The sequence below is a fragment of the Gymnogyps californianus genome, chromosome 5 (genome assembly GCF_018139145.2).
Source record: "Gymnogyps californianus isolate 813 chromosome 5, ASM1813914v2, whole genome shotgun sequence".
NCBI lineage: Eukaryota > Metazoa > Chordata > Aves > Accipitriformes > Cathartidae > Gymnogyps > Gymnogyps californianus.
The window spans coordinates 589,461-650,408 of NC_059475.1; the positions used below are offsets into that span (position 1 = coordinate 589,461).

General features: G+C 45.5%; 2 protein-coding genes across 3 annotated transcripts in view; one reads left to right on the plus strand and one right to left on the minus strand.

Annotated features, from left to right (window-relative positions):
- GCHFR (GTP cyclohydrolase I feedback regulator) overlaps nt 1-7,668 on the minus strand; it is an 8,722-nt gene extending 1,054 nt beyond the window's left edge. Inside the window, exons 1-2 of the mRNA XM_050897885.1 lie at nt 7,633-7,668; nt 4,331-4,425 (exon numbers count right to left, since the gene is read on the minus strand). Coding sequence (XP_050753842.1) covers nt 4,331-4,425; nt 7,633-7,668 — 131 coding nt within the window. The remainder of the gene's footprint in view (nt 1-4,330; nt 4,426-7,632) is intronic.
- Nucleotides 7,669-13,134: 5,466 nt separating this feature from the next.
- On the plus strand, nt 13,135-59,873 carry RMDN3 (regulator of microtubule dynamics 3). Of its 2 annotated transcripts, XM_050897128.1 has the most exons (14): nt 13,135-13,321; nt 15,499-15,694; nt 16,372-16,518; nt 20,636-20,903; nt 22,407-22,509; nt 23,603-23,663; nt 42,978-43,053; nt 43,875-43,952; nt 46,224-46,322; nt 48,294-48,347; nt 53,338-53,418; nt 55,342-55,558; nt 56,633-56,730; nt 58,228-59,873. In XM_050897128.1, the coding sequence occupies exons 1-12, from the start codon at nt 13,135-13,137 to the stop codon at nt 55,393-55,395; spliced, it is 1,404 nt and encodes a 467-aa protein (XP_050753085.1). In that variant the 3' UTR covers nt 55,396-55,558; nt 56,633-56,730; nt 58,228-59,873. The 2 variants fall into 2 exon arrangements, with proteins under 2 accessions (XP_050753085.1, XP_050753084.1); XM_050897127.1 differs by having other exon boundaries at nt 56,633-59,873.
- Nucleotides 59,874-60,948: the final 1,075 nt, after the last annotated feature.

A 60,948-nucleotide genomic window follows, 5' to 3' on the forward strand; every position in this document is an offset into this window, starting at 1 on the left:
GTTAGCCAGGTGGGGAAGGCCAAAACCCACAGCTACCAAACCAAGGAGAGAGCCTGTCCAAAATGGAAGGAAGGGTCACCTTGAATTGAAACGTGGTTTGGGGACCGGCTGTCCAAAGCCACGTGCTGCTCGGTTAACTGGGCTGAAACTGCAGCGGAGAGGGTTCACAAGTATTCACGGCAGGGAATTCAGGGAAAAAGAGGCTAATCTCTGCAAAGCAGGGACGAATGATTCAGATGTTTCTAAGGAATGAAAAGCCCATGTTTTGCTTACGTCAGAGCATGTCTGTAAATTGGGTGGTTTTGAGAGCCTGTGCTTGAAATTTGGGGATTGGAAAAAAATGCTGCCTTCAGCCAAGTCTTAAGCCTTTGCAAAACCAGAAGTCATCGGTCCTCAGCAGAGCTGCCAAAGAAGGTGGAGCACAGGCTCCGCTCTACCCCGGCCGCTCAGAGCAGTCGCATGCTGTGGGTGTCTGGGAGCTGGCACTTGGGATCTTCGTCCAGCTTTTATTCCTCTACGGTTTCTGCCAGCTCTGTGCATCTGGAGCAGAAGCTGTCCTTCCCTCCGCCTCATCCCTGAGCCTGCTTCTCCGCAGAGGACTTGAGGGCTGTGAGACCCCTCTCACCATACAGAAAACAGATGGTGACTGCAGAGCGGAAGAGTAGCACGATACAGACACAAAACGGGCTGAATTAGGTGGGGAAGTAGCAGAGCTGAAATGGCAAGTATAACCTTCAGCGCTGGACTGGGCGGCCTTTCTGTTCCTTTAACACCGTCTTTTTGGATGCAGTATTTATTCAAGCAGATGGGATAAGCTTCATAATAGTTTAGCTCTTAGATGACTCACTGTGCCAGATAAGCTGATAATGATGGGCTACAGGATCATTGGTGATCTTGTTTGGGCACCTTAACAAAGCCTCTCCTGATTTTCATACTAATAACAATAAAAAAAGACCCAAAAGCATTTCCAAAGTTGCTCTTGCCGAGATTGCAAAACATTAATGGAGTGGTGAGCGCTTTTAAAGCATGAAATAACACCAAGATGTGAAAGCTTTTTTTCAGTTTCTCAAGACAGACTATACTTTGCTATAATTACAGATGTGGTGTAAAGATAATACGTATTATTATAAGTGTCTTTGAACTTAATGCTTTCTCTAAGAGGCTTGCCACATACCCTTCAGATTCACATGCTGGAGTTGGTAAATATTATTGCCATTATGCAGAGGAAGGAGCTGAGGCAGGGATTGTTTGTTATTTGTTGGAACCTAGAAGACTGAGTGGCTGAGCTAAAAGCAGAAGGAAAGCTGAGTTGCCCAGGGCTTGAAACACAACTCCGTATTGAGTGAAACAAAAGACTGCACACAGTGCCTATCAGATACGCCGCCGTCTCCGTGTGCAACCGGTCTGAATCAGGACGGAGTGGCTGGGAACATTTGCAAAGCCTTTCCTCCCGGCTAAATGCCAGCAGGGAACAGAAAAGTCACCCGAGACGGGAGAGGACTGGGGCACTTGCCGACGGTGACGTACGCGACCCCGGCTGCCCTGCCTCCCAGACCTGCCAAAAGCAGGGCGCCCCGATGAGCGTGCGTGGGGACGGGATCGAGCTGGGGCAGCAGCCTCCTCCCCACGCAGGTATTCTGAGTGAGGGAGCCGTCCACCGCCCAGTGATGCCTGCCCGGCCGTGCTTTTGGCTGCCTCGAGGACGGGGTTTGGCTCTGCCCTGGGGAGCGGCTGAATTAAAAGCACGAGCAGGTGCCTCAGACCTCAGCTCCCGAAATTTGACGGAGAGGCATCAGTTTTCATTTAAGAGCAAACAGTGCTGATCGCCTCTCTAACTAGAGGAGGCGCCGGGGATGGTGCCCAGCAGTCATCCACGCGTGCACGTCCCCCCGGGTGGACCCAGAAGAATCCCTTTTTCTGCAGCAGCCGAGGGTCCGGCTTTCGATCCTCGGCCCCGCGCTGGCTACCAGAGAGGCGCAGGCTGGGGCAGAGCCCGGCTCCCCCCGTGCCAAAGCCCAGGTGCCCCCGGGGCTCGGGCTCTGCACATCAGGCAGGGGAACGACAGCGCGTGCCTGCGCGCCGGCAGCCGATGGAACCGAACGATGTGCCGTTTGCCGTAGCTAGCGCAGAGCTGCCTAACAGGACCAGTGCTCTCCCTTATTAGAGGCAATTACGTACTTCATCTGCCTACCACAGTGCCCAGCAGGGCCACGCTGCTCAGATCGTTTCTTTCAGGCTCCCTCCAAGGTCACGTTTAAGGTTTTGGAGTTGGATTGTTCACCCACTAACAGGGAACGTGAGCTGGGCTTAGACCATCGTGAGACAGGTTAGTTTTACCCTGCTGATGATGTGTTGTTGCAATTTTTCCACGGTGCTAGAGGAAGGGCGAGATTTGCAGCGTCCTATAGCCGGGCTTACTGCTAGCGAAGCCTTGCAGTCAGGCGGATGGAAAATCCCACTCGGCCGTGGTGCAAATAGAGGAGCTCTCACCCCTGGTTGGGATTTTTGGCGGAGGCGGCCGGGGCTCACCCCGTTGGCATGCCGCTGTGCCTCTCGGGGTGTCAGCAGCCACATTCCGGCCAGGTTATTTTCTCCACCCCGGGTTGCTCAAGCGCAAACGGGGAAGACGTGCCATGGGGACACAGCGGAGCTACCCTGCGTAAAACACAAGCCGTACCAAGAAGCAGGTGGGGCAAGAGGGAGCTCAAAATGCTCCAGGCCGCAGGGAGGGAAGAAAGGTGGTGAATCCACCAGGAAGATCCCACAGAAAGCTCAGATCCCTTCTCCCGAACAAGCAAAATGTGGCCCGCTGGCTCCTTACAACGCTGCATCTCCTCCCTGGCTGCTGGGGCCGACACCACGGCGGCGTTTTGCCTTTCTTTGCCTTTCTTTTCCACCCGAATCCTAGGGATCCTTGCCCCTCTCTCTCAGGAGCCAGCAGCACTTCTTCCTTCTTGAAGCCTCTTCTTTTTCTCCCCCCTCCTCGGGTCTCCCTTCTCCCATTGCATAACTCCCTGCCTGCTCCCGGGCTCGGCTTGGCAGGCAGCAGCACGAAGCCGACGCTGCTGCCAATCTCCTGGCCACCCACAGGGTTGGGAATAGCAGCGCCGAGACGGCTCAGCCCAGCAAACCCACCCCGAGCTGTTCGGCAGGGAGACGAGTGCCAGGAGGGGTCCGAGACCGACCTTCCTGCAGACACGGGGAGCTGGCAGCGGCCTGAGTGTGCGTTTGGAAGGGTTTCTCTTTAACGGGGGGCCTTCAGTATATATATATATTTTTTATCTCCTCTTTCTTTAAAATCTCCCACCCCGTTCAGGTTTCTAAGGCTGCAGGAGTTGAGGACCCGGACCTCGATGTTTGCCAGGCTGGGACTGCGTAGGTGGGTTTTCCCAGCTCCGCCGATGGAAGTTTGAGAACATACTGGGACCGAGAGGCCCCTTCTGTTTAACGCCTGGTTCTCCTCCTACTCCTCCTCTGCGCCACAGCGCGAGTGGGCGAGCAGAAAGCTAACCGCTCCTCTCTGTTGTTTTAATTGGCATTTGGGGTTTTGTTTTGCTTTGTGGGTTTTTTTTTTCCCCCGGAGAAAAACAAGAAGTGAGATATCAAGTGGGGAAAAAAGAAAAAAAAAAGTGGGCCAAGATGTAAAGAACATGCTGGTAACATCTCCGAGTTGCACTTTGATGAAGGCTGGTGTCAAACTCGCCGTGGGCAGAGAGAGAGACGGGGACATGGAGAAACATCAAATATATACGGCTTGGGAACACGCAGGCTAATGGGTTGGAGTTGGGGGGGGACACGATGGGAAGCAGCTCCAACCCTGGGGCTCAGCAGCCCGAGGAAAAGGTTCAGGAGCCGTCGAGAGGGGCTGGCTCAGATGCTTCCGAGCATCTCAGGGCTGGAAACGACAACACCACAGAGGAGGTTTGTCTTTCAGGATTAAGGGTGGGATGAAGGCAGATAAAGTTATATAGAAAGATTCAAATGCTCACTGTGCATGTTTTATTTCAGCCAGGGCATGCCTCAGGTAACAGCCAGAAGCATCCCCAGCGTATACGGGGTAAGGAGCGGCGGGGAGGTGGGTCAGGCGCTAAAGGGGGTCAGAGCAAGGAAGAAGAAAGAACTAAATGAAATACCAGGCAGCGTTTCCTTGGGTGAGCATTACCAGGCGGGGGCAAGGACACGTGCATGCCCTTTCAGCATCCAACCAGTCCTGGGATTGAATGTGCAGCTGGAAGGTGCCATGGCGAATTGGAGTTGTGAAAAATGTTCCAAATTTCCTTGGGAAAACAAGGAGAGGGGAGAGAACGAAATGTCGCAAAGGAGGACTTACAAGTGGTTCCCCAGCGTGTTCCTCTTCGTGGCCCCCAGGAAGCTCATCAGGCTGGGATCCGAATGCTCGTCTCCCACCATGGTGGGGCCAACCTCCTGCAGGGAAAGGCAGCAGAGCGGGTGAGAGATGTGCGGCAGCACGGCCGCCCCTCCCCGCTCCCCAGCACGGCTCCGCTGAGAGCTTTACTGGGAAGGGAATTACTGTGAGCCGCCCGCCCGTCCCAGGAGAGGGCCCTTGGTGGCTTCGCTCCTGCAGGGCCATCTGCTGGCTGAGCTCACGGTGGCTCTGGTCCTCTGGGATCCAGCTCCGGGAAGTCTGCAGGACAGCCACGAGGTGCTACTCACAGCCCCATTGTGCAAAACCAGCAGATCTGTGTGGTTCACCATGACATGAGCATCCCCAGGCCAGTTAGGGACCGTTTGCCTGTCCTGGTAGAAGACAGCTTCGGGAATGGCTCCACTAACTGGGAAGGGGGAGAAGATCGGGCTGGGAAGGTGCCACAGAGTGACCGGGGCAGATGAGCACCTGTGGGATGACGAGGGACAGTCACGCTCCCTTGGAAGGGACAGGAGACCGGAGGAGCTGGGGGGAGGCAGCCAGAGACATGCCTCATCTCACCACGCAGCCATCAGGTGGACTTCCCACACGTCACACGGGAGGGGGGGACGGGGACATTTTTGTACGGCGCTCCAGAAGTGTTGTTTTATGAGATATTCCTGGGCTGGAGGTTTTCCAGAACGAACTACAAGGGCACAGCGGATAACGACAGCGCCAATGTGACCTCCGCGATGGTCGCCCGCTCCCAACCCACGCCCGGCACGGCCGGGGAGCGGCCGGGGGGGGCAGCATCCAGCCGCCCTGCAACACCCAGGCTGGAAGAGCCAGAAAACACAGCCTTGAACGCTGCCCGTAGCTACCAGGGCTGGTGAGTGGGAGAGACATCGCAGACGCCTCCGTCGTGGCACCCACAACCCACCCCTCCTTGCTCAGCGCTGACGGGGGTGCTCAGACCCTCCCTGCTCCAAGACTTACCCCTGCACCTTCCAGGCTATCCCTGAAAATAGCAGGGTGGAATTGATTTGAATAGGTGGAGCAATTGTTTCCTTTTAAATCTCCTCCACACGACTTGCGAAAAGTTTGCAGGTGAAAACTGTTCTTCCGAGGGATGTCCCCCATCCACTGGCAAGCCTACACCACACTATTATCAACACTTAATTATTATTATCAACTATAATACGCAGACGGCCGCTCAGCCCTCAATAACCTCAGAAATATTTTAAGCATCACCCAGACCCTTTTTGACCCTCTCTTCTCTATCACCCCTTGGAGAAAGCAAAGCCCCAGGACAGGACAAGGGTCCCTGAGCCTCAAACGGAGGTTGCATGCGGAGGTTTGCGGGCTGCGTGCCCCACATTACCCCACGGTGTGAACCCCTTGGTCTTGGGGCCACAGGACGGGCAGCCGTGCGCTTTGACCCACGGCGAGGTTAGCAGCAAAGCGGCCGGAGAGTCTGACGGCAGAGAAAGCAGAGGGTTGCTACTCGGCCGGGAGAGCTGCGAGAGCTGGGCTGGGGAAAGCGGGTGGGTGAGGGCTGAATGCAGCAGAGAGGGTGCCAGCCCTGCCTGGTGGCATCCATCTGCAAACCGGCGCTGGCAAATTGCGTGTAAATCATGAGCCTCAGTCAGATCCCAACTAGAAGCACTCGGGCAGCGCCACAATCAAACATTTTAGCGAGCTGTGCAAAGGCGCAGGCACGCTCAGCTGCCTGGAGCGCTGGCAAAGACAGAAACTGAAGCAGAGGAAGAGCCTCCTCTGCTCACCGCTCCCCGTGCAGCCCTCCTGCCTGCAGCCCGGCACTGCGAACCCCACGGGAGACGTGCCATGGGAGGGAGCGACCCGTCCCTGCCCCGGCCGCTGCCAGGAAAAAGCAGCGAAGTCAGTCACCCCGGGCTCGGCCAGGACGGGCTGTTCCCAGCCACGGCTCGATGCCAAGTTTCAGGTCGGAAAAGTTTGCTTTGCCCTGCTAAAGAGCAGAGTTTCCAAAGTCTCTGGAGGGGAAACGTGCTAAGCGACGCGACTCCAGTCAGCCCTGTTGCATGCCTTTCCCTCAAGTGCTGTAAACCCCAGCCACGTGGCGCTTTCTGTATCTCGGTCCATAATCACTTAATCAACTTGTACGATGCCAAATATCACTGCCAACAGATGCTCCGGTGCCGCAGCATCCCCACACATCCTCATTCTCAATTCACTGCTCACTTGGCTTGAGATGCGTGTGTTGACGGGACATCTTCAACAGCAGCAGCAGCAGCATCTTTCACCAACCTCCTGCCAGCGTGTTGATTTGCTTTTTTCACCATTACCCCCTTCCTATCGCAAAACCACATCGTCGTATTTTGGCTTTCAGACGTATAGTTCCCCTTTGTGTCGGGGACAGGAGAAAACCTCAGACAAGCACGTGGCTATCTGCTCTTGCAGTCCTGGCAGGACGCGCCAGCCGACAGCGGGTCGGCAGCGACCGCTCTGTGGACTGCAGATGCTGCAATCGCTAGGCAGCCACGTTTCCTTTATGTCTTTATATGAGAATAACGGGCTGCGCTCTCAGCCCGGGTCTCGGCCAGAGATCCCTCCCGCTGCTCGGGCTGCTGCGCAACAACCCCGCTGCCACCGATGCCCTTCCCTGTGGCTACGGCTGCGCTTCCCACTGCGAAACGGCTATTTTGGGGAAGAGGGAAAACCTAGCGTGAGGACACGTGGCCAGAGATTAGTTTCTTTGACGTTCACGGGATCCTCCCGCAAGTTTCCCCTGTTATGTTACTCGCCGTTCAGGAGGGGAGGGTTTTAGGGGGAAAGGAGCCGGGGTACGGGCACCCGAGTGCTCGCCTCCTCCCCGACACCCGCTGCCCCGGGCAGGGCCGAAGGGACGGGGTGCAGGGAGGTGCAAGGGTGGTCCCGCACAGCGTGGTCACGCCGGGCATCTCGCACCGGGCGCCAGCAGCTGGGGCGCAGCGTGGCCGTGCCGGGGGTCCCCCAAATCTGCGGGGCATCACCCCCAGAACCCCGTGCCCCCCTCCACCCCCGGCCAGCAGCAGCCCGGGACAGCAACAAGGGCGGCCGGAGGCAGCGGTGCCCGTTGCGACCCGGGGGCTGAGCGCGTCCCCGCTGCTCACGTCGGTCCCTGCGCCGTCCCGGCGGCGGCTGCCCCCCCCGCCCCCGTCCGTGTGTCCGTCCGTCCGTCCCCCCCATCCCCGGCAGCTCCCGCTGCCCGGCTCGGGGGCCGGGGGGCAGCGGCGGGGCGGACTCACCATGCGGATCTGCGTGCTGATGAGGAGGTACGGCATCCTCCCGCCGCTCCCGCCGCTCCCGCCGCCGCCGCTCCGGGGGGCCGTGCCCGGGGCCGGCCCCAGCGTCCCGCCCCGCCGCGCCACCGCCCCCGGGCATGCGGGGAGGGGGGTGTGGGGGGTGTGTGGGTCCGGGGCTCGGGTGAACCCCCAGAGGGTTTAAGGGACTTGGGGGGGGGGGGGGGGTGTTTAGCCCGAGTCGTGGAGCGGCCCCGCTGGGTAAGGCAGCCCTGCCCCGGGGGGCTGGGGAGAGGGAGGAGCCCCGGGGGGCACCGCCGGGCGCGGATCCCCCCGGGGAGCTTGGCGCTGCCTGCCCGGCAAGGGTGAGCGGCCAGGAGGCGATGACGGGCAGGGAGGTGATGGACAGGGAGACGGAGTCCAGGAGATGACGGACAGGGAGGCGATGGTCCAGGAGATGACGGACAGGGAGGCGATGGTCCAGGAGATGATGGACAGGGAGGCGATGGACCAGGAGGTGATGGACAGGGAGGCGATGGACAGTGAGGTGATGAACAAGGAGATGATGGACAGGGAGATGATAGGGAGACGAAAGAGCAGGAGACAGTGAACAGGGAAATGATGGATAGGGAGACGAAGGACTGGGAAATGAACGACAGAGAGATAAAGGACCGGGAAATGATGGACAGGGAGGTGAGGACTGGGAGATGATGGACCGGGAGGCAGGCAGGTGGGGAGCCCTGCACCCTGCAGAGCATCCCAGGCACCACCCTAGGATCCTCTCCAAACATTCCCCTGAAGCAGGGTGTTTGGCATCACCAGCATATTGGGGGGAAAAAGTCCCTTTTTCTAGGGGCTGTTGAGCTTTTATCTGGAAACCTGGGAGTTTAAATCCCTTCGAAATTTGGGGAGAAGCTCATTTCCTGAGACCAGGACAGACAGAGGTGCTTCCTCTATAGGTGCTGACAGAGTAATTCCCCCTCAGCACCCACCCTAGCAGTCTGAAAACTATATATAAAGCAAATAATATTTCCATAAATAGCAAATAGTAGTTCCGTAGCCTCAAAACTTGAACAGGAACCTCTCCATGCAGCTGGCCAGAAGCTATTAACATGCCGTAATCAGCTCCTAATTTTGCTAATAGTCTTCAGAAATCAATGGCTGCAGGAGGAGGATGCTCCCGTGCCGAAGAGCCTGGGCTGCGCTGTGCCGCGTCCTTCCTGCATGACCTGGGGCCGGTTTCTCTGCGCTGCCCTGAGTTGCTGATTAACTCCAACAGGGAGCAAGGGAGAAAATTAACATTTCTGCTCGCGAGGCTAAAGGAAGCACGCTGACAAAGCCAAACCTTGCTAACTGTTACCATTATTATTAACCTGTTTGTTATTATTAACATGTTTGTTGGGTTTGGCAGAATAAACGAAAATAACCAACAGAGGTTGGTGGTATCATCTTCCTAAAATGTGCCCCAGATATCCCGATATATTCATTTGGAGCTGTATGTGGGATACCTCACTCCATGGCTTAAACATGAGCTCATTCAGATCATTTCCACCCTAAGGAGGGTCTTCCCAAAATCCCCGCTGCACAAACAGTCCGAGTGTTTACTCATAACTCTGATTTTCCAGTGTAAACCTGCGTTTGGCTTCCAGTGCAACAAATTAACGCGTTATTGCCTCTGTTGCCCAATTAATGAAAAGGCAATGCTGCCTCCTGCGCATTTCACCCGGGTTGTGTTTGATTTCGACAGGAGTCCCAAAATCCAAACCCCCTTTGGACCTTGACCGGGCGGTCTCGCCGCGAGCGTGGTCCCACAGTTACCGTCCCGCCGGCCGCAGAAAATAATACAGCTATGAAATCCAGACCCTTCGGTCTATCCACAAATTAAATAAAAAAATAGCCAGGGTTCTCGCTGCGTGGCAGCCTGCCCAGCTCTCGCTCTCGCTCGTCGGTCTGGCTCATACACCGCTCTTGCTTTGGGCGGGGGGGGAATGAGAGAGGAAAATGAAAACAGAGCCTGCACACAAGATTTCGGTATTGAATTTCCTGATGAGATACCGAAATCTGGGAGACAGCCCGAGCGCTCAGCCCTGCAGTGGCGTGAGAGCGAGCTATAAAATACAGCGCAGTATCTCTCAGCAGTACCATTCATCATCTGAAAGCAACTTCCGAGCCTTTGGCACCGGCTCCGGCCAGTCTGCTTACGGCCCTCGGCGGCCGTGGAGAGAAACAGGGGCCAGCGGGAGCTGCCGGCTGTGAATCTCTCCCAATAATTCAGATAAAAGAAAGCAAAAGGTTACTTGGCTCTGCCAGAAATCATCACCCCGTTACCCTCGCTTACGAGGGGCAAGTGGCATACGAAGAGCTCTATTTTTCCTCTTCTGACAGCAGCGGCTTTTTCTAATTAACCCCCTCTTCTTTCTGCAGCACCCAGTTAAATTTCCTGCCCAGAATATTACTAACTGGACGGAGGGCAGCGTCTTAGGACAAGCATCCCCTCGAACCCGAGAGGTGCGTTTGCTGCTTGAAGGCCAGTCGCGTGTGGAAGATGAGCAAACGGCTGATCGCTGTGTCTGATTGCAAGGACAAGAGGTTGGATCGTAAAGCTGATTAAACGGTATTGTCCGTTATCTGAGGCTGCTGCTGAGAAGCTCTGTACTTGGGACACAGTAATAAAAGAATATGTGTAATCCATCTTTTTAGCTAGCAATGAATACAGCGCAGAGGGTGTTAAAGGAATCGCTGGTTTTCCTTTGGCTGTTCCAGAAAAAGGCATTTCTAGTTTCAGTAATCCTGGTATAAGGAATTCCTTACAAACCACAGGTTTGGGGGATCACACCAGAAATGCAGCTGCCCCACGCGTTCACTGCATTTACTGCAGGACGGAGAAATTCAAACCCAAAAGGCTCGGGCTGATCATTTGGCCATTCCCATCTTCTTTGCCTTACACAGAGCCTATTTCCACCTGAAATACTGCAATCTCGACCCAAGAACCGGTGGCTCTTTACGTCCCCTGTACCACGACAAGTCCGATGAATGGTTCGCTCGCTAAAACAACCATTTTCCACTCCCGCGATGTCACTCGGCAGCTTCGGGCTTTCCTGAGTACCATTTTTTGGTATGTTTGTCCCTCACTCCTGGAAGCTGTCAAACCCCCAGCCAGCCAAGCGGGAGGTTTGGGACGTTCCCCGTTTTATTGCGGTCCTGTCGCTGCTCCCGGAGCAGGGCAGCGTCCTTCGGGACATGTTTCCAGCCCCAGAGCTCGCCGGCTGATGGGCCAAGCGAGCACCTCCGCCCGGGGGATGAGCAGCCCTCGCTGCATTAAAAGATGAAAAGGGTGGATATCCCAAGAGCATTGCGCTTAGCGACGACTCGATGTGTATAAAAGTCATTGCCTTTCCTCTCAACAGTGTCCCCAATTACTCAAGAAGTCGCTGATCCGCAGCACGGGGTCGTTGCAACCTGTTGGCGTTGATCCTGCTCCGGGGGATGAAGTCGTGGACTCCTTTTGACGAGGAAGCAGTGATTTTCATACCACGTTTTAATGCCATGCGGGAGAAATAAAGACTTTCCCCCACGGAGCTGAAGATAAAAAAAAACCCTGCAGCTCCCTTTTGCTTCCTGAGGAGCTTTGGTTCGTGCAGCAGCCGTGAGGCCACGCGTCACTGGTCTCAGCATCTCGTCCGGCACGTCCGCTGGAGACCCGCAGCAGCAAACAGGCCCCAGGCGCCTTTGCAAAACCGAATCACGAGGTTATTTTAGGAAAAAAGTAAAGCATTTAGGGAGAAGAAAATATCTTAAATCAGCCTACGTGCGTGTGTATTTTACCCGGAGCCCCACCATGTTCCCGGTGCGGCACAAGGTGGGTCTGACGGCGGATGCTCTGGGACGTGTAAGGATTTCAGACCAGGACTGGTGGTGTTCACAGCCGCTGACCAGCCCCGTCCTTCCCCAGTCAGCGACCGCACCAGTGGTTTATCACTCACCCCCTCCCACCCCGCCGCCTACAGCCCCCCGCAACAAGAATTCATGGGGAGAGGGGAAGGGGCGTTCGCACGGCGTTGCCCCCGGCAGCAATCCCTGCCGCTGTTGTGCAATGGTTTAATGGCAGCAACAAAAACACCGGCGCAGTTTGGGGGGGTTCGTTTGTGGGGCTGGCACGTTTCGGGGCAAAAAGGTAATAACTGCCCGTGGAACGCAACGGGGATTCCAGATCCCTCCCCCCAGCGTGCGGTTGTTTTCTGCTGGTATAAAGGGGTTAAAGAGCAAAGCGCCTGTTCTTTCCGGAAATGATTTCTTTCAAAAAGCTCAGGTTTATGACTTTCATTAAAGCGCGGCGGGGAAGAACAACAGCCGGGCTGGGGCGCGGGGTTGCTCAGATACCATCTTTAATATCCGCGGGAGCAGGAGCTCGCTGCGCGCCGCAGCCGGGCCCAGAACTTCAGCCTGCTCCCTCCACGCCCGCGTCAAGGGCTTGTCGCCGCGGCCGGGCCCCCGCGGCTGTCGCTCGTCAGTCGGAAAGGACGGGGACAGCTCGCAGGGGGACGGCGGGTGACGAGCCAGCGGCAGTTGCGGTGTTTGTCCCGATAATACCGCCAGCACTAAAGCCCGGCCCCCCACAGTTCCAGCACCGGGCAGAACCGCGGTGCCGCAGCCGCGCCGCGGCGGGAGCGACCGCTGCTGTGCCGGTGCGGTGGGGGCTGTAGCGGTGGTGCGGGGCAGTGGTGCTGCCGCGGCGGTTAGTGAGGCCAAGGCGTGGCGCCAGCGGTTGGGTTGGGGTGCTGGGTGTGGAGCTGCGGGGACTGGGGTAGTGGGGGGCAGGTGCCGGTGTAGGTGTGGGTGTAGGTGCGGGTGTAGGTGCAGGTGTAGGTGTAGGTGCAGGTGTAGGTACAGGTGCAGGTACAGGTGTAGGTGCAGGTGTAGGTGTAGGTGCAGGTGTAGGTGTAGGTACAGGTGCAGGTGTAGGTGTAGATGCAGGTACAGGTGCAGGTGTAGGTGCAGGTGTAGATGTAGGTGTAGATACAGGTGCAGGTGCAGGTGTAGGTGCAGGTACAGGTGTAGGTGTAGGTGTAGGTACAGGTGTAGGTGTAGGTGCAGGTGTAGGTGCAGATGCAGGCGCAGGTGCAGGTGTAGGTGCGGGTGTAGGTGCAGGTACAGGTGTAGGTGCGGGTGTAGGTGTGGGTGCAGGTGCAGATGCAGGCGCAGGTGCGGGTGTAGGTGTGGGTGTAGGTGCAGATGCAGGTGTAGGTGCGGGTGTAGGTGCAGATGCAGGTGTAGGTGCGGGTGTAGGTGCGGGTGTAGGTGCGGATGCAGACGCAGGTGTCTCCTCGGCGGCCTCGCTGACGTAACGCGGGGCCCGCCCCGGCGCTGGGGCGCGGCCCTGCGCGGCGGGGCGCGCGGCGATGACGCGGCTGCCCGCCATAGGGCGCCTGCCCGCGCGCGTCACCCCCGCGCGCCGCCCGGAGCGGCTAGGCGGCCGGTGGCGGCGGGGGCCTCCGGCTGCGGGGGAAGATGGCGCGGCCCGGGCCCGGCCGGCTGGCGCTGGGGCTGGGGCTGGCGCTGGGCGCCGGCCTGGGCCTGCTCTGGGTGCTGCGGCGGAGGCGGCGGCGCGGCGGGCGGCGGCGGGGGGGCAGCGGCGGGCAGGCCGAGGAGGAGGAAGAGGAGGAGGAGGAGGCCGCCGCGGGGCGCCGGAGCCAGGGTAGGAGGACAGCGCGGAGGCCGGGCCGGTCAGCGGGGCGGTGGGCGCTGCCAGCTCCCTCCTCCGGCCCGTCCTGCCCTTCCCACCGCCGGCCCTCGGCCTGCGTGCCGGGCTGTCGGTCACCGCTCTGCCCAAAGCGGGGGGGAACCAGCCGGGGCGGGGAACCGGCTCTCCACCGGCCCTCCCTGCCGGGCGTGGGGCTCTGAGCACGTCCCGCGTGTCCGGGAAAATCAGCTCTGCCCGTGTTCTTACACGGTGCTTTTTAAAATTGGTGGCAGAAGGGCTGCCTTCAGCTGGCAGAGTCTGGCGACGCCGCTTCTGTTCTGGGCTTGCCTCTTGGGGTGCGTTTTTAAGGGCTACTTTCAAGCTTTAAATTGACCCGCTGTGGGGTTGCAATGTTGCACTTCTTGAAACGCTGATTCGGAAACCCGAGCTTGCTTGTATTTCTCCAAGGCAGTGCAAAACTGCGGGACCAGAAAGCAGAACTGCCTTTGTTCGTCGCGATTGCTCAGGTTCTAAAGCGAGACCGGCAGCGCAGAGGGCTGAGCAAGTACAGGTGCCGGGTGTTTCCCTTTGGTAATGTGCATAGTTCAGTAGAGTAGATTTAAAAATAAAATTGCTTACAGGGAACATCTTTTACTTGAGTATCTTCATGGGGGTGTCTGAAGGCTTGTCTTTGGTACCGTGTTGGGGCAGGAGTAGTTTGCGAACAGTGTTTTAATTTGTGATGTTGCAGAACCAGGTTTTAGATACTCATGCCTTAGGATTTTCCGGCTCCACTGCATGTGGCACATGCCGTACAAGCACGGTGGCAGTAACGGGAGAGCAAACAGACCCGTATGACTTTGATAGGTGGGTTTGATAGGCCGGTAACTATTGCTGCAGTAAATATCTGCCCCTGGTTGCCGACCGTATATCTTGGAAGGAGTCGGTTCACCCAGTTTCATGGGACTTCACCTTGAAACAGCAGGTCCCGAGCAGAAATAGGGAGGACGGGAGCCTGGGCCTCTGCTGATGGGGTAACGGGAGCAGCGACAAATGCTGCTAGAGTAGGGTAGGTGCCTGAAGACACCACACTGAGATTCTGTACGGCCCTTTCTTGAGAAAACAGCAAAGCAAACAGTGTAGTTTCTGAGAAGCAAAAGAAGAGTAGGAAAAAGATTACAGGGCTTCCTTATTTAAGAGAATTTAGGTTTTTCTCTCTGAGTTTAGATGCGGTACCACAGGGTAGCCTGGGAGATAAGCCCTTCGTTTCTGCAAATCTGGCTGCTTTTTTGAGAGTGATTCTCGTTGTTGTTGTTAATATAAAAAGAGTGTGCCTTCTTAAATAATTGACTTAACTGGTAGTATGTGTATTTATAATACTTACGAGCTTTCAAGAAAACATATTTAAAATCCACAGATGTAAATCTGTTCTTACACGCTGGTTGATCGTGCCATATCTGTAAGAAGATTAGAGGATCAGACAGACTGGTAAAGGTTCTCGATACTCAGTAGAAGGCAATGACACGTTTTAATGACTAAACTGCTCTTTAAAGTCTGATGTCTCCTCTTTGGGTTTCTCTGGGTTTTTTTTTTCCTTGAATAAGAACAGAGGGGTTTGTTTGTTTGTTTGTTTGTTTAAAGAGTAAGTCTTTTTTGGCCAAAATTAGCTTCCCTTGTCCTTGTTCATTGTCACATGTTATCTTGTAAGCTGGTTGCTTTCCTGGCTGATGGCCTCCTGAGTTGGTTGCAATTCAGGAGAAAAGCAGAGTGTAGTTTTTCAGTGTGTTGTTAATACAGAAGTGCAGAGAGTAGGAATTAAATTAATTTGCAGTAAGGAGTTTAAAAAAACCCAGCGGTTTCTTCATCTACAGTAATCTTTTTGGTATTCAGTATGGATTTTGCTCTTCTTAAAAAAAAATTTTACAAGGGGATTTTTATAGAAGTGTAGTTAAAAGAGCTTTATTTACCCCTAATTGCTATTGCATATCTGTTAAGTGTGGCTAGATGCTGGTGTCAGAGAAGGGAGCAGTAAAGCAGCTGAAGAACCCAAAACCTCAGGCCAGGTCAGGCGGCAGTACTTCAGACCAAGCCTGGTATCCCCCATCTTCTGAAAACAAAATTGTATTAAGATTTCCTATGTGAAATCTTTTCCCGTTTGCATCTAATGAACTTCTCCTCTTGTTTTCTTTAAGTCGTGCCCAGAGTGCTGGTTCCTGTAGAGGCGGGAGATGGTGCTACGTACGCACCTCTCCCAACGCACGACGAGCAGGTGGATGTGCTGGAGCGCCTTGACTTCGTGTTGAGAAACATTTCAGAGCTAAGAAAAGAAGTGGAGGAGCTACGGAACAGCCTGCAGCACTTAGCTACAGAAATCATTGGTGAAGTCAGGTGTCGACCCTGCCCCTTTCTGTCTTTTTCTACTGTTGCATATAATTACTCCGTAGCATGGTAAAACAGCCGTGATTGAGTACGTTAAGTTTAAAATCAAAAAAGTAGGAAAAGTATGTCTCTAGTTTCCACTGGCATTATGTCTTGACCTCCAGTGAGATTAATGTGAAAAAAAATTGTATGTTTAGCCAGGGTTGGTTTTTTTCTTATGGAGTATCAAGTAGTGACACTTGCTTCGTATTCTAGACCGGGAAGGTTATTTGTTCTCTAAATGTTTGTCTCTTGTTACTGCTATTTTCTCTCTGATTGCTGCCAACCGTAGGTAACTTCTGATATAGAATAAAAGGTCCTCTATTCTGCAAGATGTTTCAGGATTCCTTTGTCTTTGTTCATTGAAGAAATCAGAGGAATGCATGTGATATGATTACCCCTTTGTATATGGATTGCGTACAGGGATTGTATATGGACCAAGTCTGTGGTCAGACTTGCTTTAACTGTGGAATACGATGTTTGGTGTATGGCAGCGGGATGTTTGTATAAGCGAGAGTAAGTCACCTTGTGAATGCTTTAGATATAAAGTGAATTGGATAGAATCTGTTGGAGAGGAGAAGGGAAGTGAAATAACAGGCATTTCACTATCAAATGTTTATTTTTTTCTCTTTTTGCCTTCCTCAAAGGTCCCATCTGGAAGAAACCCAGAAAGTAACTCGCCGGAGGCGGTTCCCGTTTCCTAGAGAAAGAAGTGATTCCACAGGCTCCAGTTCAATTTATTTCACAGCCAGCTCAGGAACAGCCAATACGGACGATGGAGAAAGTGAGGGAGGGTAAGCAGAGCACCGGGTTAGAGGCAGCTTTTACGGGCTTTGGTGCCCACTCACTTACGTCTGAGCAGTTTGTAACGTAAGGGAAGGGATTTTGTTCCCCACCAGGTGTCTGTCATCCTGGTTTTATTTGCTTTTATTGCAGTAAGTCTACTACTGCCAGGGCCAGATGGAGAGAAGTGCAATGATTGCGACTTTCAGAGAAAGGGGGGAAGAAAAAAAATATATATAGTTTTTGAGGGGTTTTTTTAAGCAATAATTTGATTAGGGAACCTTGCAGGAAGAAGAGAAGTAGAAGTCCAGCCTGGGACTTGAGTGAGAGGGTTTATAAATAAAATTTCCATACAATAATATATTTTAGAATGTCTGGGAAACTTGAGAAAGTTAAAAATACATCCAATTAACTAAAATGTCTTTGAATACAGTATTTCTTACAGATTTTTCTCAGTGTGTCACACTGATCAATTGTGTTGCTTAAGTTCTTATAGTTTAAAAACAGGTGAAAAGTACCGTGTAGTTTAAGAACATCAGTAAAAATTACAACCTAGATGCAAGTATTGTCATATTAGATCAGTAACAAGAGGTCTACTGCATACATGTACGTGACTGCCGCCTTTCTGATGAAACGCTTCTCTTCTGTGCCTTAATCAGACAAATTCTATAGCTTTTGAGGTACGTGTGTTCTAAAACATGCAGCGCTGGCCGTGTATGTTTTCCCGGGAAGTTGAAAGGATACGTAAGTTAAAGAGAGAAGTTAATTACAGCACTGCGAGCAAGGCGGGCAGAATTTGGACGTGACCTGCTGTTCGGGAGCAGCCGCTCAGCTGGTGCAAACTGACACTTGGTAGCACGGGTTTGTAATCAGGGGACAAAGCAGCCATTACTGTAGCAGCCTCCTAGAACAAAGGACACGGATCTGCAGGAAAGCAGGCTTTGAAACTGCCATAAAAGCGCGTCGCTTTAGTATTTTATCTTTAGTAGCTGGAATCGGTGAAGCAGGAAAGAGCTGATGTGATCTCATTCAGGTTATAGAACTGCTTCATTCGTCTGAAGTGGGTGTTCATATGAAAGCGAAATTAGGGAGTGATTCACGATGGTGTAATAAGTAACAAGGCTGCATAACAAATTTTAAAACTGTATAGTTGGTTCTGAAGACAAGACCTTGCTATCTGGATAATAACAGATACATTGAGTCATCAGGGTGCCAATGTATTTTGTAAAGCCTGCTGAGAAGGGCGGTCTTTTTCAACAGATACCAGCCCTAGGTGTCATCTGATCGTTAGACAATTTTAAGTCATGATAGAGGCCGACAACAATTCTGAGGTTCAGAGAAGGCATCCTCCTTAGGGGACCTCAGGTGAACTCTGGAGCGCGATGTATTTTACTTTATTGGGACCCTAGCGATGGCTGGAGGAGTTCTTACATTTTGTTTAAAAGCTGTACTTGGGTTTAATGACCAGCGTGGAGAATTAGCGGATAAGCAGCTCTCATCTGATTTTAAAAAAATTTGAATAGTATATAATTTCTCACTCTGGTATTTGTCCTATACAAATAGGTATAATATTAGTCTGTTCAGGACCAGCTGCCTTTAGTATGCAATATTGTCTTCTAGAGGTGTAAATACTAAAATTTTCTGGTAGAAAATCAGGGTAGGCAATGTAAAGTTTGGAAAAGACTATTTAAGCTTTTTAGCAGCCACTGGGAGGAAGAATGAGACCGTTCTCAGCAGATAAATTTCAGCTGTGTATTCATTTCTGGCAATGGTATTCTTTTAATGAAATTCAGAAAGAACAACTCACATTTCGGCTTTATTTTGTAAACCCCATGGACATAAGCATCTTCTCCGATTTCATACACAATTCACAAGAATCATCACAAGCTTTCAGGAGCCCAGAGGTCTTGGGCTGCTTAATTTCTCTATATTGCTTTGGCACTGCGTTGGTCTTTTGGCCTTCTTTGCCTCCTCTTTCCGTGTGCTTTTTTGTTCCAGATAATATGTTTTCATTTTCATTCAGGACGTGTGCTAGCCAGAGGCCTCAACATACTAAAGCATTTAAGAACTTTCCGTCATCGTAAACTTGAGAAAACAGGGTGATAACATCTAAAGCCCTTAATCTTTCTGAAAACTCTGAGTTTATGAAGTTATATATGGTATTACTTGTCTTTTTAAACTGGCAGCATCTTATATGAGCTGTCTTAGAGAAAACACATTTTTGCGGTGGAGGAAAAAAGTGTGTAGGAGCCATCCATTGCTGCCTGTTTTTGAAGACCATATTGTGCTTCAGGAGCCTTCAACGTGGAAAGTGTTTTTCAGCTGAAGCACTGAAATCTTCGCAGCTGCCGGTAAAATGTTGTAGTGAGACAGTAGCACAGCTGCATAGCCCACAACTGTGCTGCATAGTAGGTTAGGATGGGAAATAAGAGAATTTGAGGAGTTTGTGTTTAAGTACCAAAAATGAGGTAGTCTAGAGAACTAATAATATCATTAATCTTAAGAAAAATTCAAGAAATGAAGCTTTTAATCTGAAATGGAGCTGTACCAGTGTCACCTACCACTGTGTTGCTACACTACCCATTAATTTAGTGCTGCCTACGTAATCTCCAGCATGTCGTCTTGTAGTGCTTGCTTTCCTGGCTTTGCAGTGATAAGGCTGACTCTTACTTTATTTCTTGTCTTAAAATGTTTCAGAACAAAGTGCTGCTTTTTTAAATTTATGGGTGAGGGTTGGAGGCTGTGGTGAGTGAGGGTATTTGTTTACCCTCTAAGAGAGAGGGAAATGCTTGAGCATTATTGATGGTTCTCAGAAAATTGAAGCTTTGATAGCCAAATGTGTCTTGTTATCTATGTGCGGCCAAATTACTGTAACTGCTTTCTTCAGATACGGACTTTGGTCACGTATCTTTGTCTCCAGACAAAGGCAGCTTCACACACAGAGCGCTAGGCTCTCCCTCGGAGGAGAAATTCAGCCGGGACTAAAGGGAGTGCGGCTGTAGTTAGCGAATGCCCCCAGACTGCAATGACTTCTAATTCTAGCAGAACTTGTAAAGTTGGCTTGGGCACAGTTTAATTGGGTAACAGTTACAAACGTCCCCTAGAATTAAGCGTTTATGGGATTAGAAGCAGCTTGCTTCAGGAAGAGAGCTTTCTATTCAGATAAACGAACAAAATCCGAATATCAAAGTGCACATTCTTCAAATGCTGGCTGACTTGTGCTTATTCTTCAGTTAAGAGCTTGCAGATAAACGTGAGGGGACAAACAGAGAGTCTCCTTTAAAAAGAAATTAGTTCTGTAAGTAGACACCCCACTGCAATGGTATCAGTCAATACATAATGCTATTTTAAATTTCCAGCTTAGGGGCCTGTATATGATTTGGGGGAGCTTAAATTTAGCCATTTTCAGAAACTTTGATCTGAGCTTTATCCTGGTTCATTTGACTAATTTAGCAGCTAATCATTGCCTGGGTTTTTGTGCATGTGGTGTCTTTTCATGACTTATCTGCTGTCTCCTTGCTGGACTTCTTGCTCATGTGAAATAGTTTTGCTCGCTCTCCTACTGTTTTGCACCTTTTCACATGTCAGTGTGAACAAGCTGTTTCTTATTTAGCACTCAGACAAGATGATGGAGGTACTAGATATTGCCAAAACAGCTATTGTGTCTGAAATTTCCTGGAACAGGCTAAAAATCTCACGTTATATTTTCCACATGGATGAGTGTGTCGGATTTTTTGTTTAAGTTCTCTTTTATAATTAATATATTTAACTGAATTGTCCTGGCTGTGTTCTTAGCTGTTTAGTTCTCTTACGTTGAAGTTAGAAGGCCTAAGAGAAGCTGTTACGGTATGCAAGTGAGATGTGGACACTTGTGACCGAGTTCTACTTACCTTTTGGGGGGCCGCCTTTCTTCAGCTTTTTGAGGTTGTGTATATTACATGAGAAATAATGATTGGTGTGTTATTTGAGAGACTTGGATTGTACAGTGTTCTCCGGGATAAACTAAGATACTCCTCTTCCTCTATTAGGAGTAGTTGTTTTTTCTGTACTGTATGTATAAAACTGTCATAGGCTGCACAGCATCTCCTTAAACTAATTTTGTGTTGTGTTTTTTTTTTTTTCTCAAAGGTACACCACAGCCAACGCTGAGTCCGATTATGACCGGGAGTCCGAGAGAGAGAGCGAAGAAGGGGAAGATGAAGTGAGCTGTGAAACAGTGAGAACTGCGCGACGGGATTCCCTGGATCTTGTTAACGAGGATGAAACACATTTAATCTTAGATTCCTCGCTAGAGGAAGGACTGGGTCAGCTACTGCAGCAGGCTGACCGCTTGCACAACGGAGATGAGCAGGAGAAGAGAGAGGGATTCCAGCTGCTGCTGAATAATAAGCTGGCGGTAAAGGTTGCCTTTTTATATTTTCCAGCAGTGATTTGTGTTTTCAGCTAAATAGCTGGGAAGGAGGAAATTGCATATCTTAGCAGGGTCCAGGTCCTACACAACAACTGGGCCAGCTTCCAGAGGCCCCCTTCCTCAGGAGCAGCTTGGGAGCAGGCTGAAGGCCAAAATTGTTCGGGCTACAGCAGGAGCCAGTTCCCAGTCGCTTTCTGTCTTGGAACTCTGTGTCTCATCATGTCATCACTTTCCCTGAGTGAACACACTGTACATGTGTAAAATAATGGTACTGTGTGTATACAGTAAACTCGGCAAACGTTTTGAGAACGTTTACCTCATTGCATATGCAACGGCTCAATCTATATTCAGGAAACTTGGTCTTTCCGAGGACTGCCCATTGCGCGCGTGTAGTGGTTCATGAAATAAATAAGTTGCATATTCAAACAGAAGGGTTAGGCAGCACTTATCTGTGTATCAGTTAACGAGATTAAAAACCTGGATGGTGCAGGTGTTTTGCCACCTTAAAGAACGCGTCTTTTTATATCATACAGGCGATGTGAATTGATCCCCTGATGGAGTGAACGTTGGCGCTGCCGTTGAGGTGTGGGAACATAGCAAGGGGCAGTGATAGTTTGACTCTAGCTGTTGCAGATAGCTGGCTTATAGCTCTGGCCACAGGCTGCGGGTGCACCCAGCACTGGAACGTGCCTTGCTGCGGCCGTTGTGACCTACAGCAGCGGGTGCAGGCGTGCCCGCGCCGGCTGCACTTGCGCTGTCAGCCTCTGGAGTGTTTACCTAAGTGCTGCATAGGCAGCAAAGAAAACCTCTTGGGTTACCAGCCTTTTAAAGAGCAGAACCTTTTTGGCTCCTGTATTTCCAGGAGGAATAGAAGGAAAGAAATAACAGATGGCTTGATCGGTTCTAATTTCAAGTAGCTTGGTTTTTTCCCTTCCCACCAGGAAGAAGTGACCGGCCTGTTGGCTTCTGAAATTCTCTTGCGTGCTTCTTTCTGGTGATTCTCCCACTTTCTTTTATTTACAATACTATCACAAAAGAAACCACACTGTTAGGTGGTTGTGGTTTAATTTTCTACTTTTTTTTTTTAAGTAAGTTTGAGTTTGTCAGAACATATCCGCTTCAAATTTAGCAGTACACCTACAGTACTGTACTGGGTTTAAGAACGAGGCAGGATATGAAACTGTTTGAATGCGGACTGAAGCATGAAAGAAGTAAAATTCAATTTGTGAATTTTAATGAAGTGGTGAGGTTTAGGGTGATTTTTTTTTTTTTTCCCCAGTGTTTTGAGGTTAGTGGAGACTGCTGAAGAACTGACCCCCGTATGGCCTTTTGTGGTTCTGCTTCAGTTCTTGTAGAGCTGGGGCCTTTAAGGTTTCAAAAAATGCCTGTGCGACTTCCAGTATATGCCCCCACTTGATTTTTCTTTCTCATGCTCTTTGTCAATGGCAGAACGGGTCTTGATATATAACATTTATGTTTTTACTGCAGTATGCAGACCAGAAAGACTTTCTTTGGCGCCTGGCCCGAGCACATAGTGATATGTGCGAAATCACAGAAGACACAGATGAGAGGAGATCGTACGCATCTGATGGTAAGGAATTGTGTGTTTGAGGCAAAGGAAGGGGGATGTTCAAAGCTGACATTACACTTCAGATTTATAAACCCTACACTTGCAAACAATGTGGTGGATTTTTTTTTTTCCCTTGTAATCTTTGTTTTAGGTGAGTAGCTAGCAGTATTGCGGTGGTATGCGTTTAAAATTTTTGCTTTCTGAAAGATAGTGTAAGTAGACCAAGGGCTAGTTAAAGGTGTAAAAGTTTGTTTCTCAAAGCTATCATCCATATCCTGTGTGGTATTAAGATAAATAAGTTTTCGCTATAACGCACTTAATTTTTTGTGTTGCTAACACGTGCAGATACAAAAAAGATATATATTTTAAAATGTGTGTTTACTTAGAGGAATCAGTTTAGTTTCATTCCCTCATTCTTCTTCACTATCTCAAATGTGGTTTGTTTGCAAGATTGTAGGTGGGTCAGAATAGAACAAAAAAATCATCTTTGTTACAGTTAAGATGTGCAACAAAAGACACCATTCTAAATAATTTCTGTCCTGTTTATTATGCACGTAACTAAATATAGTTAGTTAATACTATAACTATCTAATATAATTATTCTTTTCTGGAAATCAGCGTAGCCATTTAAAACATGAAATTTTAAGTTTTATTTTGATAGTCCTTTTAGCCTTCAGTAGGCGCTTAGTTTTCAGCTTTTTGAGACTGCAGGTTCTTGGAGGAGAGTTGGGGAAGTGGGGCGGCTCCGAGATCTGAGGCTGTGAAATGCATCAGAACAAAACCACTGAAAGCTCTAATTAACTTTTCGTAATGTGGTGTGGAAGATGTTTTCATTATAGATAACTGTACTTCCAAATGAAGTGAAACCATGTTGACAGGTCAACACAATTTGCTACTGTCTACAAATTTGCATGGTCTCTTTGAGTGGTCTTGGATGTTCCACATCACTGCAAGAGTATGAAATTATTTATGGGACATTTTCAAGTCAAATGTATTATAACATTAACAAATATATGACTTTTATGCCATTCTATTATTGTACTCTGACAGCCTCAGAGAAAGAAGTTAAGAGAGAAAGCGGCTGAATTTCTGACCTCTGACCACTTATTTGCAGGGAAAGAAGAGATAGAAATTGCCTTACAGAAATGGGATCAAAGTGCTGAGTGCCATCAATGGTATGTAACTTTTTACTTATCGCTTTTAAGAAGCATATGAAAAGGACTTGGAGACTGTTGTGAGCTGAGCTGCATTTAAAAACTAAAAAAAAAAAAAGCTTCTTTGCTCTTACTTGGAGTATACTACATTGATGTTATTTTCTGTAAAAAGCCATTTTTAACAGCTTTGGTTAATTGGCATAGGTAATGGCTTGACAGGCGGTAGGTTTGGTTGTGATTATAGTAATAAACTTTGCTTTGCTTACGCCAATTTAATGATGAATTTCTCTCTGAGATGAGATGGCCAGAAGAGTTCTTGAGCAAAAGCTCCCAAATAGAATAATGAACTTTGGATACTAAGAACAGATTGTATCAAGGCTTTTGTGAGTCTGCACCTAACAAGTCGATGAACTCTGGTGGTGGTGGTGGTGAAAGATGAACTTCCAGATGAGGCTTGGAGAAACAAGCTATTGACAAAATGAGTTTGAGATGACTAAGTACAATGAGCTCCATTTGGTGTTCACCAGGCTAAATTTAGCAGAGTAACCTGCGTATTCTTTGGGCTACTCCTAGCTTAAGTGCGTATATTTTGAAAAGGGGAAGCGAAGGAAAGTTTGTTTAGAAGCTTTCCTGGGAATTTTGCGATTTGCCTTTCCGAAAGTGGAAGACGCTAATTTGCTCAGCAGCTGGCTTTTGGGCCATGCGTGTGCCTGGGCGGGATGCCTTGGCACAGAAACGAGCTGAACTCCGCCGGCAAGGCTTTTGATTGTGCAGACCCTGGGAAAATGCATATCGGAGCGCCCTGTTCTGTGCTGGGTGTAGACGGGCTGCCAAAGAATATGTTTCATGCAGATAACTTGCAGAAAGCTAGTTCCTGAGTTTGAGAGCTCAATATGGTGAGGCTCTCTATTTTCTTTCACGAGCCCTCTGTTTCCTTTGGCCTCTTTTCAGCCCCCTATAGAGTAATGTCTATATCCTTCAAAGCCAAGCTGACAGCCAGCTGCACAGCTGTGGGGGCAAAGTCTTAAGAGTTACATATTAAATATGAATGAGGTTTTTCCTTTGTGTTCCTCCAACATTCTTGGCTTAATTGTTGGTTTTTACTCTGTTGCTGACATTTCGATAATGCTCTGCTGCACAGAGATGCTTGCTTTATGTCAAGAGGTGATATATTTGCCTCAATCAGCTAGGCCTGTGAGCGTGGGCTTAGTGCTGTGCCAATGTTCTTATATTCATCTTAATTCTAGAGTAAGTAGAAACATCATTCTTATCAGACAGCCTTTTATAGTCTTATGGAGAGTGTCTTCTGGCACTGCTGTATTCTGCTCAAGGATGCTGCTTGTTGCTCTGCAAAGCACGCTGGCTTTGAAATTAATTGAGACAGCAGCATATGGCTTTTGTTTTTTTACAAAGATTTTTTTTTTTCCCATGATAAAAGATGAAATGATCTGCAGTTTAGCCAAGCAAGGTGTTCGATGTTTGTATAAATGCTGCAGCTGGTTAGGATTTCAGTAAGGAGGTAGGCAAGAGGGAAGGTACCTTGCTCTCTTCAGCAGCCTGAATGAACAGGCTTTGGTTGCAACTCATGTATGGGATTGAAAGGATTGCTCTCCTTTTTTAAAAATACACCAAAAGAGAGTTTGTAGAGTGGTGCCGATATTTGTAGAGGTAAGGGAATATGCTTTTCTGGTATTCTGGTGAATTGCTTGATGAACAGTGTTTATCAGCAGTTACTGTGAAGGACTGACAACACGTAAAATAGAATAAAAGAGAAATTTTTTTTTTTAATGGAAATTATTGGGAAAACAGGATGCTGAATATCTTTACCAAACAAGATCTGCGCTCTTCTGAGATGAGTAAATTTATTCGGAGGATCAGTTTGGACTACTGACATCTAAATAAATGCCTTTATCATCTTGAAAAGACTGTGTATTTTAGCTCTTAGTAAGGAATTGCTGTTCTCAATTAAAGCTTTGATATGAAGGAAGAATACTGGGACAGACAATGTGACTAATCTCTAGCAGATTCTGGTGTTCGGCTTTGTCTGCTGGCTTAACATCTTGAAGGAAAGGGTTTTTAGTTGCCAGGTTGAGCCTTAAAGTTTGTAAGCCACTTTCGTACTTGATCATTTGGTATTTTACAAAGCAAGGTTCTACTTCAGGGTATAATATTGATAGCTTAGCTTTGTAATTCAGAGTTCATAGTGGGCAGAAGTAATGGCTGCAATGTGATGTTTAGTCGTGTGTCTCCAGTAGAAAATCTCAAGCCTTTTGAGCCGAGATGTTCTCAGTGCCTCTGTTACAACCTGTGCCCACCTCTTCCCACAAGGGTTTTGGTGAAAGAGCGCACAATTCTTGTCCTGTTAGACCTGTCTCTTTTCCAAACAGGGGCATGGCTTCTGCACATCTACGTCTTGCTTTTAATTCTAGAGAGCAGCTGCAGAAGGGGCAGCTGGAGAAAGGAAATAGCAGAGCAGCATGTGGGAGGCATGGGATTTATTGGAAATGAATATGTAACTACCTTTATCGGTCACAGAAATAATTATTTTCTACCATGAATAGAACAGGAAATTATTCCCTTTCCAGCTCTGTATGGGTCATGGAATGGTCGTAAGCTGTTTTAATTGCAGTCTCTTTTTATACGAATTGAATTTACCCTGAGAAAAAAATTATTGCTCATGAAATGATGCTTAATGCATGAAAAGATACATATGAAAAGCGTAGGATAAAACATAGTTCCAAAAGACATTATAGGTTGTTTTCCCTTTACTCAAGTAATGGGCACATTGCTCCGAATTATGTTTTGTTCACCATGCTGTCTGTGGTACCAATATTTAGGAAAATATATAAAAAAAAAATAAATATTGAAAGAATACAATGATCACTTTCTTTTGGTGTGCCATCCTTGCCTCCAGCAGGGAGAATGCAGAGGTGAGTTCATAGCCCACAATGGAGCTATCCTCCGTGAGTTTGTGTAATCTTGTTTTAGCCACTTGGTTCCTTCCATTTCCATACTGTCATCTCGTACAGATCCCATAATTTAACATGCTCTGTGTAGAAGAAAACTGCTTACTCTGTTTGAAATTGCCAGTAGAGGTTTTAAAGCTTTTTTGGCTTTGATTTGATGCCCTTGGTTTATGGAGAAGTGAACAGAGAATGATTATTCACACTTCCTTTGTAAATTACGGTTTTATTCTGTCGTATTTCTCTTTAGTATCTGTTTCCCTTGCTGAAGAACCCATATCTTTTATTATCTCTTTCATAGGGAATAATTTTATTCTCTCTCATCACCCATGTTGTCCTTCCCATATTATTCTTTTTCTACCATATCTTTTTTCAGACAAAAGTACAGGAATTCACTGCAGAACGCCGAGTTGTGGGAGCAGCACGGATTTGTGTAATACTAATATGATGATCCTTTTCATTCTTACTTCCATATACAGTAGTCAACATTGTCTTTCTCTTTTCCACAACGTACTAAATAGACATTTTAATAGAAATATTCCCAGTGATTTTAATGTCTCTTCTGTGTGATACAGGCTGTGTGAAGCCTGTGATTATGTAGGTATCATTAGGGCTGCATTCTTTCCTGTGTGCGTTATTTCATGTTGACCGTAGTTTTCTATTTTATCAGTTGCCACTTAATGCTTATGGATTACTTAAGATGCAGTTGTGCTGGTTTTCGGTGCTTATTTGTTGTTCTCTATGCTGTATTATTTGCTTCTGTTGCACGAATCGTTTGCTGTTTTATTGGCTTTAAGGTGTGATGCTTGTCAAGCAAGACAGAAGATACTTTGCATACAATCATCGTTGCAAGTAAAACTTCCCCCCCCCCCCGCCAGTGCCTCATAGTTATTGCAGTAATGACTGACATTTCAAAGCAACGAACAAAGAAAATAACTTTGTGAACAAGAAGGGATTTCTGAGTGCTGGCGAAGGCAACGCTGAGCGGAGCGTGACTGGCTGCAGCTTCGCAGCGTTTTGTGGCTGGATGGTTTGAAGGCTTTGGCAGCACGATAGTAAGTGGTTTCTCAAGAATGATAGAGAAAGCAGTAAGTATCTGGGACTATGTCTGGACTAGCTTTGGGATCTGCCCAAATGTGAAGGAGAGTCCTTTCATGGATCTCTTGGGTCTTCTTGACGTTAGATTTGGTACAAAGCTGTTATTGTAGTCGCTTGCTCTTGGAAGTCAGCTGGTCCCAAGAGAGCCATCTCTGCAGAGCTGGTCGAAACAGAGCTGCGATTTGATCAGGGCTACACAGACAAGTCAGCCTTTGTGCAATGGGACTGATCTCTGGCTGTGCTTTCCATGTAGGCACCGCTTAGGAATACAGAAACGCGTGAGAGTGGTGTTGGGCATTTGATGTATTCAGTACCTTTAGAATAGATTTGTGTATTGTAAGCTGGTTGATATTATACCAAGTGTTCTTAATGCCTATGTACTCCTGTCTTATAATTACCTGATTCTTACTTTTGATACAGACATCAAAGTCATTCTCTGCTTTAATTGTAAAAGATCTCCGAACAGATAGATATTATGTCCAACTAAACTGATTACTCTCTTAGCTGATCTCAGCTCATGAATAGGAGGACAGAGCAAGTTTGTAAGTCTGTTCTTGCTTGCTTTTGGGGATGGATGGAACAGGCATCGATCGTCGCACAAACCTGTGCGGTTTGCTGCTTAGACATGAATATGTGACATCCTCACAAATGAAGTGAGAGAAACAATTGTGGCCTTGTTAGAATCCCCTGTCCTTTTTGGTGTGGCTGTTTGCAGCGCAACTGCAAGCACGTAACAGCAGCTTTAGGGATCAGGAAAGGATAGCGAGCTGTGTGTTTGCCTTGGCTTCCGCTCCTGTTGTTAAAAGAAATATTGGAAGTACAGCCAGAGCAGCAAGGGATTTCAGAGGTCCATCTGGGAAAAATTTTGCAGGTGCTGTATTAGCAGCTTTTGTTTGAGTTGAATATTTCACATTGGAAATTAAATACTATTTGCTGACTGCTGAAAGCTGTCATTGCAGAAGAAGTAATAAGCTTTGGCCCTCTTGGAGATGTTATATATGTTGCAGAGAAGCAGAAGGAGGATACGTTCTTGGGTCGGATGAGCCTCCGAAATGCGCCCTCTCTTCTAAAGAGTCTGTCACTTTGGTGGAGAGTCTTGCACACTTGATAGCCACCGAATTGTGTACCAGCCCTTTTAAATTCTGTTGGTACATCTGACTGTCCGTGGGTAGATACCAGTTTTTTGACAAGTGACAGCATTCTGGGTATGTCTTGAAGATAGCTTTAATTTTAATAACTGGCAGTATTTCAGGATTTAACTCTTCATGGATTACTGCCCAGATCTGGCCAATTTTGAGCTATGTCTGGATTTATGAGCTGAGCACTTTCTGTTCCGTGGGTGGATCAAACAGGGAAGTTACTGACAATATAGATTAGGGGCAGAAGCAACTATAGTGAATAGGAATAGGCGTTAGAAGATATATCAGAACTTAGAGGAGGAAAAATAGCATGCAGCTAGAGCTGCCTGATAGCATCCCCCTGACTCAGGAGGGTCCCTTCCTTCATCAGGGGTGTCGGTACCCTGAAACGTCTCCATGTCCCAAGCCACAGAGGCTCTGAGAGTGGGAACGCTGGAGAGGAGCCAAGGAAGAGAAAGTACTGAAAAGTATGAGCAGGGACAAAAGAAATCTCAGCAGGGATCAATATTCCCTCCTTCTCTTGGAAATGGTGAAGTAACTTGACATTTTTTACGGTCTGTGGGTTGCTTTTTATTTGTTAGGCGTGAGGAAAAGAGAAGTTCTGAGAACTGAGTTCTTAAGAGTATGTCAGTAGAAAGCTCTCACAGCACAGGTGATGATGCCACAAATGTGGAAAAGAACTCCTGCACTACAAAAGGCTTCATTTTGCAGCTCTTCTCATCCGTGTTGATGCAGGTGACACCTTCCCTGAAAGCACTAGTAGTTCCTACTAGTAGTTCCTTTTTTTTTTTTTATAGTTTGGACATCTTGCCCAGGTATGTCCAGGCTTTTTGCTGGTAGCTCTTGGGAGGACAGCTGAAACTGCAAGTCGTCTGAGTAAAACCAGAGGTTTAAATAAGCATGAGGTCACTCCATAAAAATTGTATGTTCTACACAATAAATACCATTTGTGTCTTCAGACTTCACTGGGGATGAATACATTTTGTTCTACGAAGAGAATGCATATGGTCCTTTCCTACCACCTCCTGAGACAGACTAGAGATCTTCAGCGGATAAAACCAACATAGAAATTGAACAAAATTGAAGACACATTTTGTGTCCCAGTTGACGTAGCTAATGAAGATTGTAACTTTTTTAGGATCAAGGAAAGATGGATTTCAGTGCAGGCAGAGAAGGGGATATTTCAGCCTTTCTTTTCTGTGGCAGTCATTTGAATTTTGACTTAAATCACTGATGAAAATTAACTTTGGTTTTAGCCATGTGCCTGAGTAAACTCCTTACTAGCTAACACATAACATAATTTGCCAGGTCTCCTTGGAACCTGAATATGTTCATAGGAATGTTAATTAAGTATGAAACAGAGCACTGATCCAGAGAAGTGTTTGGTTTCTAGTGTTTAAGGAATCAAGAACCGAGAGTTGGGACGGACCTCCAGAAAGTCATCTCACTCATCTTCTTGCAATGGTGCATGCCAGGTATACCGAAACTGTCCCTGACCCCTAAAAACTTCTAGTGATGGGGCTTGTCCTGTCCGCTTCTCTCCCTTTTCTCCTGTTTCGTCAAGTAGTGTATTTAATTATATGGAAATAATATATATAACTATATGGATTTTTCCTGATATCAACCTAAGCTTTGTTTTTACTTCTGTCCTCTCTAGACATGGAAAAAAAGTTTAACATGAGGAACTGTTTGTGAGAGAATACAATAGTAGTTGTATTCATCCAAGGTTTTGAAAGAAAGCAGACCTACTTGTCACAACCTTTTAGTGTGGTGGTGTTCTGCAAACCTCTTATTCTCATTGTTGTCTTATGGACTCTATCCAGCTCGTCCTTTTTTTTTTTTTTCTTTTTAATTTATTACTCAAAGATTGTATATAGTACTTTAGCTGAGGCTTGCTAGTACAGCATCATATTATTGCCTTGGGCTGCTTATGATGTACTGTAACCTTTAAATTTGATTCTCTGCAGCCACCCCTCCATTAATTGATGAATTTTCTAGCATGTGCTAGTCTGCAGCCTATTTAAATTTAATTTCTACTATATTACCCAACTTAATGGAGTTATTTAATAGCATCAGTGTTGTTGTCGAGATTTTTTTGCCACTCCATTCAATGTCCATTTGTTCACAGTAATTTTGAAAGAACAGTTAATCGTGGAAAAATTAGGGTAAAGGAGACTTGGGTCATTTATTCACTCCAAAACAGTCATGTTCTTTCTGATGGGTACTTTTCGGAACAGATTGGACAGACCTCCAGCGATGAACCTCCCACGTTCACCCTTCAGTGAACTGCAAATCAACTTTATACTGGTTACAGCTATACCGTGTTTCCTTTGTTTGCTTACAGGAATTTCAGAAAAAGGATGCTAGCAACCCTAAAACTTAATATACATCAGTCTGTCTTTTTTCTCCTCGTTCATTTCTCTAAAAGCAGGAGATTTAGATTATTTTGATATTTTCTTCTTGTCTTTCTTATTGGCAAGACTGGGAATTCAAGTTGCTAGAAACTTCTGCATCCCATCTGTTGCTAAGGCATTGAGACTGCATTAACCATGAACAATTCATTGATAGTGGCTGGTGCGAAGCACAGAAATTAAAGACAACACCAAACGTCTGGGCAGATTTTCTGTCTGTAACTGGAAGCGGTTTTGAGTGATCGTCTGAATTCATCCCGAAATTCCTAGGGTTGCACTCTTCCGTCTTCCAAGTTGAGATACTATTTTAAGTGATATTCTGCCTCAAGCCCTTAAGGTGGTCTAGGAATTATGCGTTTGTGTATGTTGGGCTCCTGCTTTCATCTTAGTATATCTTGGTCAAATAAAGTAGTCTTTGTGGAGCTGTTCGCCCTTGGAAGGGGTGAGGCTTTATGCTTGTGCAGCGGGCTTTGGCCGCTTCTGCAGAGGGCCGAGTCATCATGAATTGCTTCAGTTGTTGTGTGTTCTTGTTGGTTCCTCTAGAGCAAAGCTGAGAGGTTTGCTACTTGGCAGACGTGAGCCGTAATCTGCCTCGACTGTGCAATAAGTAACAAAAATAAAAATCAACAAAATACAGTATTGTCTCAATTTTAAAAATTAAAGTTGTTTTCATATAAAATAGTGAAGACCTTCATACAAATATCTGGGCATTCATGACTCTTATGGCTTGGCAATGGGATAATGTTCGTATTGCTATAGCCGTGGCTCTTGTGAGGTCTCCTGCAGTGGTGTAAGTAACACTGAAGCCGTTCCCAAACTATCATCCAGAGCAGTCACGAGAAGCCTACAGAGAGCTTCTTGCATAGTTTTGCTCCCAGTTGCCGTATCACTTCAGCTAGAACTACGTGTTCTGTTACTTTTTCCACCAAGTTGTGCAAGCATGTGATGGAGGACAGCTAATTAAAGATAAAAGGTTTGGAGCAGGTCTGTGGGAATTTTAAGAAATGGGGAGGATTCTTTTTTTTTTTTTTTTTCACTTTCTCAGCATGCATACATGTGTACGTATCTGCAGTTAAAATCAATATACCAGCCTCTAGATTAGGAGATACACAGTTTAATTATGGTGTATTGAGAAAACAGTTCACACATGCAAGTAAAATGATTATACTAGTTAAAAAAAAAACCAAAACAACCTGCAGACACAAGTCTGGCTTAGGAAGTGTGTGTGCATATGTCTTTTTTTTTTAAGCCATGTATTAGTCAACTTACTTAGCATTATGCAGTTTTAAAACTTGGTAAGGGGAATTAACATGCAGAAAGCTGTCAGATTAGTTGTTTCACCAGAGGTGATTATCTGCAACTAAAACAGTAAGTGCTTAAGTAGTCTCAGCATCATGTTCAAGTGATTAAGAACTTGTTTAGGTAAGTATCTGTGGACTATGTAGTTTTACAGATCTCTGCACCTACAGCTTAGGGTGGACGAATAATTTTTCACTTGAAAACAGGGGAGTTATACTTGTGTGAAATGGGAATATGATGAACATAATCTCTTTAAAAACTATGCAAATCTATCCTCGCCTTCTCTGAAAAGGTATTGTAAAACTGCAGCATTATCAGAGGTGTGTGACAAGGGAGATCAGAAGCACAGAACAGCTTTTGTAAATGGAATTAGTTAATAGATTTAAGACTTGTCAGGCTGGAAGAAAGGTAACTGAGAGGAATATAACTTATCTGTACATCAAGTGGCATGGAGAGGGTGAAGTGGGAGCACTTTCTTCCAAAGCAAGAACTAGATGGCATTGAATAAAGTTGCTAAGCATCAGACTCAAACCAAAAGAAATGTTTTATATTAGGCTCAAACAAAAGTGTTTTATATCATGCACACAGTTAAGCTGCAGAATGCCATGCCCCAGGTTGTGGTGGCTACTGAAAGCTTATGTGGGTTCAAAAAGCAAGTGGACATGGAAAGACAAATTCAGACAATACCTGTCCAAATGGAGGCGGGATGAATATTCCAAGGAGGTGGCGTTATGTGCTTGCTCTTTCCTACTTTCTTATCTATGCACCTGCCATTTTTCACTTCAGAGAAAATAAACGGAGTTTGTGTGGCCATTCTTGTGTTCGCCCTGCTTGCCTGTGTCAACACCTTTAGTTTTGCAGACGTGACATTATAGTGACGACAGGTAGTCAGGGTACAGGCTGTCTGGTTCAAAATCTGTCGTCTTTTGCCACCGTTACCCTCAGTTAATCTTGCAGCATTTAACTGAAGGGAATAATGGTCAGCTTATAAGAGTTAAAAAATTGTTTCAGGTTTGGGTTGTTTTTTTTTCCATTTTAAATCACGTTTCTTCATAGTTCGTTTTACCTTTATGAACTGTTCCATGCAGGTGGAGTCGTCGTAGTCGGTAGTTTATGCCACCTTATGTCTTTATAGTTTATGCCTCCTTATTTTCCTGGAACTGGAAACGTGCAGACATCAAATGGGTAGGCTCAGGAAGAAGCCAAATATATGGAGTACAGTTCAGCCATGTTGCTTCTGGGTGCAATATTTGCAAATGGGCAAGAAATCTGAAATTCATTAATAATTTCCCAGTTCAAGACTGAGTATGATCCTTGACTTCAAACCAGCACGCTGGCTGCAGGATTTGAACTGTCATTCCCTACAGCCGTCATCTTCTGATACAACTGTGGAGTCTTTCTCTGGCAGCAGGAGGCAGGCAGAACAAATAGATATGTCTCTTAAAACCTCTAGTTTGCAAGAAGGAGGAGCTGTGGACCTGAGGGGTAAGTTTTTCTGGATCCCATTTCTCACCCCGCACTCGGCTGATTCATTTCCCTGCCTTTAGCAAGCCCCCTGGGTGCTTAGAGGAGCATGTGAACTCCCACGAACTTGGCGCTGTTCCTATTCTCAGCCTTGTTTTACCTGGCCAGTACAACAGCTAGAGAAGGAAAGAAAGAATATTCTCTTAACTGGAGCCAACTGCAAACATCACCATGAATTACTAGCTGTTTAAATGTTTTATGTAACCAGTCCCAGGAACTGAAAGCGCTGTCTCACGCGTGTTAGGGTTTACAGTTGGTCATGCCGAGTAACAAAACATCTCTGTAGGTTTGCTTTCCTTGCTGATGCTTGGCTTCAGGGTGAACGGGAACAGCTGAAAGCCCGTTTATTTAAAGGTCTATAGGTTTCCAAGGCACATTTGTAAGACAGTCCCTGTAAGTGTTACATATTTCCATACTAGATGGTGATTTTCAGTTTGCATGTAATTAGTCTTGACACTGTCATGATTTGGAGTGTGATGGATTCTCCTCTAGACTGTGGGCTTCCCTACTGAATTCTGAGTTTTGTATTCTCCCGTCCTGCCAGTCTTCATCCTCAAAGACCTGTGCTGCTGTGTGGTTTGCTTTTTTGCTGGGTTTTGTTTTCTTTTTAAGGGAATACGTGTGGCTCAAGCCCAAGTTGTGCAAGCTGTATTCTGTTGACTTTTCTTATATAAAGCTGGAAATCTTGCCTCCACGGTATTCCCAAACCAATGGAAATGTCAGGGGTGAAAAGAGGAATGATAATTTTAAAAACAATAACTGTACTTCCAAATAATCATGTATGCTAGTTAAATCTGAGAGCTCCTGCTCCCTTGAGTTAGATAAAAGATATATAGGTCTCCTTGAACTAGCCATCGATAGATGACGGTCTGATGTGAAATGCAATAGCTATAGCAATTTACAGCACCATTATTTACAGTTCTAGAGCAGTAAGTGAAGATTAATACATACAATTAAAAACTTAGGGGAAAATTTTTACTTGATGAGGGTACAGTAGTATAGTAGATATTCAGGACATTATGGAGCTGTGGAGCTAAGAGCAACTGGCTGTTGTGGAAGTTGAAAATTTGCTAAGATGCTGGGAGGGAGGGAAGAGTGTGTACGGCTGTGGGTAAGAAGCAGCAATATGCACTACTGCTATAACCAAGGTAAAAATTCTTCTTAAGAAGCAAAAAAATCAGACTTAAACAAGTTCATGGTGGTTGCGGGTAAGACTGGTTTCCCCCTGCCCAAGAACAGATTGTGCAGCAGAAATCTGTGGGGTTTTGGATTATTTGATATACCTGAAATTACAACTTTCTTTAAACTAAAAAGATAGAACTAGAAAAACTCATATAGGAAATAGTGAGGAAGAGGACTAAGAAATAATCTCATTTAGGTGGTAAAACCCAGATACCTACTATGTTTGTTTTAATACCAGAATGCAAATTCTATTACAGAATTGTGCTGGGGGATGAGTGTTGCATGTTAAAAACCCCATAAATTAAATAAGTTAAACATATCAACAGGTAACAGAGAATCCCCATGAATTTAAATTCCATGTTGAAATAGAAAATGCATAACACTAGTTGGCTTGGATAGTGACACACAAGCGAAAGAAAATTACAGAGCTCAGAATATCTTTTAGGGCAGAATCCACAATAATGTGAGAAGGCCGTTTCTCTTTTTGCTCTCCCCCAAGACTCGGTAAGTGTCGTGTTGGAACATAATGTCGCAATTGTTTTTGTTGGGTTTTTATAAGCATCATAAATGATATGATAAGACAATGGCAATGTCCCAGAGCATTAAAAGCAGAGCAACAAGTCTTGATTTGGCATTGAGCAATGAATAGGGTCTGGTTCAAGGTGTTATAAAAGCAAACCCACTTTGTAGTCGTTACCATAAAGTACTGAGATTGAACATCCTTGTAGGAGCATGGGAAGGATTTCAGCAAGTAATGATAACTTCAAAAGAAAACAAAATGTCTATGAGGAAGCTTGAGTACAGGAAGAGCCACAGGAGTAAAGTGCTTGCAGATAATTCAAAGCTTGTTTAAAGGCAGTGTTTTAGAGCTTCAGGGTGAATAAGTGACTCATTAGTAAAAATAAAAGAAGCCTTTAATCATGGTACTTTTTTTGTTTACTTTAAACAGCAGTGGAGACTGTTAGAAATACAAGAAGACATCTCTCAGTGTCCTGTACAGCAGAGGAATATAGAACAGGGAGGAAACTCTAGCAAGTTAAATTAAAATCACTGCTAAAATGTTTCAGAGGCATTAAAAACAGAACTATTACCAGAAATTGAGAAATATTAGCTGTGATACATAATTAATGGCTTAAATTTGCATTGCTATGAGAACAGTGAAAGGTGGCAAATGTAATGGTGATTTTTAGAGGGTAATGAGAGGATCCAGGAAACTAGCAACTTATCCAAATTCCCTGCCTGCACTGTCACTTAAAGCTATTTTAAGTAAAGTTGGAGACTAATAGGATATGCTACCTCCATGAGAAAGTGCAGCTCTTGTACAGAAATGCCTCACAGCGTGGTGTGGTGCTAGCCCACGGATATTGTGTACTTGGAGTTTCAGAAGTCCTGGACAAATTCCCTCGTGCAGGTCTGTGAATGAGACGGAGCTATCGTGAGTAAACAGCGTTGGCTTAACAACAGGCTAAAAATGGGGAACAAGGGAGGATGTGCTCAGCTTTCAGAGCTGGGGGAGGTTACCGAGTCTGTGCCAGGACGTGTACTGGTAAGCATATTCATAAATAGAGCTAAAATGTGAGCTAAAACTGACTTTAGAAAGTTGCAGAAGGATGTCATTGCATCAAATAAGTATGCAAAAATGGCAGATGTCAGTAGAGGCAAAGTAATAATCACAGGTAAAAAGCATTCCTAATTGTGCATGTACAATGATGGTCTTTTAAACCATGAGAGATTGTGTCTTAATTAAACAGTTATTTGAAAGTGTTCACTCCCAGGAGTCAAAAGGCAAAGTATGGGTTGAAAGAGGAGAACTAAGAAAGCATCTTAATTCACTGTACACATCTATAGTACATCTACATGGCAGTTTCTTTTTGGAATAGAAAAAGTACCACAAAGGTCATAAGAATGATTAATGGTATAAAAGAAAGCTTAGAGGAGCAATTAAATAGACTGGGATTTTTTGGCCCGGAAGAAAGTGAATTGAACTTCAGGTTCCTCATTAAAGCCGTGATAAAAGCTGCTTGTTCTCCCAGCTTTCAGTAAACGATGGCCCTGTACCTTTCCTGATTTTAAGCTGCTTCCAGCAGTGCACACAGAAATAGGATAGTGGGTCAGGGTGCCCTTTGGTTTGATCCAGCATAGCTGCTCTCACTTGACAAAATATTTTCAGGCTTCATCAAATGGTGTGCCAGGAAAAATAATACGTTAGTAAGTATGGCAGGTTTCTTTTCTTTAGAATAACTCTTCATCTTCATAACGGACAGTTCAAGCAAGCTGTGCGGATTTGTTCAGTGACCTCGGTCAGAGTGATGCCAGGCAAAACCAAGAGCTGCCTTCTAGAATATTTCTGTTGACACCTTTTCCATGTAATACCTGTAGCTCAGATGGCTTGTGATGTGTCGAAGCTTTAATTATAATGTAAGACCAAGTCTACTCCTGCTCAGTAGGAAGCGGAAGCCAATCCTTTCCTGAAAGGATGCGGTCCTCAGCAAGACTTCAGAGGAGGAACTGCTGCAAAGTCTTTCACACACTGTTTTCTTTTGTGGGACTTGGTTTTTAATTTTAAGGATAGAGTCTTAAAATGACTTATCCAAGAAGATCTGTGCTCTTAAGACAGTGGTTCAGGCTGTGGCTCTAGCAACGCTGCAGGTAGCGTTTGATTTATCAAGAAAATCTAGTGTGGCTCATCAAGTATGAGGCTGTGAACGCCAGCAATGCACGGGAAATCAAGGTTGCTGTGGCTAGCCGCCTGTTCTAGAGTGGGGAGCTTAGGTGTTTATGTAAAAGGAGCTTGCCATGCCTGCAGAGACTCACAATATTTGAAGGTTTGGGACATAGAAGTGCAAAGAAGAATTTCCTTCTGTAAGGAAATGTTGTCAGGCTTCTGAAACACAGAGCCAAAGCAAACCCTGGGTGGATGAAGCATTGCTTAGCACAAGCGGCAAACCCTGTACAGCAAAGCTATATAATTACATGTGCATGCAAAGAGGACTTCATCTTTACCTATTCACTATTCAAAAAGTTGTGAATAACATGCATATGGTGACCCGTGTGGATCATTCAAAGGCTAAAACATTTGATGTCTCAAAACTCTTCGGGCAGTGGCCAATTTTCAGAATTTGTTGAATGAAATGTTATTAAAGGGCTGGTGGAAAGCATCCTGAAAAGTGTTCCTGTATACATACTTGATTTTTTTTTTTTTTTTTTACAATTTTAAGAGCAGCTCTAAGTATTTTTGTGAGTTAGAACAGGGGTGAAGCCAATGTTCATCACTTCAATTTTTGATGTGATCCCTTAGTGTGAAAATACTCATATAAAATTTTAATCCCCATGGAAAATTGAGACAGTGACAGTAGAAAATTAGTGTTGCTTTAATCCAGAACATGATTTATTGTCCTTAAATTTCTGGCATATATGCCATCATTTTCAAGTACCCTTTTCAACTAGTCCATACATATAGATTTGCTATCTCTGCATAAATCTTGGCTTTTTTAGGCCTCGAACTGGGCTTTTATCTCCCATGTCAAGCCAGCAAGGCTCTTGATGAATTCTTACCCTTATCTGGGAAGATGTATGACCAGCAGTGAACACAGCAGTGGCATGGCTTTCTACAAAGTAAACCAACGTTTATTAATACTTGACTGGTACACAACCCATAGACTTCTGCTGCTGGTAGGGCAAAGTCAAACTTAGACTTGGGACTCGTGTGGGTTGGAAAGTTAATGCAGAAACTAGGTTGTATGTAGAGAATATAGAAACTCTCCCATATGGATGTTCATGGCCTGTAAGGAAGGGGCATCTTCTGGTTGTCCAACTGGAGTACGGTGCTGCTAAGTATATCCAAATGGGGAATTATTTCAGCTTAACCGATGCTTTGTGAATTTACCCCCCGACCTCCTCGCTGAGCTCTCTGTGCAGACAAGCCCGGAGGAGTACTTCTGCCTTCCTCCTTTTTTCCTTCCATCTTGTCTCCCCATAGAAAAGCCAAAGCTTTTTTTCCAAGCTGTTTATGACCAGCTGGTCATTAATTTCAGGTTAGGTCACTGGGAATTCTGCTGTCTCTCCCAAGGTACTAATTCCTAAATTAATGATTATTTTCATTTTTAGTGTGTTGCAGTCTAAATACCTGTGTGCTAATTATCTGTCTCCTTCCCTTATTCAATATCTATAACATATATCTACTCAGTGCACAGGAAGGTGAAAAACTGGTAATGCTCATAAAATATTGGGAAAACTTCTAAATTCTTTATCAAGGTGTATATTTTGGAGCTCTGTTTCTCCGAATTTCTTACTTGATTAGAAAGGGTTTTATTCTTCTAGCTTTTGTCTGACTCTGGTAACTGAAAGTTGAGCTCCAACAAGGATTTTTATCTCCTTGTCTGTGTGTGATAAAACCTCTCTCTTGATTTACTAGCAAAGCTGCTTTAATGGCACTGAACAATTTTTACAGGCTGGCCTTGATATATTCAGTTCACAGCTAATGCTGATTGAATAGGAATATATTCTAGCTCATTAATTTGTTGGGTGTTGCGATGAAAAATCAGTTAAATGCGTATGAAGCAAATTTTGATGTCAATAAAAGGAAAGGACTTTCATGTCTTCATGCTGTTGTCAGTGGTCAGACTTTCATGTTTGACTCATCTTCGGCAATACAAAACAGACCCCATTTCACTTTTATCAGGGGGCTGCAAAATAGCTGCTTCTCCCCACTTCTTTCCCCTTCTCCTTTTATTCCCCTTTGCCTCACCGTTTCTTTTTAATTTACTGATTGTCTTATGCAGGAGCACTGGCACACTCAGCTAGCGAGTCTTTGAAACAGTTAAGAGAGATAAGAGATGTGTTTGGGTTGGCAAACCACCCTGGCCGCGGAGCTGGAGGTGCTGGGCTGCACAGAGCTGTGTATTTTGCGTTCAGAGGCCAAAAGTCCTGCTTCGATGGGAGTCAGCCAGAGTGCAGCATCAAAAATGAAGTTTCTTCAAAGCCGCGTGTTCCGAGCTCAGGGATTTAAGCTGGAAGAACAGACGGTCTCTCATCTGGTAGTATCTGCTTCCACAGAGTTTGTTTTCTAAAAAATGGGGAAATCCTTACTGAGCTGAGATTCCTATGGGAACTTGCAGTTTGACCAGTGTCAGCAGCTTAATGAGTAGTTCTGGTTAATAATTATTCGAGCGATATCATAATATAAGGTTTCGGTAACTGCTGAGACATCCATCTGAACAGTGCTTCAGAGGTTACATATTGTTTACAGAAGATGAAAATCCCCTTCCCTAACTCGTTATTTTTAATCTATCCTATTACTGCTAATCAGTCCTCCTGCAACTCAATAGTGCCCCTTCTGACATTCATCTCAAGGCGTTTCACAGAATTAACTAGAATAAATAGCTCCAACAAGCCAAGCTAAACAAGCAGAAGAGATAAAAGCAGAAAACCATGTTGGTGCTGCCGAGTGAGGAAGGGAAGTCAGGATCTGAAGATCTCCAGAGCCTAAAATCTCAGAACTGCAAAGTCTTCCATATGAAAATCACCAACAGGCCGGTGGCCCTGGACCTCGAGGCGCAAGTTGAAAAGGCAGGTTCATGCAAAGGGCTCAGACCAGCAAAGCTGGGTCAGGTAGAGTCATCTTTTTCTGGCACTGCAGTGAAAAACCAGTTCAGGCATCTCTTGCCACTTTTTTTTAAGTTTCTTGCATGACACAAAGATAGGACTACTATTTACTGCTTATTTTATGTGACATTTCACCAGGCTGTTAAAAAATATCTGGTATTTATATTTCTTGACAGCTGCACATCACACCACTTGACGTTTATATGATTGTTGGTGGAGGGATCAGACTGAACTAGCTTAGTTTTATTGCTGCTTTGAAAGGGCTGGTTAGGCTTTCCCTGGGGAAGGATGGGGTAGTGTATAGGGAGGTTATGCAGCATTGTAGCTTCCATTTTAAAAAGGCACGGTGTTTCCCTGTTTTGTTGCAGAACCTTCAACTTGACCTACTTGTGTTTAATGCCTGCCCACGTATTCGGGAGCCTAAACAATATGGTTACAGGAGCTATATTCCGGCAAGTTCCTATACATTAGGGCTACAGACTACATGATTTATTGTATAGGAATATTTTATCTTGTGATCTTAGAAAATAAGCCTTTTATTGGCTTGTATTTCTAAACCCTAGTCATGTTGTGGTTAGGGATATTTAGCACAGGCTGATGTTTGTTGTGAAACAAATTGGAGAAGGTCATAAAAACACTTACTTCATTGTCTGCGTGTTACAGATTATGGCAGTGCAGCTGTGAACTTTTTCAACTGGAGGAAAAGGTTTTTACCCAATTAAGACGTTGGTCTGGTAATCTTTTCCATTATCGTGAAAAACAAGAATTTTAGAACTGTACCAGAGTTGTTTTTCCCAAGAAAATTAACATGTTAAAGGAATGAGATTTAATGGCAAAACTGTAAATATTCAGGAGATGCAACTTCTTTGTATTGTAACTTACACATTGAAAATTTTAGTTCAGGCAAGAGCAATGAGGTGTGAAATGTTTTGTGGTTTTTTTCGTGATACTGAAGAAAGCGTACTTGGAGATTCGAAAGTCTCCTGGCAAATTCCTGCACGAACATCTGTTGTGGTTAACCATCACTGGGGATGCTTTGGGATATCGTGTGGCAAGATGAGACAAGAGTATCCAGCAACACTGGGACGTGGATGTAGGAAAAGAAATCTCAAGGGAGGTTTACTTGCATCTTTCTTCTTTTTAGCTTTAGTTTTTGAAAGCACGAGACCTGTGTTATTCATTGGTCCATCCGTTCCACCTAGTATTTTTTGAGTTGAACTCAGAGAAGAGGGGGGAAGCCTCTTCCATTCCCACAGCTCTCACCTAAGCGGGATGGCAGAGGTCAAAGACCGAATCAGCACGGCTGAAACTTCAGTTCGCGTGTTCTGTTTAGCAGCGGTGCCCTTGCACGCCTCTACGATTTATTGTTTCTTGGGAAGCAATGCAGGGAGGGAGGGGGTTTGAACCACTGTGGTGCGGGGAGGTGAGATGGGAGGGTGCAAATCCATGGGTAATGAACCTTCCTTAACTTTCACAGCTCATGAGATAACTTAGTTTTGCAAAGTACTGTGCTTCTCAGGGTCAAAATCTATGATCTCTTACTAGACAAAACTAAATGGCTTTGCGCTTGCAACACTGAAACATGTTATTTTGTTTCCCAACTTTGGTGGCCGTGTCGGGCTGCAGGATATAGGTAGGTTTTCACAATACTTTCCCTCGAAGTAGACAACTGCTGTGCTATAGATTGGGTGTTGCGTGTGGAAGATCACTGCGCACCTTAGTTAATTAGAGCTTTTCGTAGCTGGCTCCTGCCGCAGTAGCGTTTACTCCTCATTGCTCTGTGTTTTGACACAGTTTTGTTGCTGAGTGCACATATTTAGGGTGTAGAAGCGTTTATGTACAAGGAAGGCTTTCCAGCCATCAGTGCAATGAACTTTGGTGTCACATCAAGCCGCTCCTGTTGACTTGCCAGCATCCTTCAAGCTAATACCTTCTTCTGCACTAAACTTCTACTGTGTATGTCTCTTCCCTGTAAAAGGTGGACAGTATTCCTTGTTTTCCCCAGTAAGTTGTGAAGCTTTAATGCGCCTATGTACCTTCCTTCTGAAGATGTCAACAGAATGCAAATGTATATTTAAAAAGGCTTGATTTCATGCAAATGTCTCCTCTGTGTAGGTACGCTATTCTTTGTGGGCAGTTATCAGAACATGAGAGTATTCAGAAGCGCATTCAAACTGGATATGTTTTTAAGGTGAGTAGAAGGGATGTCCTGGTTTTTGTGTAAGTATTGAACAATACTTATTTCTATAGTAGTAAGTTAGGAAAATTGGCTCCAGCTCTTACTAGGGAAGTGACAGGTCTCAAAGAGATGCTATGCGTGGGTGGTTTGGGCTGAGGAAGGTGATTCCAGTGACGTGTGATGAGGGTGACTGGTCTGGCTCTCCACTTTTGCACACTATAATCTCAGAAAAAAGAAGAAGAAAAGTCTTGCAAATAAAATGTATGTATATGATGGGACTGAGAACTTGAAACATGAAATTACCATGGGGTAATAAGATACAGCACCAGCTCTTCTTCAGTAACTGCCTATGAGCATGCTTGCCCCCTCCCATAAACGCAAAGCAGTTATTTTTCAAAGAGGATTTAATCTGTCTCAGATTCCTTTATTTGCCTTTCATCCACAGCGGGGATGTTACAGGGTAAGAGGATGGACTTGGAACAGTTACTACAGAACAGGCCACGTATAATTATTACCTCGTCAGCTATTGACATGACCAGTAAGTTGGTTATGTCAAAGCTCTGAAAAGGTGGTAGAATAAAATGAAGGGCAGCTTCATTTTTTTGTGTGTAGTAATTCTTGTCTCTGAGGCTGATAAAATGCTGGTTTTCTGTGTTCACTGAAACCATTTTAAGAAAATTTGCAATCTCTTTGTAGCTGTAATTTTATTGATGACTGACACTTAAATTGTGGACTTCTTCCTTTCCTCTTTCCGCATTTGTTCATCTGCTCTTGTGGATATTGTATTTGCTTATAACAAAAATGTAATGTGTGTTGGTGATGGTTTTCCACAGGAACACATTGATAAAGCGATTGAACTGAAACCAGAGGATCCAAAGTCTTACTATCTTTTGGGCAGGTGGTGTTACCAGGTAAAATAGTTTGTTACTACTTATTGCTGTTTTCTTCCTCCTTGGAATTTAATTCCCTGTGTGAGTGAAAGATAGGTGGCTCCAACCATCAGCCATAAGGACTGAGGACACTGTAGTTGCTGAACTCAGATATTGTATCAGAAAGTACAGGCATGGAAATGTCCTAGTTGCTTGAAGTAGTAGTTTAAAAGTTGCACTTGCATGGGATCTAGAAACTCTTCAGTTTTGAAACAGTGCCGAGAAAAACACTCCACTGATGAATACTATAAATGCATTGCACTCAGAAACCTCTTAGGATGTAAAAGCTTACGTTCTTGTATGTGTAGCACCTCAATGCTTTTATAAAAGCACTATTGAAACTGTTGTCTGCCAGGACACAGTGTCATTCCGAACCTCTCAGCTTTCCATCTAAGTTGTTTTCTTAACTTTAATCGGGAAGTCTTAGGCAGTCCATCTCCCTCTTGTCTTCCTCCTATGAAACCTAAAATGTGTGCCTTCATACTGGTGTTACCACTCGAAGCACTAGATTTTAAATGGTACAGGTTTTTAATAAGAGTTTATGTAAGTTCATAGCAAGAGAGGGACTACAGCAACACTGAGGTGGTGATCAGGACAAATGCTGGCTGAGCCCGTTTCCAGCACGTTGCTCTGTGCTAACGATCAAAGGCCAGAAGAAGGTGGAGAAAGGTTAGTGGTATTGAAGACACGCTCAAGTTTTTAAAAGCATCAAGAGTGCAGTTTTGTATTGGCAACTTTATTTGCTCTTGCCACTGTAATACTTTTGTCCCCGAATCAACAAAAGGCTTTAAAAGTACTTGGTGTACCTCTCTGCAACACCGTAAAAGCTGCTGGGGTTTTTACTGTTTCATTTATTTATTGCCAGTATTCTGCTCTTCATTTTTGCCCTGTTTTTTGTCTCTTTCCCAGAGGGAAGCTGTTCGCTAAAAGTGTTATTTCTGAACTGCTCAGGATTGGAGCTCTGAAGGGTTCGGGGCTCCAGACTTAGTTTTTCAGTCACTTGAGGCGGCATGGGACATGAAAAGGCAAAGAATGGATTAGGAAAAGCACTAGCTGCAAACTAGCTCACTGTTCCCCATGCTTTACTCAGTGAAAACAAACTACCTTCAATCCTTTAAGCACACATGGATGTGATCAAGGACATTTCAGGGCTGGCAAGAGCTTCTGCACACAGTATATCTGGATAATCCTTTGCATGTGTTTCCTCTGCCCTTGCTACACAAAGTATTGGAGGTATTAGAAGAAGCGTGCCGGCTGCTTTATGTTTCTTGACAGGGAAAAGCTTGGAGTCAAATACCATAAATCAGATTTAGTGCCTATAAAAAGAAATAAGAGTTTGCAGTAACTATCTACTTTTCAGTTTATACAATTTGAAAGTGCTTCGCTGCTGTCAAAAATGAAGTCACATTGCAGAGATTGTAGCTGAGATAATTGACACTGGTAATTACAGAGGAGCAGTGAGCTAAACTAGTGAAAGCTCCTAGCTCTTTATTCTGTTGTGGACTTTCTACTCAGCCTTACTGCTCTTAGAGCTGCTGAAGCTATGAAACAAAAACAGATGTATGTAGAAATATGTTAGTGCTTCTGCTATTCTGCATTGTAAGAATTATACAGTATTAAACAAAGAAGATATTATCAGAAGTTACAGTCCTATGCATCCCTTCCCCCACTGAAATTTCAGGGTGCTTCTTACTAGAGAGAGAGGAGCTGGGAGCAGGAGAATAAGATTTCATGACATAATTGTAATAGCTACCTATTTCTCAAAATGTGAATATCTGTTGGTAGGAAGGCTGTAGCCTGCCTCTCTCGAGGGATCTTTGTATGGTGAGAACACGTTCTTGTACAAGATTTAAGCCGGGAGACGGGAGGGCTCCATATGTGCATTTGCTCCCATGCATAGGTGGGAACTGCCAGGAACTGGTGTGGCTGCAATACGGCGGTCTGGGATTTTGGACCACCCACACTGTTGCACGCCTGTACTACTCAGTTGTAGAGACGAATCTTGCTTTGAGCATTATGCATGTGGCAGCTGATGTATGGAACGGCAAAAGCTGACTCGGGACAAGGAAAAGCAAATCAGGTTTAATTCTGTGGCTGGATACTGGTCCAGAATCTGCCGACACTACCAAGATCTTTGGCTTTCTCTCAGGTGCACGAGCCAGCTACAAGAAATTGGATAACTCCATGTCTGTCTGCTTTTGCATATGCTGTGTCTCGAGTGGGTTTGACAGTTTCATCTTACTGTCTCTGCAGGTTTCCCACCTGGGATGGCTTGAAAAAAAGACTGCTTCTGCTTTGTTTGAAGCCCCTCCTACAGCCACTGTACAGGACGCACTGCAAAACTTCTTACGGGTAATGAAATCTGATAAGCAAGGGAATCGCTAACCTGACAAATGCAATCACAAGTGTGGAATTGGAGTGCTTGTATTCTGCTTCAACTCATCACTCCCCAAGTGCTCCATGATACATCTCCATTGACTAGAACCTGTGGAAGGAAAGCTGGTGAAAGCAAAAGCTTTGGAGCCTCTGTTACAGAATAGCCAGACAGAAGAACCTGATTTTGAAGATGTCAGAACTAGACCCAAAGTGTTCAGAATTGTTTTTAAGGGTTTTGGTTTTCCTTTTAGAAGCTGCATAGTGGAGTGATTCATTGCTTGATACTAAATGCATATGGTCTGTACTCTTTCAGAGTCTGTAAGATCTGTTTCAGCTCATCCCTGGGAATGCTTGCATAGATACATTCTGTCATTTTAATTTCTCTCAGAATATTTTATTAGAAGGCTGTCTGATTAGGTCAAACTTCTCCATTTCAAACTTTTGAAGACAACTGCTTTAAGGTTTCAGGGCACATTTCTTATGTATTTCTAGAAAGAAATTCTTAGGAGTACTTCCTGCTTTGTAAGAGTCCTACCCTCTGAATGGCTTTTTTTTGTCCTCCTGTTGATGAAAATGAATTTAAGCCGTGGCCCGAGTTGCATTTTTGAGCATATAGCTCTTGTTGCAAGGGTCTGCACAAGATGAATGAGTTAAACAGACTGTCTTTGGCTCTGTGTGTGAGAACTACTCTTAAGCACCTCGGATGAAGTGTTACAGAAACAAATTGCCCTACCACTTTATAACTCATAGATTGGGCCAGCAGTTCTGCAAAGTGTCAGGGAATATCATACTTATTTCAATTTCTTATAATTTTGCCAAAATGTAGTTGTTTCAGAGGGAAGTTTGTGATAGGTATCTGCCCTAGGCAATATACTTTTCAGCCAAAGTAGTTAAATCATTTCAGAGATAAGTTTGAGGCAAAGTGTATTGTTTCTTTTCATTAGAGAGAAAAATAGCTTGTCACTTTTATTGATAAGTTAGAGCGGCGCTGTGGTTTGAAACAGGAGCTTGCATTTTTCTGAGGTTTAGCTTTGGTCAAATACAGAGAGCATTTTAAAAGGACACAAAAACATCCCTCTGGAAACTCATTATCCCCTGAACAAGTGCACTTCCCATATGCTCAGCAGAGTCCATCTCAGCTTTCAGCCACAGTTGGCATGCTTCAGGGGAATGGAAATCTTCCTGCAAATTGCAGCTCTGGATTAGTCACAAGCTGAACTAGGTCTAAGGCCAGACAACAGAATTAAGACGACGAACATTGTGTTGTGCTCTCAGTGCTTCCTCTGAGGTCTGGGCTTAGGCATCTTGGTGGAGCACGTTGGGGAGTTTGAATGCAGATGGGATACGGGTCAAGCCAAGGCTTCGTAATAGGAACATACTGGAACAAAGTTCCTTGGAGAGTGATGACTATAATGGAGATGAATGGAAGAAGGCAGAGGGACATGAGTAACTAGGAAACTGGGAATGAGTAGCCGGGAAGGAGAAGATAAAAAATGGGGGGAAGATTCTGGAGGTTTGGCAATAGCGTATTCGGGAGAAGCCCAAGTGGATGAGCATGAATGGGCAAGGAGGTTAAAAGCAGTGCACGCACGCGTGCAGGAGGAGGCCGTCAAGCTGGTTCTGAGTTTCCCTGAGCTTCTGGGTGCTCAACTGCACCACCTCGCCGTTCTTCCATGACACTTATAGTAGGTGGGAGTATGAATGTTGTTCATTGAGTCACAGGCACTTTATGAGAATCTGAGGACTTTACTAACCCAGCCAGGCAAGCCTATGAAAAATGCTTACACTGATCTATGTATTTACAAAAGTAGGGCTTAGTCATCTTTTTTTTTTCCTTTTCTTTTTTAAGAGATGCAGTAAGCCTGATGTAAGCATTAACTGTGTCCTTTGCATATCCTAATGTCTGCTTTTCTCTGCCTGTCGCACCCTCCCCTCTGTTCTTTGTAGGTTGAGGAACTGAGCCCAGGATTTTCCAAAGCAGGAAGAGTGTACATTGCCAAGGTAACCAGTCACTTGTTGATTGCTTTAGTTCAGTCATATGCTTCTAGGATAAGAAATACTTGTATTAAAAAATTATCTTTGGCTGTAAAGTGCTAAGCACGTGTAAGTTACTCCATGCAGAAGCAAAATTTTATAATATGATAACATTTCTAAAAAAGGCCAAATCATCTAGTGCAAAGGCATTAAAATTCAGGGAGGATTTTGCCTTTGAGTCATCCAGGGGAGCATCCTTCTTGTTTTTTTAACAGATCAAATTCTTATAAAGCAGCACTGGTAACTTGTAAGCCACAGGCTGGAGGTTTAATCCCACCACCACCATGGATTTCTGTCGTGTGTACAGAAAGAGAATCATGGGAAAAGTAAAGAATAAAGTATATCTCTATTTTACCAATACAGATGGGAGTCTTAAGCAATGATTAAATACACCACGAGTGCCTAGAGCTGGAGCTCTGAAGATCTTTTTGTTTGCATTAAGGGAATAATTGGTTTTGAACTCTTAAATGTTAAAGTTGCTGCTTAATTCCTACAGCCTCCAGTTGGAGTCTAGAAACATTTAAAGCCCAAATAGCTTTAGAAATATTAGCCAGAGTGGGCGTAGCAAAGAGTAGCTGTAGTCATTCTCTGTGAAATTCCTGAATTCCCAATGTCCCAAAGAATGTGAATTTTATCAGGGTAGCGTGCAAGTCATAGGATGTGCTTGGTCTGGAGTACATTATTACTGGAACCTAGGTGCAGAATTTATTTCACAATAAGCATCTCGTTAAAGGAAAATGAAGGTGATAGCAGAGGAGGAAAAGCCAGAAAGAGGTGTAGTAGCCTTCACACCAGCTGGATTTTGTCTTTGATATATTGCAGCTCACTGTGTGTATTTAGTCATGAATCTATTGGGTAAGATCAGCTACGTATTCGTAAATCAGCTAGCCTTTTGTTTCTGGCTGCTTGTGTACCATGATGAATGTGCTCTTAATTGCTTCTCTCTCTGCTTGTAAATATAGCTAGCATTCATGGAAATTCAAAATCACCCCTAAATGTCTTGTATAGAGTAAAGAATGGAGGACTTGGAACTTACTTCCAGTGAAGTTGCAGCAGCAAATCCTTGCAAGTCTTAACCTGAATACATTTTCAGAGTTGATGTAAAAATTTGGGTTTCATTGTGTGTAATCTACATGGGCTGATAGGTTTTTGTTGGGCTAATAGGTCACCACGTATCTGGCAGATGTGATTGCGCTTCAGAAATACTCTGCAAACACAAATTAGCATAGAGGTTAATAGGACTGCTTGTACCTGTTTGGGTGTTTTTGCCTAATCCCAGGCTCTGTCACTTTGGATCGCATCATAGAATCATAGAATGGTTTGGGTTGCAAGGGACCTTAAAGCTCATCTAGTTCCAACTCCCCTGCCATGGGCAGGGACATCTTCCGCTAGACCAGGTTGCTCAGAGCCCCATCCAGCCTGGCCTTGAACACTGCCAGGGATGGGGCATCCACAGCCTCTCTGGGCAACCTGTGCCAGTGCCTCACCACCCTCACAATGAAGAACTTCTTCCTTACATCTAATCTACATCTACCCTCTTGCAGTTTAAAGCCATTACCCCTCATCCTGTCACTACATGCCCTTGTAAAAAGTCCCTCTCCAGCTTTCTTGTAGGCCCCTTTAGGTACTGGAAGGCTGCCATAAGGTCTCCCCGGAGCCTTCTCTTCTCCAGGCTGAACAACCTCAACTCTCTCAACCTGTCTTCTTAGGAGCGGTGCTCCAGCCCTCAGATCATCTTCACAGCCTCCTCTGGACTCACTCCAACAGGTCCGTGGCCTTCTTATGTTGGGGGCCCCAGAGCTGAACGCAGTACTGCAGGTGGGGTCTCACAAGAGCGAAGCAGAGGGGGAGAATCCCCTCCCTCAACCTGCTGGCCACGCTTCTTTTGATGCAGCCCAGGATGCAACTGGCTTTCTGGGCTGCAAACACCCATTGCCAGGTCATGTTGAGCTTGTCGTCAACCAACACCCCCAAGTTCTTCTCCGCAGGGCTGCTCTCAATCCACTCATCGTGCAGCCTGTATCTGTGCTTGGGATTGCCCCGACCCATGTGCAGGACCTTGCACTTGGCCTTGCTGAACTTCATGAGGTTCGCATGGGCCCGCCTCTCAAGCCTGTCCAGGTCCCTCTGGATGGCATCCCTTCCCTCCAGCGTGTCGACCACACCGCACAGCTTGGTGTTGTCAGCAAACTTGCTGAGGGTGCACTCAATCCCGCTGTCCGTGTTGCTGACAAAGATGTCAAGCAGTGCCAGTCCCAGTACCGACCCCTGAGGAACGCCGCTCGTCACTGCTCTCCACTTGGACATCGAGCCGTTGACCGCAACTCTTTAAGTGCGACCATCCAGCCAATTCCTTATCCACCGAGTGGTCCATCCGTCAAATCCATGTCTCTCCAATTTAGAGATAAGGATGTCTTGTGGGACAGTGTCAAATGCTTTGCACAAGTGCAGGTAGATGACGTCAGTTGCTGTTCCCTTATCCAGCAATGCTGTAACCCCATCGTAGAAGGCCACCAAATTTGTCAGGCACAATTTGCCCTTAGTGAAGCCATGTTGGCTGTCACCAGTCACCTCCTTATCTTCCATGTGCCTTAGCATAGTTTCCAGGAGGATCTGCTCCATGATCTTGCCGGGCACAGAGGTGAGACTGACTGGCCTGTAGTTCCCCGGGTCTTCCTTTTTTCCCCTTTTTAAAAATGAGGGTTATGTTTCCCCTTTTCCAGTCAGCGGGAGCTTCCCTGGACTGCCATGACTTCTCAAATATGATGGATAGTGGCTTAGCCACTTCATCTGCCAGGTCCCTCAGGACCCGCGGATGCATCTCATCAGGTCCCCTGGACTTGTGCACCTTCAGGTTCCTTAGATGGTCTTGAACCTGATCTTCTCCTACGGTGGGGCGTTCTTAATTCTCCCAGTCCCTGCCTTTGCCTTCTGCAACTTGGGCGGTGTGGCTGGAGCACTTGCCGGTGAAGACTGAGGCAAAAAAGTCGTTGAGTACCTCAGCCTTCTCCATGCCCTGGGTAACCAGGTCTCCCGTTTCCTTCCAGAGAGGGCCCACATTTTTCCTAGTCTTCCTTTTGTCACTGACGTACTTACAGAAGCTTTTCTTGTTGCCCTTGATGTCGCTGGCCAGATTTAATTCTATCAGGGCTTTGGCTTTCCTAACCTGATCCTGGGCGTCTCGGACAATTTCTCTGTATTTCTCCCAGGCTACTTGTCCTCGCTTCCACCCTCTGTAGGCTTCCTTTGTGTGTCTGAGCCTGTCCAGGAGCCCCTTGTTCATCCACCCAGGCCTCTGGGTGTTTTTGCCTGACTTCCTCTTTGTTGGGACGCATCGCTCCGGAGCTTGGAGGAGGTGAGCCTTGAATATTAACCAGCTTTCTTGGGCCCCTCTTCCCTGCAGGGCTGTATCCCATGGTACTCTACCAAGCAGATCCCTGAAGAGGCCAAAGTCTGCTCTCCTGAAGGCCAGGGTAGCGAGCTTGCTGTGCGCCCTCCTCGCTGCCCTAAGGATCTTGAACTCCAGCATTTATTTCATGGTCACTGCAGCCAAGGCTGCCCTTGAGCTTCACATTCCTCACCAGCCCTCCTTGTTGGTGAGAACAAGGTCCAGCATAGCACCTCTCCTTGTTGGCTCCTCTCTCACTTGGAGAAGGAAGTTATCATCAACACATTCCAGGAACCTCCTGGATTGCTTATGCCCTGCCGTGTTGTTCCTCCAACAGATATCGGGGTGGTTGAAGTCCCCTGTGAGGACCAAGGCTTGTGAACGTGAGGCTGCTCCTCTCTGTCTACGGAGGGCCTCATCCTCTCACTCGTCCTGCTCGGGGGACCTGTAGCAGACCCCCGCTATAATGTCACCTGTCCTGCCCTGCCTTTAATCCTGACCCATAAGCTCTCAGTCAGCTTAATCCGTAATCACAAAATTTAAAAAGTGCAATTGGTACCTAATTATTTTGAAGGAGAGAGTGCTCTGATGGGTCAAACTTCAAAGAAGAAAAGAATTGTGTTTTGTAGTCATCTTTGGACATTTTTGACTGATATGCAGGGACACAGGGTTTTTAAAGGCTTCGAGGATGTCCATGACTCCATCTATTTTGAATTCACCAGATGCAGAAATTTGACAGTGCTCACAGCAGAACAGATAGTTCTCTTTCAGAACTATCCCACGACGCAGGAAAATCACCAAAATACACACATGCACATACCGTGCAGTGACATTTCAGAGTCTGAAGTAATAACCCTGCAGGAGTTTAACTGTTGTCCTTATCCTAACTGAATGTTGGCTTTTTGTGCCAATTACGACAATGATTAACTGCATTGCTGATGGGGTTTTTTTTAGCAACCACTTCCTTTTACCATGCTTATTTTGTAGTCCCCAAATGCCTCCATGACTCTCTAGGCACCAAAAACCTTCCTGTTACACAGAGGGATGACTGTTTCTCTGCTGTTGGAGAAGAGTTCATGATGAAGAATATTTCATGCCTATTGTGAGACCTGAGAGACCTGTAAATATTAGATGTTACAGTGCTTGCAGTTGAGCCTCATTTTTAACAGCCTAGGGAACGTAAGCTTCGTAAGGTGATGTGCTCTCGGTATAGAGGTTTTATGCTGAAAGCAGTGTGAGGAGTAGTGGCTAAGTGGCGATAAAAATAGAGCTTCGAAAGTGGTGAAAATCACAGGGACACCTTAAAATCTCCAACCAAAAAACCAATCTCTTGCCCAGAACAAAAAAAACAAAGGAAATCTAGTATTCCATAATCTGATGGTGATTACAATGCTTTGTGAATGAAGGATACTGCAGGAAATGTCAGGAGCCTGAAACTCTACAGTGTAAATGGTTGAGAGGTAGAAATAGCTCTTTTTATCAGTTGCCAGGGTTCATAATTGCTCAGTTACATTTGCTGCCTATTTTTTCCCATTTAACTCTTCTCACGTTGTCATTTTTTCGTCACAGTGTTACAGGGACCTGGGGAACAACTCTGCGGCTGTTCTCTGGATGGATCTTGCTTCAGAGCTGCCAGTTAATACAAAAGAGGTAGCAGTCTCCATAAGCACACGTTGACGATGAGCAGAGATAAAATGGTTACAGAGATAAAATTGTTTTCTAAAAGATGTTCCAGCTTGTAAGCCCAGGTTTTAAAGGATTTTGTTCCTTAGCGTGGACTCTTTTCTTCTCTTGGGACCTGTTATCCAAATGCCTAAAGCAATTCAGGAAAATAATGAAAAATATTAAGAAGTTGAGAGTATGTCTGATACGGGCTTAGAAGTCCAGCACACCACCAGGAAATACTGTGTTACTTGCAGGGTTAGGTTACAGACACATTTGAATGCCCAGCACGTATTCAGCACTGCAGCTCATAAACTGGAATATCTGCGGAACCGCTGAGCAACTGCAGTACGCTTCCCAGTACCCCATTTTGGGGGAAGGTTTATTCGTTTGGGCGGTATCGTGCCTGGCCAGCTCAATTCAGATGGGGCCACTTAAGCCGAGTGGTTGTCCTAGGGCTGGAGCACTGTGTTACCTCTTCTAATTACCCGTGTAGCTTTGGAGGAGCAGCCAACATTTAACTCTCCTGGTGCCGAGTTAGCTCCTAAGCTCCCCCAGGCTGGAGCTGATTGTGCCGAGTCATTCAGAAGTTTGTGTGTGCTGCCCAGCATTTTATTTATTTTTTTAATATCTAGGATATTTTAGCTCTCTTATTACTCTTACAGGGTTTTGGAGAGCAGACTGTACTGCGTTTTAGAAACTGCCATCTGGCAGTGTTCCCCAGCTGGGAGCTCTTTTGTACTTTCCTCTTCCTTTGCACTTTTCCTGTTAAGCAGAAACTGTATAGATGGTGCCCTCAAATTACTGCCAGTTAGAAACGGAATAAAAACACATCAGCTTTTAATATTAATCTGATGTTATTTGCATCATCATGAAAAATGCAAGTGAAGTAATGTTAGCGAGGTCCTCCAGCTCTTACAGCTTCAGCCTTCGTCTGATGGAATAAACATTCTGGGTGGAAGGCAGAATTATAGAAATACACAGCATTTTCATGCCACTCTGTTTTTAAGGCCGTAATGAGTTTTTAGGTTGCTGTAGCACAAGTATTCTGCTGAGATTCAAACCACAAGTATGCAAGAGATCTTGGCGAACCAGCTGGCAAGGAGCTGGCTTGCCTGTGCTACCACCTGCAGGGCAGTGTCCAGTAGTGCGTAAACCGCTGGGGCACCGGCTGCTGCCAAAGCCGGGGAAACCAGGGCACGGAGCAGAACTTACTGCCTTCTTGCAGAAGGAAATATCCGAGCTCTGCCTGATGAGGAGCTTCCTCACCGTACGCTGGTTGGAGATCTCTCTAGACAGAGTTGGAATGGTATGTCCGATAAATAGAAAGAGGATTTTTTCCAAAAGGACAAGAAATATGTGTGTTGGAGGCATAAGAGTTTAATCAGACAAGCATTGAGATTTTCGGGAAAGAGCAGGAGAGCGCTACAGGCAGAAAAGTCAGGAACAAGTTAATTCTCTCTCCTGCTCTGAAATTAAAAGTGGGAGGCGAGTAAGGAAGCCAATGCTTAAGTGGCTTTATTAAGTCTTTGCAAATGTTAGTTCTCATCATCAATCAAATAACTTCCATCATGTTGAGAAGGAAAAATAAAGGCGTTTATCCAGACTATGAAAGTCAGTGAGGGAGCAGAGGTTTGAGTTCTGCTGTTTTGGTTGTCAGTTCTCTTCGCTCAAAAGGAAACATAAGAGAAACTCTCTTTGATACTTGGGAAACTTAAATAGGCTTCAAAGACAGTAGCGTTGAGAGGAAATTACAGGGGATTAAAAAAAAAAAAAGGCATTAGGAGGAAGAATGTAAGGCTGGGTGTATACTTAAAACCTGGTGTGGGGTTGGAGAAGAAAAGGGAAATTCTCTCTTTTAATTGTTTCAATTAGGCTGTATATTTATCTGTTCTCTTACTGCATTTCCAGGATGCAGAAAGCGAGAGAGAACTTGAAGAGATGCGGTCAGTCTGGGAAGAATAAATACGTAAAGGCTCATTCCACTTCATACTGCACAGACAGTAAAATTCCAGTTAAAGGGGTTTCGTGATCCTGACAACTTTGATTGCACTTCATGGATAAGCCACAAGAGTTTACAGGAAAAAACACGCGGCAGTCTCATCAGCACATCCAGGAAAAGATCTTGGTGGGATTTAATCAGAAAAAATTCTGTATTATTTTTGTTCTTACAGCACTGCATATGTTTGATTTTAAAATTCCTAAAAAATGTCAAGTTCCTAAAAAAGGGGGGGCGGGGGGGTGGATAGGTAGAATTTGTGGTATGAAAATATTTGTGATTATATATATATCATAGATAGATGTGAGATATACTTTGTGATATAAAAATATATACACAAATATATACATATTTATATATGCACATACATATTTTATATCACAAACTCTACCTATCTAACAACGCGAACTTCAGGCCTGCTTGCTGGTGAGCTCTCTCAGCTGATTCCTGAGGAAGGCTTCAGCCAACATTTTTTTCAGATTAACTGTTTTCCTTAATAAGACCTATTAATTGAATCAGTTGAAATAACTGATTACATGCCTTTCGTAGATGTTTAGGTGAGAGAAAATGCCGAGCCACGGTGCTCGGTGCTCGGCGTGCCGCTGAGTTTCAGCACCGTGGTGCACTGGAGGCAGCGGGGCGTTCTCACTGCCCTCAGCCTGTTGATTCAAATGGGCACCGACACTGTGACTTCCAAAAAGGCAATTACAAAAAAAAAAAAAAAAGAAGACAACAACGACTTAAAACAAGCGAGTTGTCAGCCCTGCCTTCCTTGCTGTGAAAAAATTGATGGTGGTGTCCAAAACACACTCCTGTGGGTCCTTCCCAACTATGCCTAAACTACCTTACTGGTTTTCCACTGGGGGGAAACCAGCACTGCTCGCTGTAGTGAGTTATTACCAGGGGACCAACGAGACTTCCTTCACAATACAAACTTTCAGAGGTGCATTGCTTTTGTCAGGGAAGCGAGTAATAAGATTTTAAGCTTCAGGACTTCCTCCCAGTGATGTTACTCCCTTCACTCACATGAGATGGAAAACTTCTTATGTCCCTCTAAACTACGCTGCTATGGTTTAGATGTAAAACTTAGTTTGAAAAGTAGTTATTTCTCAGTGAAACACTGGTTACAGGAACAGGACTGTTCTGTGGCAAAGCTGATGCTTCCCTGTAACGTTCTTCTACCAGTTCTTCTTGACTCACTAGGCGACACCAAGAAGGTGAAGCTGACAACTGACGTTTCCTCTGACAGCTTCTGGGTACCAAACAGAAAAAGTACACTGTGCTGTACACTGACAGAAACGGTGAGGCAACAAATCCTCTGTTCAGAAACTTCCCCAACTATTTAGCAAGGCTTTCTTGATGTCCCTTCAAATTCCAGCTGGCAGCTAACCGGACGCTTGTTTTTTAACGTTTGTTACGTCTTGCCATGTTGTATAGTGTTTGTGAAGCGTAAAGTAAAAAAGTGCAAGAGTAAAACATTTCTTAATCACCTTTTTAGTACCTTGCACATGTGTATTAAACTGATGGGTTTTTTACTTTGTGAAAACAACACTGAAGGGGAAATGTGTAGCAAACTCGAGCTTAAAAACTTCCCATTTTATACATTTGGCACTTTTTAGCTTTCCCCCCCCAAGTTAAACTCGCTAAAATTGTGGTGCTGAACTCATCTCATGAGATCCAGGCAAGTGTGCAATTAGCTTTCTTTGCTTAAAACGATAAAAACTGATACTTATAAATGGAGAACTGAATCCTGACAGGCTAAAGTTGATCCCTTTATTTTTTTGCAGAGCTCCCCTCGCGATGAGTGGGCACTTGATCGGTAATGGCGGGACATTTTTATGCTTAATGTATGCTCTTATTTCAGTTCTTCAGTGGAATGATGAAGCTGCCTTTTTTACTTAGTGTGAATCTGTCTTGTTTCGAGTATTTCCCGGTAGATGACCCTTTTCTTCTAAACGTCCCATCTTTAAATAATTGCATGAGTTTTTCAGCTATTTTCTTTTTGGTTGCTTAAGCCAAGCTGGGAAATCCTCAATAGTGATATCTGAAAGATGATGCTCAGCAACTTGATTCCTTCATGGAGGATTTGCAGGGTTTGTTCTGGAAGGAAATGCTAACAGCTCTCAAAACAGTCATATAGTTAGCTGTACTTGCATTGCCTTTCCCCGCCAGCATGTCCCAGAGTGACATTAATCAGTAATGTTTGCTGTTCTGTGTCTTGCTTAAGCGTTGCTGCCTTCCAAAAGTAAATGGTTTCAGCGTATGTAATAGGAAGAGTGCGAAAAGGAAATATTTACACTACCAAGAGTGGATAGCTTTACTTATTTGCAGACTCCTTCAAGCCTTACCTGTTGTTTAACTTGTCAAAACATAAACTATTTAGAGGAGTCTTTGGACTATGTATTTTCTGGAGATAACTTTCACTCCGTGTTTCCACAGATTTAAATTCTCCTTTGATTTTTTGGGGTGTCTGTTTCAAAACAACAAGGGGTTGGAGGCTTGAGAACAAAATGCCGATTTGCTGTTCCCTTCATCTGCTGCTTGGGATTCCGCGCTGGGTTAGGTTTGAGTGTTTCATCCCATTTGTGTTTGTTAAATCTTTAAGAGGGGCATGCGCGAGGAAAGCGCTTTGTTAATTTAATCGCCAAGGTGCTGTATTGGTTGGCAGCACCTCTCCAGACAAGCGGCCTCTGTGAAAAGTCCTCACGAAAGAGCGCTGTAAAAACACAGCTTTGGGTTACAGACTAAACAGCCTGTTTGGAAACTGATACCAAAAATCTTGTTTTTCTTACCGATAGAAGCTGAAGTCATTTTCTTCTGGGGAGGAGAAGGCGTTTGGCGCAGTCGTGCGGGGCATATAGGGCTGTGACCAGAACCTTTCCTGTCTTTGAGTAAAAATAACCTGCTTCCCTGGAGGAAAAGGTGGTAATTAAATTATGGTAATTCTTCTCATTTGGTGTTCGTTCTCAGATGGTTTCACACGGGTGCAACCTTTCAACTCTCACTTACTCTATTTCGGACCTTCGGTGAATGCTTTAAGCTTTCCGTGCATTTGATTGCCTGCTTCACTTTTGTGGGTTTTTTTAAAAAAATATACTTCAGTTTTGGCTTAAAAGAGCAGGGTCTGGCATTTCGCTCCCACGTATCCTTTGTGTGTGTGGTCTTGTCCCTTTCTTGGGGGATCTGAAGTTGAGAGGTCTGTTATTCTGGTTTTCATACAGGAAGGATTTCCTCCGGCGGCACAGCTCCTGCCTGGAGAGCTAGGGTGGAGGTTTGTGTCTAGCGTGTTATTTTTTCTCATCTGCTGTATCTGCTGGAACCTAATTAATGCGTCTCTAAGACAACGATGAAAGGCGATGACAGAACTCGCAGATCCTTTCAAGTGCAGATAAAAGCTGTATTTTGCCGTTCTCAGTCTGATCTCCAGGAAGTTATGACATAACGATCAAAAGAACATTTTTGGTTTTGGTTTTCCCTTTTCCTGCCTTGTTGTGAATAAGAAGAATGTGAGTAATTAACATAATTTAATTCTGATAGCATAGCTTGCAGGTTGATGTGGAGATAAGGCGAGGCCGTGTAACTAAAACGCTTCCCCATCGACAGTGCTTGGGGTTTCTTTTTTTTTCTTTAGCAATCAAATGTGTAGCCTCCTGTTAGCTCTTGGTATGCCGCGTGCTGGGAAGGGGAAGCCGCTCCTCCTGCTTGCAAGGGGAGGATGCAGCTCAATAGCTGTCAGACAACATGGAAATCGAGACTTTTTAAAACCTGCACATGCTTTGCAGACTAATCCCAGAGTACAATGTGAATTTCTCGAAGACACCTGCACTGTATACATGCCAGGACCACAAGAAACTAATTTGCCTGGTACAATTTCGGTAGAGAGACTCTCTGTCCTGCTCCCATCCAGATAAGTTCTTCTGGACTTATCCCAGGGTGAGAGAGAATAATTTCCTGGAGCTACTCTTGTCTTAATTTTAAAACATACCTACCTGTGGTTAAATTATGATACTAAAGAATAACCGAAGCTATTTAACTAATTTATCCTCACTGTGCTGTTCTGTTTGAAATAAAGTGTTGATAAATAAGGGGAAGGGGATCCTGCTTAAAGTTACCTGTGTTGCTCTCTTGCTTTTTATGCCAATACATATATAGGTGAAGAAACCCGACAGCCAGGCGCAGGTCTTCTGCGTAACGTCGTTGTACTTGCGCGCATGGTGGCTGTGCCAAATGCAATAGGAAATTACGGGAAAGTAATGTACAATATTATTGTTTATATGTCACTGTTGATATATGTCATAACGTGGGTCACACCTGTAGCAGATTTTGTATGTCAATACAACTACTACTGCTTGTGTTTTTAAAATGCACCAAAGTAATCCAGCCACGCTTTGTGGCAAACGATGTACTCCAAGTGAAGTTGTTTTTAAATAAAGGTGGATAATCAGTTGTGCCCCGGTGGGAGTGTTCCGCGCTCAACCTTCATGGCCCTAAAGGCCGCGTTCAGCTTCCCCAGGACAAAAACCATCAACAAGGGCCTTGCAGGCTGTGCTTACTGTTGGCTCCGGCTGGTTTAGACTGGCTGATTTCTAGCTTGTTTTATTTCAAATTACTTTGTGGAGAGAGTGAGTGATAACACCGACTGTGCTTCAGCGTTCCTCAAAATCCGCTTAGTTTGGGCGTTCAAATACAGTAGCCGTACAAAGGAATAAGTCAAGCGGGAAACAAGGTTTCGGCTACCTAACAGAATAGGTAGGAGTAATTCTGGTTGTGTTTAAATTACTGGCATATTAGCGCATTGCAGACCTCATATCCCTGTCCTTGGGAGAAGGATGTGGGAGTCGCCGGCAATTGCAAGCGTGGAAGAAGTCCTCTCTCAGAAGGTGGCCTGAGCACCACCACAGCTTCGTCCTTCCCTGGTGCAGCACTAGGGCTGTCTTCAGTGGGCACCTTCTCTGTAATCCCTTTCCTTTTATTTCCTCCTCGAGGTGAAATGGTAGCATCCTCAAGTGCACTGGGTCACCTGATAGAGAATTTTTGCTTTGCCTAAGAAAAGGAGCCGGAGCTGACAGAAGGGGCATCCCACCCAGGCCTGCTGCTTTGGAGAGAAGAGGACCCCAGAAGCGGAGATGGCCGTTGTGCGGGCTGAGACCTGGGCACAGGCAGGTCTTTGGCTCAGCCAGAGGTGCGACGCGCTGAGGACGCCGAGGCGGGGACGGACGTGTAGGTACCCTGTCGTTCAGTGTAAACCTCCGGCTCTTGGACCATCGGCAGCTTCTGAATGACTTTTAAAAGGGACGTTTTGCGATACTTGCGTGTTAACTTCGCGATGGAGGGCGTGGTGGCTTAGAGCACAGTCGGGGAAAATGGTTTTAAGCAACTTGGGCATCTCGGAGAGGAGGTCAGCATTGACCCCATGGCTTGGGACAGGGTAGCCTGTTCCGAAAGAGGGATTTGAAAGCAGATAAACTCAGTGATGTAGTTGGTTTCCAATAAAAAGAGCATACCAGAGCCGTGACCAC

What these genes read in the sequence shown, in the direction of transcription:
- RMDN3 (XM_050897127.1), top strand. Translation starts at nt 13,135, where the DNA reads ATGGCGCGGCCCGGGCCCGGCCGGCTGGCGCTGGGGCTGGGGCTGGCG. An exon ending in GAGATCGTACGCATCTGATG is followed by an intron (nt 22,510 to 23,602) that starts GTAAGGAATTGT and finishes ACTTATTTGCAG; the next exon opens with GGAAAGAAGAGATAGAAATT. An exon ending in TGGGCAGGTGGTGTTACCAG is followed by an intron (nt 43,953 to 46,223) that starts GTAAAATAGTTT and finishes CTGTCTCTGCAG; the next exon opens with GTTTCCCACCTGGGATGGCT.